The sequence below is a fragment of the Pholis gunnellus genome, assembly GCF_910591455.1.
Source record: "Pholis gunnellus genome assembly, chromosome: 1".
Classification (NCBI taxonomy): domain Eukaryota; kingdom Metazoa; phylum Chordata; class Actinopteri; order Perciformes; family Pholidae; genus Pholis; species Pholis gunnellus.
In genome coordinates this window covers 27,876,999-27,945,277 of record NC_136528.1, presented here as the reverse complement: position 1 = coordinate 27,945,277, position 68,279 = coordinate 27,876,999, and the positions used below count along the sequence as shown (strand labels likewise).

General features: G+C 42.7%; 1 protein-coding gene across 1 annotated transcript; it reads left to right on the top strand.

The window, feature by feature from the left end:
* Window positions 1-41,704: 41,704 nt before the first annotated feature.
* On the top strand, window positions 41,705-65,953 carry LOC306697838 (myocyte-specific enhancer factor 2A-like; the record flags this gene model as incomplete). The annotated part of the gene is made up of 9 exons (XM_079161909.1): window positions 41,705-41,758; window positions 46,755-46,958; window positions 57,547-57,681; window positions 58,065-58,287; window positions 58,782-58,835; window positions 60,504-60,667; window positions 63,720-63,840; window positions 63,993-64,095; window positions 64,890-65,953. 9 exons carry the CDS (start codon window positions 41,705-41,707, stop codon window positions 65,209-65,211), a joined length of 1,380 nt encoding a protein of 459 aa, XP_079018035.1. The 3' UTR covers window positions 65,212-65,953.
* Between the last annotated feature and the right edge of the window lie 2,326 nt (window positions 65,954-68,279).

Genomic DNA, 68,279 nt, shown 5'->3' with positions numbered 1-68,279 from the left:
TAGGGGAGACCGGGGATGATTGCAACACTTTTTATCCGAGCACCTATAAATCGCCGAATTCTTCTGTTCGAGTTCTCAAATTTTGACACAAAGAACCCTTATTTGTCTACTACAAATAGCAATATTTCTGACTTCTCCAAATATGTCACAAAATGAATTAATCACAACAACATTTACAACCTGCCCCACTACCGATGTAAGTTATAAAACACCCTGAGGTGAGTTGTAACAATACAAAGGTTGAATTAAAAAATTGAGATCACACCACAAAATATAGTTTATGGCGCATGTGTCAACACTTCACAATATCTTCCTGTGGTTCGCCAAGAACAAAAACAAATCGCCACTGACTTTTAAGTCACTTTAAGAATGACTGTACTCTTACTGTATACTTTTAAAACATTTGAAGAACTTTCTTCTGGAATGTATGCACTAAATAAAGCACAATGTCATTGTGTTTGTATTTGCATTTTACGGTGGTGTTGATACTTTTAAATTTAGAAGAGAACATCAGCTTTGTATGTAGTGAACAAAAAATATGTGTGTGTGTGTGTGTGTGTGTAGTTGTCAATTCAGGGTTAATTAGATTAAAAGAGTGTTACATCCATCCCCGTCCCTGTCAGCCATGTATAGCTAGCTGTAGCAGCATAGTGGTTTGAAATAAGAATGGATGAAAAGTGTCACATTTTACCTTTAGTGATTATTCTCTAATCTTCAACAACTCCAACGTCAACAGTAGTACTAATCAAAATATGGATTTTATGTCCCGTCCAACAAATTACTGTCTTACCTGAAAATCAGTGTTTTGGCTGTAACATCTGCATACTTCTTCACACGTATGACATTTCAGATGCAAGGTCAAGAAAGAAGAAGTCATACATTAAATTGATCACATGCCTCCGAGGTCATCCCTTCTTGGTGAAAGTGGTGCTGTTAAAACCATCCCTTTAATACAATAATCCCTAGTCTCCCCTAACCATGAGAGATAATACGCATGAAACGCCAATTATTATATTCACTCATTTTCTGTCCATTATATGGGAGGAGCTTGATGAAGTTGTAACTGCCTGGAATGACCATCGCATATACAACAAACAGTCCTCGGGCTCCTAACGGTCGTCCCTCCATAATATATGCGGTTCCCAACCTTTATGGGGCTCAGAATTTCTTGCAGCCAGCTGATCAAATGAAAATAGAAATATGCCGTTGTTTTAAGGACTATCCTTGTGATGAGGACGTCTTTCACTTGTGTGTGGAACTTATGGCAGAGCACAACCTGGCAATTTCTGATGATGTGTATGAAATTACAGACCTTTATCTAAGACTTTGTCAAATGATTACTGATGGAATGGGGAAATGAAGTATGTGCTATGAGAAACAGTGTCAGCTCGGCCTACTGTGTATATATATTGTCACGATTAGGCTTTGCCTCTGTGTTCTGTGTTTGTCTACCCTCCTCACACTACCTGTCAGTCACTCCCTCAGCTTATTCCCTTCACCTGCCGCTGATTAGTAATCAAGCACTTCCCCCTCATCAGCACAACTCTTCTCACCTGTTCTTCCCTCTTCATAAGCTCCTGCCCATCAGTCACTCCTTGCCAGATTCTTGCAATGTCTACCCGCCCGTTCGGCTTGTCGTGTTACTGGTTTCCCTGTCTGCCTGCCCTGTTTTCCGTCCTGCTGGATTTCCTCCCCTCTTCCCTTGTCTCTTCCGTGGATGCCCCATTGTGCCTGTAAGTCTGCTGTTATATTTGAATTGTTCATTAAAACACCTTCTACACGCTACTCTGCCTGGTCTGCGCTTGAGTCCTCCACCATGCCTCGTGACAGAAGAATCTGGCCAAAAGAGGACTCAGCAGACGACCTTTTTCATACCACTCTCTCGGAATGGTATGAACAGTTAGCAGGAACCCGCCTGACCTATGGAGGGCCCCCAAGTGTCCAGAAGGAGAAGAGTGACCTGATGGACTACCTGCTCGACTCTCGAAAGAGGCCGGAACAGTTTTTGGGAACCTGCCAGGCCTATGGAGGGCCTCTGAGCATCCAGAGGGCTAACCGGGAACTAAGCCGCTCTGTTACCCCAAAGAAAAGGCAGAGGCAGAGAAAGGGTCAGTCTTCCGTTCCCGCTGGGCCGCAGCGATCCCCCGCTCCCGCTGGGCCGCAGCGATCCCCCGTTCCCGCTGGGCCGCAGCGATCCCCCGTTCCCGCTGGGCCGCAGCGATCCTCCGTTTCCGCTGGGCCGCAGCGATCCCTCGTTTCCGCTGAGCCGCAGCGATCACCCGTTCCCGCTGGGCCGCAGCGATCCCCCGTTTCCGCTGGGCTGCAGCGATCCACTGCTCCCGCTAGGCCGCAGCTAACTCCAGCTCCCTGTGTCCTGTCGACGGTCCGACCGACTCCAGCTCCCCGTGTCCAGTCGACGGGCCGACCGACTCCAGCTGTCGCCTCGGCAGCGCAACCTCTCCCGGACCCGGCCGCCGCAGCCTCGGCGCCTCAGCCTCTCCCGGACCCAGCCGCCGACGTCTCATCGCCACAGCGGTTCCCGGCCGCCGCCGCCGCCTCAGCGCCGCAGCCTCTCCCGGACCTGACCGCCGCCGCCTCGGCACCGCAGCCTATCCCGAACCCGGCCGCAGGCGCCTCAGCGACTCAGTCACTCTCGCACTCGGTCGCCGCCGATGAGGTGAGCCTATTCCTGGCAGGCTTTGCCATTTGGTTGAGCCTCGCCGCCTCAGAGCCGCAGCGACCTCCTGTGCCTGACGCTGCCGCCTCCATGCCGCAGCGACCTCCTGTGCCTGCCGCTGCCGTCTCCGTGCCGCAGCGACCTCCTGTGCCTGCCTCTGCCGCCTCCGTGCCGCAGCGACCTCCTGTGCCTGCCGCTGCCGCCTCCGTGCCGCAGCGACCTCCTGTGCCCGCCGTTGCCGCCTCCGTGCCGCAGCGACCTCCTGTGCCCGCCGCTGCCGCCTCCGTGCAGCAGCGACCTCCAGCTCCCGCCGCCGAGGAGCCGCGACCTTCAGCTCCCGCCGCCGCCGAGGAGCCGCGACCTTCAGCTCCCGCCGTCGCCGAGGAGCAGCAGCGACCTCCAGTCCCGCCCGTTGCCGTCTCCGAAGAGCAGCAGCGACCTCCAGTCCCGTCCGTTGCCGTCTCCGAGGAGAAGCAGCGACCTCCAGTCCTGGCCGTTGCCGTCTCCGAGGAGCAGCAGCGACCTCCAGTCCCGGCCGCCGCCGTCTCCGAGGAGCAGCAGCGACCTCCAGTCCCGGCCGTCTCCGAGGAGCAGCGATCACCAGCCCCTGCCGCCGCCGCCGCCGCCGTCTCCGAGGAGCAGCGACCTCCAGCTTCTGCCTCCTCCGAGGAGCAGCGACCTCCAGCTTCTGCCGTCTCCGAGGAGCAGCGATCACCTGCCGCCGCCGTCTCCGAGGAGCAGCGATCACCAGCCCCTGCCGCCGCCGTCTCCGAGGAGCAGCGATCACCAGCCCCCGAGATCCAGCCGGCGCCCCAGTGTTCCCAGTCCGGTTCCTCCGAGCTCCAGCCGGAGCCCCAGTGTTCCCAGTCCGGTTCCTCCGAGCTCCAGCCGGAGCCCCAGTGTTCCCAGTCCGGTTCTCCCGAGCTCCAGCCGGAGCCCCAGTCCGCCCAGCCCGGTTCTCCCGAGCTCCACCCGGAGCTCCAGTCCGCCCAGCCCGGCTCTCCCGAGCTCCAGCCGGAGCCCCAGTCCGCCCAGCCCGGCTCTCCCGAGCTCCAGCCGGAGCCCCAGTCCGCCCAGCCCGGCTCTCCCGAGCTCCAGCCGGAGCCCCAGTCCGCCCAGCCCGGCTCTCCCGAGCTCCAGCCGGAGCCCCAGTCCGGCCCTCCCGAGCCCCAGCCGGAGCCCCAGTCCGGCTCTCCCGAGCTCCAGCCGGAGCCCCAGTCCGGCTCTCCCGAGCTCCAGCCGGAGCCCCAGTCCGGCTCTCCCGAGCTCCAGCCGGAGCCCCAGTCCGGCTCTCCCGAGCCCCAGTCTTCCCAGTCCGGCTCTCCCGAGCCCCAGTCTTCCCAGTCCGGCTCTCCCGAGCCCCAGTGTTCCCAGTCCGGCTCTCCCGAGCCCCAGTCTTCCCAGTCCGGCTCCCCCGAGCCCCAGTCTTCCCAGTCCGGCTCCCCCGAGCCCCAGTGTTCCCAGTCCGGCTCCCCCGAGCCCCAGTGTTCCCAGTCCGGCTCCCCCGAGCCCCAGTGTTCCCAGTCCGGCTCCCCCGAGCCCCAGTGTTCCCAGTCCGGCTCCCCCGAGCCCCAGTGTTCCCAGTCCGGCTCCCCCGAGCCCCAGTGTTCCCAGTCCGGCTCCCCCGAGCCCCAGTGTTCCCAGTCCGGCTCCCCCGAGCCCCAGTGTTCCCAGTCCGGCTCCCCCGAGCCCCAGTGTTCCCAGTCCGGCTCCCCCGAGCCCCAGTGTTCCCAGTCCGGCTCCCCCGAGCCTCAGCCCGTCCAGTCCGGCTTCCCCGAGCCTGTCCAGCCCGGCCGTCCGCCGGAGCCCCCGCTTCGGAAGCAAGTCCCGCAGCCCGGCCGTCCGCCGGAGCCCCCGCTTCGGAAGCAAGTCCCGCAGCCCGGCCGTCCGCCGGAGCCCCCGCTTCGGAAGCAAGTCCCGCAGCCCGGCCGTCCGCCGGAGCCCCCGCTTCGGAAGCAAGTCCCGCAGCCCGGCCGTCCGCCGGAGCTCCCGCTTCGGAAGCAAGTCCCGCAGCCCGGCCGTCCGCCGGAGCCCCCGCTTCGGAAGCAAGTCCCGCAGCCCGGCCGTCCGCCGGAGCCCCCGCTTCGGAAGCATGTCCCGCAGTCCGGTCGACCGCCCGAGATCCAGCCTCTAGAGTCCTGTTCCCCGTCTGATTTCCGGCCTCTAGAGCCCTGTTCCCCGTCTGATTTCCGGCCTCCAGAGCCCTGTTCCCAGTCTGATTTCCGGCCTCCAGAGCCCTGTTCCCCATCTGATTTCCGGCCTCTAGAGCCCTGGCCCTCCTCCGGGCCCCCTCCACCCACCCGGTTTTGGACTCTGACTCTCGGCCTCGGCGGAGTGCTAACCCTCCTCCGGGCCCCCACCGCCCTCCCTTGGGAGGCGTTTGTTTTTTTTGTTTGTTTTTTTTTGAGACGTCTGGAATCCGTCCCTTGGGGGGGGGTACTGTCACGATTAGGCTTTGCCTCTGTGTTCTGTGTTTGTCTACCCTCCTCACACTACCTGTCAGTCACTCCCTCAGCTTATTCCCTTCACCTGCCGCTGATTAGTAATCAAGCACTTCCCCCTCATCAGCACAACTCTTCTCACCTGTTCTTCCCTCTTCATAAGCTCCTGCCCATCAGTCACTCCTTGCCAGATTCTTGCAATGTCTACCCGCCCGTTCGGCTTGTCGTGTTACTGGTTTCCCTGTCTGCCTGCCCTGTTTTCCGTCCTGCTGGATTTCCTCCCCTCTTCCCTTGTCTCTTCCGTGGATGCCCCATTGTGCCTGTAAGTCTGCTGTTATATTTGAATTGTTCATTAAAACACCTTCTACACGCTACTCTGCCTGGTCTGCGCTTGAGGAGAGACAGCGAGATCCTTTTTGCGGCACTGGCACCCAGAGGCAGGTGTCGGAACTGTGTCAGTCAGGTGCCACAACTGTGGCAGTCGAGCGGCACTGAGCGGCACTGTTCGGCATCTGAGCGGCACTGTTCGGCAGCTGCCGAGCTGAGTGGGCGGAGTCACATTTCTAGAGAACACACATTGTTGTTACGACAGTTCAGCTGCCATAAATCAGTTTTATGATTTTAGTTGATTCACCGGAGCCGCCCGTTCTCTGCATACATCCTGTGAGTAACCACGTTGTACTTTTTTGTTTGTTATTCATTTTATTTAAGTATGATTTTGCTGGTTTTGCAACAAAAGGAAACATAATACACTCCTTCCAAATTATTACTTTTATAGTCATTTACAACAATCGGCAAAAATAATGAAACCAAATCATCCGTTTTATTATCATTTAAAAGTATATATATATAAACGTTTTTAAATGAAAACCCATAAAATCTCCAATCCAAAAATACATGTCTGAAAATATCTGAAATGTCTGAAAACAAGCTGCCAGTGACAATAGTTGTCACAAGAGTTCCGCCAGCAGTCAGAGGGGTGTCGGAGGGTGCCAGAGAGTGCCGGAGAGTGCCAGAGGGTGCCAGAGATTGCCGCGAGCAGTCAGAGGGTGTCGGAGGGCAGAGGGGTGTGCCCCCCCTGGTCCGTGTATGTTTTGATAGTCTGTTTTATGGTTTATTTGTTTTTCTTTTCAAGAGCGACGCAAAGTCAGACAGGTAGTTCGGAAGTAAGAATATGTCAAAAAAGGTAATAGAATGACCATATACAAGAAAATGGTTCGTCTATGATGCAAGCACATACCAGGGTAACATTAGGAGACAAATACATAAATATAAATGTGGGCTGATGGGAGTGTGTTAGCAACAATAGTTGACTACATGCGAATTCATATTAATTTATCCATGTACACAGCAAGAATGAAGTTTTCGATTAATCTGTGGATTGTTTGATGCAATACAGTTTTTAATATAGTTTAATCAAGGTCATTTTTGTGTGTGCAGAGCTGTTGCTATTTATTCTTCCACCGTATTGCTTTGCTGCTTGAGTGAACGCAGAGCATAGCCTGTAATAGCCTGAATAAGAGTGTTTACCATTTCTACCACTAGATGGCAGTATACGTGTATTTCAACCATAGATTTGTCATATTTACTTGTGTCTTTGTTAATTGTCTAGGTTATTGATACAGATGGATTTAATGCTGATTATTTCATCTGATATTTGATGTTGATGGTTAATTTGCAACCTGGTTGTATAAATCATGTATTTACTTGTTATTTGTATATAATAGAAAAGTGAGCATGTGTTCATGAAGCAATACATAATGACAATTGGAAAATAAAGAGACGTTTGGTTCATTCTTTTCAAACACTTCGCCTAATTTACCTACTTCATTGATTTAATTGTCACACTTAAATCCTGAATTGACGAGTGAAACAGAAGAAGTTAAAACGCCAAGATGAGAAGATATAATGTTGGTCAAATACTGTGGTCCAAATTAAATTACTTCAGTTTCATTGCCATCGAGATATAGAAAGTTTGATTCTAGAATATTCGAAAAATTCCTAATCTCACAAGACAAGAGCAAAAACAAGATTAAGTTGTTCTGTGTCGGAGGGTGCCAGAGAGTGCCACGAGCAGTCAGAGAGTGCCGGAGAGTGCCGGAGAGTGCCGGAGAGTGCCGGAGAGTGCCAGAGAGTGCCAGAGAGTGCCAGAGAGTGCCAGAGAGTGCCACGAGCAGTCAGAGAGTGCCAGAGAGTGCCAGAGAGTGCCAGAGAGTGCCACGAGCAGTCAGAGAGTGCCGGAGAGTGCCAGAGAGTGCCAGAGAGTGCCACGAGCAGTCAGAGAGTGCCGGAGAGTGCCAGAGAGTGCCAGAGAGTGCCAGAGAGTGCCAGAGAGTGCCAGAGAGTGCCAGAGAGTGCCAGAGAGTGCCAGAGAGTGCCACGAGCAGTCAGAGAGTGCCAGAGAGTGCCAGAGAGTGCCAGAGAGTGCCAGGAGCAGTCAGAGAGTGCCGGAGAGTGCCAGAGAGTGCCAGAGAGTGCCACGAGCAGTCAGAGAGTGCCGGAGAGTGCCAGAGAGTGCCAGAGAGTGCCACGAGCAGTCAGAGGGTGTCGGAGGGTGCCAGAGAGTGCCGCCAGCAGTCAGAAGGGTGCCGACAGTAGTCAGAGTGTGCGGTTCGGTTTTGCTCGATTTAGGTTCTGTTTTGTTCTGTTTTCGATGAAAAGTGCTGTTGAAACTTGTTAGATGTAATTAATGTGATGGTGAACAATTCAATAATAGTCAAAATTCTGTTACACATGAAAGCATTAGTATTTGCTGAATCAATAAAGCTGCAGTTGTCATGGGTGGGAACACACAAGGAATAGAACCAGACGCAGAGACTGTCAGGACATTTTTATATATCTTAATTACAATCAAAATAAAACTGAACAAGTAAAAAAATGAAATCCACTCCAATTAAACATATAAAAACAACATGAGAATTTATGAACAAATGAACAAGACTATGTTAGGCGACCCAAACATTTGTCCCTTCTTCACTGAAAACTAATCGCACTCCTTAAATGCGCCATCCACCATGTAGCCCTTGTCCATGAACTCCTCACAAAACATGTCATAATCGCTCTGATAATGGAATTCAAAGACGAAGACACTTTGTGGTGAGTCTTCGTCTTCATCCATATTTTCACGTTCGTCTAGCGCTTTCAGCTGGTTTTGTTTGTCCATATTTGTAACTTCTGGCAAAGTGACTGTTCCCTTGAACACCTTGGTCTGGCACCACTTGGCTGCCAACAAAGTGTGTTCGAGACGTCTTAATTTGCCATTGTTCTGCATTTGAAGAAAAGGAGCATTATAAAAAACACCATTAATTTGAAGTATATTTAATTGAAGTCACTTTGACTATAAAATATGAAACAATAACTAAATAGCACATTTAATTTCAACAAGAAAGAAGTGATACATCGTAATGCTACATCAGCACAGTAATACTTTTTCCAAACGTCTAAAAGTGATGTGCACATATTGCTTGTGTACCAGACTGGAGGTCCTTGAGCACCATGTATGTTGTGTCAAACCAAACAAACGTTGGATCGGGTCGGTGTTATAGGAGACAATAACCAAACTTTTTTGTAATGGTGGCGGGGGATCATAAGCAGGATTTCACTGGAGTGTGAATAATGTAGTGGAACCCCAATTTGGAATTCACCATCCAATTCGGGTGGAAAATGATAAACCCTTTTGTTTAACTGTGTAATGATGTGTTCAGACATGCTATATCAGACTTGCACAATAATTACCTGTTGGTCTGTCGGGTCTTGGGCTGCAATGCTGCTGGTTTTTTTATCTGCTCCACTTGAAATTAACAGAAAGAGAATAAATTGTGACATTACTTTCAGGATTTACTTTTCTCTAAAAGATGAAAAGTTCACACTTTACAGAGAATGCTGGATTCTTAAGGCAAACTGAGCATAGGCATACAGTTAGCCATAGAAACACAGTTCTTCATTTATTTATCATTAACCTTGAAAATGTTTTGATTTATATCAATTGCATTGTCCCGAGATGACTTTGCCCTTCATCACGCAACTTGTTTGTGTCTTTGCTGTGTCTGTATTTTGTTCATTGTTGTCATTCAAATCCATAACATCTTCATTTAACACACACCACTTCCATAGCACCTCTATTTAAACAACTGCACCAGGAGAGTATCGCAGTACTGTGAGTTCAAACATTTCCTTAAACCTTACTTTATTCACACAAACATTCATTAATTTCACACTCATCAAATAACCACACCACAAATAGTCTGTCTCTAAATGTAGCCTGCAGTAGCCTCCTTAATTGAAACAACTGTTGACATTGCTTATTATTATTTGCTTTTATTGTTACTGACAATCCAATTCTATTTCCTTTTGTAAGACTTTACATTTTTTTCATTTAGCCCCAATTTTTTGTCTTAACTTGAAAATAAAAAGCATCATTTTGACCCTATACTAGGACTGTGTCTCTGAGTGAATTCACCCGCTCTCCTCACATCGCCTGGTCACATCTATACTTCAACAGGCATAAATTAAAAAGAGATATATAAATATATATTTAAATATATTTCTAGCCATTACAGACATACGCTGTCCTACTACATAAAAACAAAGAGTCAAGGAGGCAAGCAACAGGAGAAATGCAAAGTGAAGTTTAACTATACTTCCACCTAGCTCTCCACCTGTTGCTAACCGCAAAGCACCCTCCACTATCATATTTACTTTCCCAAAAGTGAAGGAATTACTTAGATCTCACAATGAGGTCTTACCTTTGTGCATCTTCCTGTTTCAAAAGGATACGTTCTGCCTTGTGTCGCCAAAGACCAAAAGTTTTCCTCAGCCACTGAATTGTTACCTTAAAAGCAACATGAATGCACATTTTGTGACCACATTTCATTTATTCTAGAGATGTAAGGTGTGCAAAATTGTGAAATCAAATTAATCCAATGTGTAATAATTTTACCAACCCTTTATTAAAGCATTATTTGTGCCTAAAACTATCAGCAGGGCCAGGAAAGCTTGGTCAAAATAAAACTCCAAAGTTAAGTATGGCCAAAAATTACATTTTTGGGCTGTATGTTATGTATTTATTACACTGCTGTCAAGAGAAAATATATGGATACAGTCATACAGTCAAAGGCTTTTGCTTATGTTTTTCATCAAAATAGCATACATTCACTGGATAACAGTAAAGCGTGGGTATATGTTATCAAAAACAAAGTGACAGTGTATTTCAAACATTTATTATTATAAATGGGATGGTTTTGTCTCTCACAATTGTGTATTATGTGTATAATAATTTTATTATTAATAATTTTAATAATTTTTTTTGAATACTATGAATCATACCTCTGGCAGAATCACTTCTTCCAGGTACATCTTCTGGTCAACTTCTGTTCCTGGTACAGGCAGGATGTTCTTCAGCCTGTTCATCATCTGTGCAGTCTAAAACATGTTGCAAGTTAGTTATTACCTTTACAGACCTTTTTTAGAAGCTTTGGTGACAATGTTGTGCTTGTGTTTTTTTATATTATTTGAAATACAGTTCATAATTTCCTATTGACATGGAATGTACAAAATGCATGGAATTATTTATTGTCTAAGAGTGAAATAAAAACGATTTGAGACAAATAGAAATATGTTTTGCTTCTAGTTATGAGGTGACATGACAATGTCTTGGGCATACCTTAATTTCATCCAACAATGTGTTGTTGGTGGCATACATTATCTGTAGCCCTGGATAACAACCCTTATGTTGGTGGAGATAGACTCTGTTGGACAGAAGCTTGCCATCTTGCAGATCTTTCTCCAGATCCTTAGAATAGCATAATAATTCTGATGTTAAAGGATTGGTAATCCCAATTGACAAATATGGAAAAAACAGCTGCTTAACATAGTATAGAAGTCATTTCAAATCTTTAATTGTAATCCATTACTCAAAATATTGGTCACTACATCTGAGAAGTTTGACAACCATCCATCTAGCTGCCAGACTGCATTTCAAAATAATTTGTCAACATAAAAATTCTTGCATCTCACAAATGTAGGAAGGAGTTCTTAAATACATTAATAATACAAATTTGAAAGATCCTTTTTTACCTTTATGTCTTGGTCAGTCAACATGCTGTCCACCTCAGTTGATTCCAGGCTTTCCTTACTGGTGACAAAAAGAGAAAGCCTTTTCTAAGCAAACAGCCTGCTACACTCTGATCTTTGAATTACCTTTAAAGGTTTTTGTGATAGTATACATGAATACTTTGTGTAAGATATTACAGAATTATGCAATTTTTAAAATAACCATGCCTTCAAAAACTTCCAAGAGGATATTAGTGGAAGGAAATGCAAGACTCAGGCAAAAGTTGTTTCAAGTTAGGTGAGATCATTACTATCATAGCACTCACACATTTGGTTGGACAACTTTATTGCAGCCACAATCAAAGTCTTTGTCGGTACACTCTCCAGCAACAATTCCAGCACAGTGGAAATGAATCCATTTCTTGCAGTTTTCGCATTGAAGCCATTTATAATCCCTCAGGTTTTTGTGGAGAAACCTAAGTTGAACAGATAATTAAAAAACATTTAAAACTAACCAAATGTTAAGTGGTGGCTAAAATGTTAGATATCTTTGAAATGCAAGTTTTGTCATCTAAAACTTAAAGATACAGTGTGTAGTATTTGGCGGAATTTATCATTGAGGTTGCAGATTGCAACCAACTTCTTCCGTGTGCTAAGCATGAAGGAGAACTTCCTGATTGAAATGGTACTATCTAGAGCCCGTGTTTGGTTTTCTACTGTAGGAACATAGCGGCCAGCTCTCTGAAAATAACCTGCTCCGTATGTAGATATAAACGGCTCATTCCAAGGTAACGAAAACACAATGATTCTTATTTTTAGGTGATAATACACTTAAGAACAAATATTTATTAATATTATATTCTATTTCTTCCAATAGATCCCTCTAAATGCTACACACTGTTATTTTAACATCTATTAAATATGTATTTCTTTTTTAAAATTGAACACAAACTTATAACTTACACACTTGTCCCCACGACACGCTGAAAAATGCAGGCTCTTATGCACCATGCCATGCAATGGCAGTTGGAGTCCGCCTCATTTTCTTCTGCTCTTGTCAGCCTGGCCTCTTTTCTTTCCATTTCCTCTGACTCATCCTTGGTGAGAGGGAAGGCCTTTTTTGGAAACATAGAAAGTACAACTGGAGAGGTTAAAGTCCGGACAACACATTAAAAATATATTTATTAAATATAGAACCAAAAAAATCGTTGTTTTCATTACTGTCTCTGGGATATGTTTTAGCATTTTTGCTGCATGGTATTTCCGCAGAGTCCGGCATTGGGTCATTGTCAGTGACTCTTCTTGGACATCTGTATTGGTCATTTCATTCTCAGCAGCCTATATGTCAAATGATAAGATTGTTAATTGCACACAATCTGTGAGGATTTTTATAATATTTTTATAATGTGCATAGGCCTATTATAATATTTTAACAATGCACACTGTACACCAGAGTTTACGCTGTACTTTTTTTACGGTTAATAAGGCCGTTGATATTCCAGAATTTCAGCCATATAGAACGACTATTGGACATATGTATTAAATAGACATTTAATAGCCTTCATTTGACAAAACTGGAAAATAAGTCATATGAAGAAGGGGTTTAAAAAAATAAAATAATAGGCTGGGCGCACTCCAAATTCTGTGTTTGTCAAATTCAAACTGTGGCTTCTATGGCTATAGCCAAACAAATTGTTTGAAGCTTCATTCAAAACCAGCTTCAAAACCAAACTACTTGAAAACTGTTTAAAAGCAGGCATATGCCAGCTAACGTAAACACTGCTGTACACATTGTCACATGGATTTACTCACTGAGCAGACAAAAATCCCACAATTGACAGAGTCTTTCTGAAGCCACTGGACAAGGTATCTCATACTCCAGTCCTGCAGCCCACCCTTCTTCCGAAAGACATTTCTGGGAGTGCCAAAATGTTAACAAATGCAATTACATGTCAAAGAGATGAAAAAGTGTTATTGTGTCATATTTGCATTTTGGTAGCTGACGTAGACTCACTTCAGAAGATCCATGTCATCCTTGTCTAAACCGGTCCTGGTCTTCAAGGAGTCATAAATACGAATTTCTTTTTTGGAGAAATCCAGCACCTTATAAACAATAATGTCAAGATGTAATTCACCAGATGTTGAGGTTTATTATGTGTTGTCCTGTTTAACATGGTAACATAAATAGCACCTCTTTGACTATAGAAATTATTGAAACACATGAGGTTGGAACAATCTCTTTACTCTAGAACCATTATTCATCTGGTCTTATAAGTCATACAATCTTTTTTTCATATTTATGGTTATGTTTGGAAACAGTCAATAAAAACTAATAACTGATGCATACCCATAGAATGAAGTGGTTGCCAGTTTCTTTACTGATATGACCCACAATCCTTGGCAGAAAGATCATTTCAGCATCCTCCTGTAGAATAGAGAGTTATAATTTTACTCAGTCACTGCCAAATGCCTACTGAATAATTTAATTTGTAAAGGGTGATAGTTGTCCACATTTGTGTGAAAAACTTACAGGGAGATGACTAACAAGCCTGTCATTGACATTTTTGTTGATCATCCAGTCTCTGTGCCACAATATAAAGTCAAAATGACCAAGTGCTGCAGTCTGTAAACAACAAAATCACAAACCTTTGTAATACACAAGCTAAATGACAATAGAAAATATCACATTCGCATTTTGATAGCCATAAAATATTACGATGACCATGTGACAGCACTTACCTTTGAGTTGTCCATGGAAAGCTGTGCCACACGATAGTTGACGGCCTAAAGGAAAATATGTAATCCTAATTATAAACAAAATCACATATGCCAAGCTACGCATGCATATGTATCTGTACTGAATTTACAGAAATCTTTTGACAGACTGTATATTATTGTAATCATTGTAGTTTGATAAACTATTTCTATGCACATATAACTTACATCATCAGTGAGCCATGGCATAACCCATGCCGATTCGCCCAACAGTTCCACAGGACAGACACTGCAGATATCCAGTATGGATACAGGATACCTTCGATTGATGTTGTCCAACACCTGCCTTTCATCACGGGAACCTGTCAGAAGTTTCCTTAACTTCTCCTGAGTGATATACACATGTAAAAAATAATGCAAATAACTGTATAACTGTAATTTACTGAAGCACCAACACATGGAGTATCCAGAGATATTCAAAGTCATACAAAAGCAGCCATATATTAAAAAGACTTAGATAATACTTAAAATGGACACTTTCTTTAATGGAGAAATTATCGTTGCCATAGTGAATCTCACCTCATCGACATCATCGATGGTGTACTTCTGGGCTGAGAATGCCTTGATCTTGTCCATGGCTGACTCTGGTGCCAAATGTGGTCCAGTGGCTGTTTGCTTAACTACAAAATAGTGCATATTGTCATTCAAGTTGAAAAATGGTAAATTTCATTTTTTTAATGACAGCATGTACTTCTAACTTTTCACATATAACAGCTTTAAGGTCATTTTTTCTACTAAGACAGTATTACACATTTATAAGTTAAAGGTTGCAGCATGTCCAATTGAAGACTGATAGATTGAGGCGTTGGTCAGATAATGTGGAGGTGTTACCATGATATACAAAGAAAAATTCAACAGAAAAACGTTTTGGTTTTGTTTAGCATGACTAACTTGATGAAAGAATTTCAATTTTAGAGTCACAAACCAACATCTATGATTGTGGCTATTTAAACAAGTAAACACAAAAAAACATTATGTTATCTTCTACAATAGCAGGGATTAGACACTTTGTGGCTGCAGTTGCATGTGGTATAAAGGTCAAGAAAGGCTGCTTGTCGTTCAAAACTTCTCTATAACATAAAAGAATGAAGTCTATAAACAGTTGTCAACAACAAATTTTTGAACATGAAAACAATGACAATTTTGATGTACGCTCTTACCTGAAGATTCCAACACCAACCTGCCATATTGTCCTATCGCCAGTGGTGTGCTGCATATTGCCATCATATTTTGCAGGAAGCAATTGTTTATTTTCTCATTGTGTAATTCAATGAGTACTCGAACTGTCTGCTTGAAGTGTGCCTCCTTCATTTGGCAGACAGAATATCTAAATGCTGCCAGCTCACGGTTGAACTGTTCTGCCACTGAGGAATTGATCTCTGAGCGTAAAGAGGGGCAGATGTTCAAACTCCTCAGTTTTTCCTCTGGTCTGCGTTGGTTTTTCTGATGGAACCTGTCATAGAGTGCATACCTCTCATTTGTTTTTGTGATGGAATGTAATCCAGTAAACCGATCTGTTCCTTGAACAGGTTGCAGTGGTGCGCCTGGAGACCTGAGATTAGGAATCCACTCAAGGTCCACTTGAAGTGTCTTTTCCCTGGCTGCATCAATGTTTGGCTGTGATGGTGCACAGAGCCGGCCATCATGGGGCTGAAAGAATTTCTGCTGGGTTCTATTGTTCATGTGGCGTGCAACCTGTCCTGCCACATCTGAAATATATACAGTTGGAAAACTGTTAAAGCTTAGAAGCCCATCTACGTGATCTCTGGCCGATTCTCCCCAAAAGAGAAAGTTCACATAGTACACAACTCCATGTGTACAGGCGAAGTGCAACACACCACCTGGAAAAGAAAGCAAAATTGTAATACATTTGTATGAATTTACTCACATGCTTTTAAAAAACACATTTCCCCTTTATTTATCACCTCCTGTTTTTTGTAGTTTTACAAAGAGCTTTGGGTAAAGCTCCTTGAAATTGAGCAGCTCCTCCAGTCGGTTGACAAGGTCAGTGATGGAACCCTCAGAAGTCACACCAAGTGCTGCACAGGCATCTTGTAGTTCCTTCTTTTGAAGCTGAAATAATCAATGCAGCTTTCAGTATACATTCCAATGAAAAATATGCACAACAACTTCAATTATAATACATTGTGAACTTTATACTCACCCTTCTAGACTCAAGAAGTGCATGGATGATGTCTTCATCCACCTTCTGTTTGGACACCTTGGTCTCTACTGACCTTTTCTTCAACCCCTTTTTCAATTCTGTCTTTGGGAGAATGTTTCCAACACGCGTGTCCTTTCCCATCCATGGAGCCAATGTGGAATATGTTAGCAAGGACCTGTAAGGGTTTACTGTGGTGGTTCCTATTAGAAGTGAAAGTACAGATGATATACACTTACACTACATCGGTATCTTTATATTGTTATTATTTTTTTGTTTTGTTTGGAGATGTGCATTAACAACATTGTTAACTGGCTTTTGTTATTATAATAACAGGAAGAATAAATACATAATTAGTGTCAATGGAGCAGAGTACACCAATAGTACGAGAAGTGATACCAGTATTAACAAAGAGGACGTACCTGATGTGAAGCCCTCAGCAATCATCTCCTTGTCCAGGTCTGCCCATGTCTTCTCAATATCTATATTGAGGTCTGTGTCTGTCACAGTGTCCAGGTCCGGCCTCTTGAATGTCCCAACTGAGAATAAACATAGAGCAACAGTAATTTGAAAAGTATTAAACCTATTTGCCTATTTGACTTCAATGTCGTATAAAATGTATTGAACATGATAAACTCTGTTATATGACATAAACATTAAACTGTGCTACTTTCGAAATGAAGTATGCTATCAGAGGGGCTGGTGATTTTACATCTATTCATGCAAATACAGAAACTTCCTTTTCCTTTTGTGGGTGAGGGGGATAATAAAAGTAAGTTTATGTTTGTAAGACATGGATTTTATGAATTTACCTGGCACATCAAAAGCCACTTTCCAGTTGGCATCAGCAATAATGACCGGAGGATTATGGCCACATTGGTGACAGGAGAAGTGAAACTCAAAGTCCATCAGCGAAAGGAAGTGGTGGAAAGCCTTGCGTACTGTCTGGTGGTGGTATGTGTTTTTATTAAACAGATTGATGGTGTCCAACATGCGTCCACAAGCTGTCTTGTTCTGGAGAGCAGGATAAACAGCACATGCAGAGGATTTACTGCAAAACATGTTATTTTAAACCAATCCTCAGAACACAACATGTACACCAGAATGATCATAGATACTTCAGAGAAAATCATAAACTAAAAGTAAATGTTTCAACAGAACACCTAACCAAATTCTATAATCATGTGTAATTAGTTAATTTAGAAAAACTTACAGCCAAAGCAGAGAGCAGGAGTGCACATAGCGGAAGAGTGAGCAACACCCTGTCGTTGAAATTGTGGAACCCGGATAAGTAGTCTTGGAAACGGACATGATTTCCACAGACAGGGCACTTCTTTATAGCAACAGAGACCCCTTAAATTTGAGCAAAAGGACAACATTATTTAAACCAAAGTAAGCAAGTAAGGGAGTACGCACAGAAAACACCAATATAGTTTCCCTGTAAAATGTGAGAATCTTTAATGTTGGTATGTGCAAGCCTTTAATTGCACATTCTCCACCAAATAGTAATTACTCCTACATTAAGTGTATTTACAAAGACTAAGATAGACATTTATATGTGTTCGTACACCAATGGGTTAAATTAATGTAGCATGTAATTACCTTTTTCAATGAAGCTATATCCATAAACGGTGGCTTGTGTTGTTATTATTTCCTCTGTCAGACCTGGGGATGTTGGTCCAGGGCAATATGGACAATTGAGCTCACTTGGAATGAAACACGTCGGTGGTGGCTTTTCCTTGGTTCGCAGTTCGATGGGGATGTTGTGTAATGCAGGAATCTTCTTTGCTTTGGCCAAGTACTCAGTCATAACACGGACTTTTTGATCATTGACGTTGGATGATGTACATGGCAGTTCTGGGTCAAGGAGCTCACTTTCCATGTCTTCAATTTCCTCTTGGTGGGTATCACAGTTAGAGAGAACATTTGGAGACTCCTGAAAGATCCACCACATGGCCATCATGTGATGGACACAGCGGAGTGATTGTCCCCTTTGCCTACAAGGACAATGCCACTGACCCCCCACAGAGTCACAGCTTACCATGGTACGCTCAAATCGGCACCAATTGTCCTTTTTGTCTGTGAAGACAGAGAAAAATAGCCATCTTTTGGAAAATCCAGCATGTCCATAAAGAATGGGGTTGATGCTTTCAGTTCCCTTTTTGGCTGCTGCTGTTTGCAACTCCTTGCACCGCTCACTCCATTCAGTGGAGATAAGTCCCTTGTCCAACATTTCCTGTAGCGAAGTATTTTTCACAGATGCTGGGGGGACATACGGATCGGCATATTTTACTCTTTCTAGGTGAACACACTCTTTTCCTGGATTTCCCGATGCTTTCGCAATGTCCATCAATTTCCGACAGAGTGAAACTTCGCAATCGATAACCGGTGTGCCTGTAGACTTTATGACATGAATTGGGAACAGAGGGCCTGAATCATGTTTTGGTGTGACATAAATGCCATTGTCAGGGTCAATGCACATCATAGGGGTTGTCGGACGGTTGTGAACCTCACGGATATGGCGTCTCAGATTGGAATGAGTTGAAAGTAATGAACTGAAATGCATGCATGGAATACTTTTATTCTTCTGTGAAACCTTTGGATGTGGGATATCACCTGCTTTCTCTGTGCCAGCTTTATTTGAAGCTTTTTCTAAAAAAAAAAAAGAAGAAAGAATTTACAGAACACATTATGTTCCATGTAACTGATATTTATTTATTTTTTACAACATTTTATGAAGTAAATGTGTTTGCTTGCAGTGTCAAGTTGGCAAAAATTGTCAAATACAGTAACCTGAGTAGATGGGGATGGGCAGGGCTAATTGTAAGAGTACGAACAGAAGGTGCTACAAATGAATGAATAGGAGAAGTCGGCTAGTATTAATGGTATTAGTTTTAGGAGGAAGGCCTTATCTTTTTTTATTAATTGTAGCTATATACAAAAATGCGAGAGAGTGAAAGTTAGTGTGTGGTTGTTAATGATAGAAGTAAGGATTGATTGATGGATGGATGGATGGATGGATGATAGTATGGGTGCTAGATGTTATATCTTAAAATATATCTTACCTGTTTTCTTGAATGATTCAATACCTACAATTGAAAGAAGAATTGGTCATCATTGAATTCAAATAAAATAAATCTTTATAGTTACTTCACCACTTCAAGTCTTTGCAACAATGGGCTCTGAAGCTACCCGTTATCAAGATGGTTTCTCAGAGACCCTAATTCCACTAATTTGAAAAATGTATTTCTTTATAATAAAGTATTTGTACTTACTGATATAATGGGACTACATATATTTGTTCTCGACTCCATGTATAGTTCTCGTTCTTATTTGCCAAATTTCTAATAAATGTACAACATATTCACCCTTAAAAAATGTAAGTTTAAATTAAAAAAAATAAAAACATTATGTAATTTAAAACCCCAAATGAACATTACATAACAACACTGAATTTCACATTGGATGAATGACATTCATGTATTCAATATCTTAAAGGTAAAGTTTAGTATTTTAGAAGTGGATTTAAACAAATGGTCTGTCAACTGTGGTCTGATTGTGATATGGTCTTTAAGTGCCCCTAGATGCTTCAAATATATTTACAGGTGATATTTATACATCATTTTATTTGGGATATAGAGATCGAAAGGGAGGCCAATGTTGTAATTCAGTATTTGAATGTCTTTATGTCAAACATAAATTGTCTATCAATACCATCATGTATTTCCCTTAGTTGTTGGCCTTGTAAATACCTTTGAGTGTGACATATACTTACCATGAACTAGTTGAAGATGTTTCCTGAAGTTCACAATTCGGGAAAACACTCTGTAGTTGCACAACGGACAATGATTGTGGCATCTATGGCTTTGATTTGAGTCCTGGCAAAAGCATGCCACCACAAATTTCTCTGTTGAAGAACATTGCATAAAATTAGGAATATTAGTGACATGAAGATTTGCTTAAACTGTTGTAAAAAACAGGAGCATACAGTATTTTATCTTCAATTATGTTTAAGTACCTGTATCTCCATCGCGAAAATAAACAGCATCCCTTAGATGTTTTTGATGTAGATGCCCCGCAGAAGCCTCTACTTGCAGAGTGCAAAATATACACTTGGGACCAACAAACTGAAGAACAGACTGTTCATCATTGAAGACCTGATGTGAATCTGTAAGAGAATATATGTATTTATTTATTTTTAAATAAATGTCAACAAATATGTAATACGAAAGAAAGGACCCAGCTTCATTCTATACAAAAAATAATAAACAAAATATATGCCTGAACTCAACGTGTGCAGTAGAGAGCAAATACAGATCATACTCTATAGCATATTTACATGAATCTTAGATGTAAACTTTTAACAACTTGTTAAGATACAACTATTTTTTCTACTACTAGTTATTGGTAGACCTATAAATCAGTGTATAGGCCTACTTCTGGGGAAGGGGGGTTATTACCAAAAATAATGTCTGTGTGCCATCACTATAGAATACCTTTGAGTGAATATAGCCTAGACTGTAATCTTCCTATATTATTTGTATATACCTGTATGCTTTTTAACAATACTGAAAATCAGAGAGGAGGGTTGGATTGGGCATGTTGTTTGTCTTTTTTCCCCCTCATTTCAGTTTCTGTGATTAGTTGTCTATAGACACCCTGGCCTACCCATCGAATAAACAGGGAGCATGCATTTTCCAAGAAATAAAAGTAAATAATATTTTAAATAACAAATTGAGGTGACTACAAATAGACTGTAACATTAGCCTGTTATGAATGTAGGAGTGAAGTGCACCTAAATAACATCTCCTGCATTAGCCTGAGGCATTGTTGCATATGTGCGAAATTAACATTCACCTCCAGTTCACTTCCAATGATTTCCGGTGAAATCATTTTACATCCTCACTGATATGTTTTCAATCATGAGTTTAGACAGGGACCATGTGATGCACTACAAGCCTAGTTCCAGTAAAACTCGTTATTTTTATTTGCGTTATTTCTTGACATGTGGCGCACACTGTAGCCTACAATGACATCTAGTGGCCACGGCCTTGGCAGCACCTTCAATCGGTTATTAAATACCTGATAATAAATGCATTTACTGGATGACAGTGATCAAAAAAGTAGCATACCTTTGTTTTATTGTTTTATTTCTGACACCCACTAGAACCAGTAAATATATCTTACAGATATTAAATTGAATGCATGCTGTGACGAACGTGGCCACTACACTACCTGCCGGTGTGGATGTTAAATATTTAAGGTGAAGATACACCAAATCCGTGGACGTATGTGGAGTTGACGGATACCATTCATTTTTTTATTGGAGAGGATGATAGACTGACCATTCAATCTATCCACATTTGCATAAACAACACCCGCCTTCAACTTTATACAAATTTGGTCCGTCCATCACAAGACAGCAGGCTCGCGAAACTCAGACCAAACAGTCATCGGTCGCCATGTTGAAATCACTTGAGCCATCGCGTCTTTCCGTTTGTTGGCTGGATTTGGTAGATCTCCTGGACATCAAGACCGTTTTTTCTCCTCTCCATAGACTCTTAGTCATAGTGCATCACAGCATCATTGTCTAAACACTCATTTTTGAAAACATATGGGTGAGGACGAAAATGACTTTGAAGGACGTGCTATTTGCAATACACTATTTTGACACATAACCAATTCTTAATGTCAATGCCCGATGTAGTCACTGCTATTTTGTATAAAAAGCCCAGCCTAACCTAGGTTGCATGTAGGCATCCAACTTTAAATATTTAAATCACCTAACCCTAATGAAGTTACCAATAAAGTTAAGAATTGTTGAAGTAATTTTCGAAGTAGGAATAATTCGAGGTACTGCAGCGTGGAGGCATGCGCTCAAAGTGCATTCATCCTTACCTGCCATGGTTTAGTCCTTATGACCATGTCCAATGTCGATGCCCAGTACACAGAAACCTTTTTCAAATTGTCTTTGACATTTATCCAATACAAATCAGAAAAGGTAGTGTTAGATGTAAAGGTTTTTAAATTCTTCTGACACACTTCACCGATACTTCTCGACCTTCTTCGTATGACGTTAGGGATGCAGTGTCAACAACATCAAATAACACGGAGCCAAGGGCCCATTTACAGCCTACTCTCACCTATGGTTTTATAATTCCACCTACGCAAGGGGTGTGGGCTACATCAGTTGAGAACTATTTTTTGTCGGAGATTTCTTTTTTCTAACCTTTTTTTTAAATAAAGTAGGCTAATCTTTCATTATTGACATTATCATTTATGCAACATAGTTTTGCCTATTTTTGATCGGCATTATATATTTTTATGGTTACTTTTGGTGTCAACATGTGAGCACTGTCTAAGGCAAATCGGTTTGTTTCCACACGGCAGACATTCGTACCAAATAGGCTAGACTAAATTGTTAAAAGATCAATACGGAGCTGTATGGACTGGTCAAGTACAGCGAACAGTTAAAAAAAACGTCTCTTTCATTTTCTTTCCATGGAGGTTGGGTCCCGTATTAACAACGTTAGCCGTGCATCCACCGTGTATTGTAGTAGCACGGTAGAAGTTCCCTACTTAAATAGCCTGCGTGCTAAATGTCATTTTCTACTTAATTGTTTTAAATAAATGTAGTTCTCCTGTTATGGAAGTCATCACAATAGTAGCACAACATAAAAAAAGCAGATAAACAAGTTGAATACAAGTTTGACAACACAGTATATTATTATCTTTGTTAGTACTAGTAGACCTATTGTTGTTATTACTATAGGCCTATGTATTGATTGTTTTATAGGCTACGTTACATAGGCTACTACTAAACACATATACAGAAGGCCACATTGTTATTTTCGTTATGTTATTGGCATCACACTACTACTATACAGCTATATTAACAAGCTAAATGCACGTTAGAAGGGTGCTCTTTCAGCAACACTTAAGCCATCTGAGACTACAAAATGGACCGATTGCTTGCAGCGTGATTGAGTTCCGAGAAAGAAAAGAAAATTACGTTCAATATAGTATTACAAAATATTAAAAACGTGGCAGGAAATTGCTAAACGTTAATCTCATCACTGCACTCTATAGGTAAACAGCCTTCAGTGGACCTTGCCTCAGTTAGCACCTAGTCATAGCACCACTTGTGCTTCCCATTTTGACCTTCATTACTATATCATCACTGCACCATCATCATCAACCTCTAACCTGTTCTGTTGTAACTCTGCTGTCAGCGTCTTAGCACCTCTCACAAAATCACATCATTATGTAGGCAATTTGGTCTAAAGAATGATTTAGCACAGTGCTTGTGTGTGAACACTGTTGTAGGAGTTGACTATATGACCTATTATTTAAGACTCAAACATATAAAAATGAAATTCATGTTCATTATCTTCTTTAAAATAAAACTTAGTCAAATGAACACACTATATTCAAACGTAATGGCGTGACAGATATATACTATATATATATATATATATATATATAGTATATATATATACTTCCCTTTCTATCCCCAAAATGTAAAAAAACACAACTCCATCCCATCTGCAACATAAACACCAGACAAGACATTTGTCAATTGAACCAATAATCCTACACTTACCAACAGCACATATAAGAAGAACTAAGAAGCCATTACTAGAATGAGGTGAATTATATAGCTTGATTATTCATACCACTGTTAATACTGTTGTCTCTTGTGTAACAATACCGCTAACTGTTCATTCCACATTATATATATATTTGACCAATTAACAAGTAGATGGTGAGGCAAGAGACAATTAAAAAAACACATCAGTGCTGACAAAGTTTTCTTATAATATCAATCAGACATTTGAGTCCATCTCTAAAAGGTTGTGGCAGATTATTGACAGCATTGTCCAGCCAGCAGTACACCGCATCTGGGCACTGCAGAGCAAATTCTCTCTCTGCAGCTTCCTGGTCCTTTTCACTGTGAAAGGGGTTGCTGCCAAAGTGTGACACTTGGGTCAGTTAGCCCACCTCTTCCTCATACCAGTCTGCAGCCACTGATGCATCCGGCAAAAGGTCTGTGGACAGCTTTTTTGGGCATCCCTCTCTGGCAAGTAACTAGGGATCCCCTATAATGACAATTGGACGTTTAACAATAGTTTTCTCTTTGAAATATAATTATTCTAATTCTGTAGGCCCTTTGTGCTTTCGAGAAGCTGACCTAAAACCTGGATTCAAGGTGGAACTAAAATGACCACAATCAGTGATACATTTTCAAAATAGTAACACTTCTGACGGTCTCCATCCGCCTACAGCTCCAGAGATTAATCTAAGGGGTCACAAGACAGTTAACATGGTAGCAATGAAGAAAGGAGAACAACTTAATCTTGTTTTTGCTCTTGTCTTGTGAGATTAGGAATTTTTCGAATATTCTAGAATCAAACTTTCTATATCTCGATGGCAATGAAACTGAAGTAATTTAATTTGGACCACAGTATTTGACCAACATTATATCTTCTCATCTTGGCGTTTTAACTTCTTCTGTTTCACTCGTCAATTCAGGATTTAAGTGTGACAATTAAATCAATGAAGTAGGTAAATTAGGCGAAGTGTTTGAAAAGAATGAACCAAACGTCTCTTTATTTTCCAATTGTCATTATGTATTGCTTCATGAACACATGCTCACTTTTCTATTATATACAAATAACAAGTAAACACATGATGTATACAACCAGGTTGCAAATTAACCATCAACATCAAATATCAGATGAAATAATCAGCATTAAATCCATCTGTATCAATAACCTAGACAATTAACAAAGACACAAGTAAATATGACAAATCTATGGTTGAAATACACGTATACTGCCATCTAGTGGTAGAAATGGTAAACACTCTTATTCAGGCTATTACAGGCTATGCTCTGCGTTCACTCAAGCAGCAAAGCAATACGGTGGAAGAATAAATAGCAACAGCTCTGCACACACAAAAATGACCTTGATTAAACTATATTAAAAACTGTATTGCATCAAACAATCCACAGATAAATCGAAAACTTCATTCTTGCTGTGTACATGGATAAATTAATATTAAATCGCATGTAGTCAACTATTGTTGCTAACACACTCCCATCAGCCCACATTTATTCATTTATATTTATTTATTTTTCTCCTAATGTTACCCTGGTATGTGCTTGCATCATAGACGAACCATTTTCTTGTATATGGTCATTCTATTACCTTTTTTGACATATTCTTACTTCCGAACTACCTGTCTGACTTTGCGTCGCTCTTGAAAAGAAAAACAAATAAACCATAAAACAGACTATCAAAACATACACGGACCAGGGGGGGCACACCCCTCTGCCCTCCGACACCCTCTGACTGCTGGCGGCACTCTCTGGCACTCTCTCGCACCCTCTGACTGCTCGCGGCACTCTCTGGCACTCTCTGGCACCCTCCGACACCCCTCCGACTGCTGGCGGCACTCCTGTGACAACTATTGTCACTGGCAACTTGTGGCTACTACTGACACCTACACATAAGCAGAGGAAGAGTGAAAATATTTTCAGAGATGTATCTTTGGATTGGAGATTTTACGTTTTTATACATATATACTTTTAAATGATAATAAAATGGATGATTTATTTTCATTATTTTATCCGATTGTTGTAAATGACTATAAAAGTAATAATTTGGAAGGAGTGTATTATGTTTCCTTTTGTTGCAAAATCATACTTAAATAAAATGAATAAGAAACAAAAAAGTACAACATGGTTACTCACAGGATGTATACAGAGAACGGGCGGCTCCGGTGACTCAACTAAAATCATAAAACTGATTTACGGCAGCTGACCTGTCGTAACAACAATGTGTGTTCTCTAGAAATGTGGCTCCGCCCACTCAGCTCGGCAGCTGCCGAACAGTGCCACTCAGGTGCCGAACAGTGCCGCTCAGTGCCGCTCGACTGCCACAGCTGTGGCACCTGACTGACACAGTTCCGACACCTGCCTCTGGGTGCCAGTGCCGCAAAAAGGATCTCGGCCCTGCACCAAACCGGGATGCTTGTGACTAACTCAAGGCTTCATCAGCAGTGTTGAGAACACCCGAGTGGCATTGCCTTGAATGCTCCAGGCAGATCTTCTCAGCTGGTTCATAAACTGGAATCTGTAGCCTTTCAGTCACAAGCTTTCATCTTCTTCCTTCAGGCCAGGGCTGAATGAAATATCAATGGATCAGTTATTACACTGGGCTTCTGTTTGGGTTGACACTGATGCCACCAGATCAGTCTGGTAGGCCTGTCAATGTATCAATGCTATGATCCCATATGATCACATGCCAGGTTTATGATTTTATTACATTGAGCTTTGCAACAACTTTTTTTAATCTGAATTGTATCTAAGTGTACCTACTCCCACAGACGAATTTGTAACGGTTCGTAACACGTGCACACAATTTCACACTATAATACAAACAAAACACACACACACACACACACACACACACATACACACATGTATGCATTCATATATATAGCTTCAGACTCATACCTATGTTGTACAGGGTGGTTAAAGTACACGCACGGCCAGACCTAGCTGCACACACAGACACACACACACACACACACACACACACACACACACACACACACACACACACACACACACACACACACACACTCTAGTGGGAGGAGCTAAACCTCGCGCTCGTGCTCTGAGTTTGTCAGTTTCCTAAATATATTGGACGCGGATTTGTCCCTGTGTGTTTTTTCCGGAACACTTTGATACAATTGTACAGTATTTACAGAAGGGCACGGAGGGGTAAGTCATCTGTCTTTATGCGTGAAAAAGTGTGTTTTACTGTGAATCTTCTCTGCTCTGGAGACTGAGGGAGGGAAGCCACTGCTCCTCATCTAACGTTAATGTTCCGATAGTCTTGTTGAGACGCTGCAACTTGGTCCATCACAGCAGTGTTTCCTAAACAGCCTCAAGGAAAATGTCCAACTAAATGTACGTGTTTATTTAGTAAGCGCTTAACGGCTGTACTTTGTTTTTGTTGTGGTTCTGTGTGTCAGTGGGTACAGTGACGTTACGTCCACTGTAGCACCACATGTGATAAACCAACGTGCCATGATGGAGAGCTTAATGCAACTTAGATAGCCAGCAGGAACGTTTCAGTACCAGTACAGTGACTCCATAACAATACACACACGAAGGTTAGGGTAGCGTTTACATCCGAATACGAGAGTATATTATGTGAATTTAAATTTAAATTTTAAAGTACTGTCAGTATAGCACCTCAAACATACTAGCCATACTGTTTATCCCCTTGAGGACATAAAAGACATCCTAAAGGGTAAGTGACAAGGATTAGTTTTAGTAACTACAATTTACTTTTTGTCAATGCCAGTTGTCTATAGTGCCCGCAAAGAGTTCCCTTTACTAAACATGTTTTAGTCTAGGTGACAAAATTCACAGCCTTTTGTTTTGTGTGAAAGTACAATCTTAAGTTCAGCTAAAGCTAATATGTTGCCTCAGCAGCTAGCCTTTAAGAAGCGATCCTTTCGTGGCCAGTATTGACAGCAGACCAATTACAACATCCAGTAATGCTTCCAAAGTGCACATGAGCATGTGCGTATTGTTTTAAGACAGCATTGAAAACAATCGGCACAGCTTTTGAGTTCTAAACTTTAATGTGCACGGTTCAGTTTTACAAACGGGTAGCATTATTGCATTTCAGTGTGGTTTCTAGGAGAAATAAGAAAATTCCAAACTTAACATCTAACCCAGAAGGGAAGTATTACTGCGTCATTACTGCGTCAGTGAATTCAAAACAGTAGCTCTTAACTCTAGATATGTCGTGCAGGCAATACAGCAACAACATCAAACAAGTGTTCTGAAGATTGGATTCAGTGAAATTAATCACCGGTTTTGAAATAATTCAAGACCACTGCTGATGTTTATGTATGTTTGTCATTGTTAAAACATGAATTATTGAACGTTACATTTGTGATGTGACGGTACCAAAACAAGGAACATTGTCAAAGCATGGTAGATCTTTCTCTGTTGAGCCTAATCGTCACTTTTTTTTCTTCATGTTAGGACGTTTTTGATCGGTGCAGGGAAATGATATCACCAAAAGAAATAGAAAAAAAGAGAGAATGTCAAAACTCAATGTTCACAAACACTGCTCTTTTTTTTATTGTAGGCTGCGTACACTTGACCAACTGATGGGTGGGTGAGCGAGCACAGGTTCCAGTTCACTTTGTGCATTTGGGCAAATATAGTTGAATCATTTCAGAATGTTATTCTCCAGTATAATTCAACACATGCATGGATCGACCCAGGCTCCCACAGAGCATCTACCGCCGGACCTGTATTTGAAGGCAGCGTGAAGTTGGTCTAGCTTACTCGCATAACCTGGCAGGGCCTGGGGGAATTCTTAAAAAGTTGATAGTTGTTTTGGAATGAATGACTTTACTTATTCACCATCACCATTTCCTGGCCTTTCTTCCCTGAATTACTCTCTCTCTCTCTCTCTCTCTCTCTCTCTCTCTCTCTCTCTCTCTCTGAGCCTCAAAACTCGTTCAATCTCCCAATATTAAATTGTTAGGAACATTATCATGTTTATAGATGTTGATTTTTGGTTGTGGTTTCAGCCGGTACCAGTGACTGGATGACTTCACAGATGCAAGTTTCATATTTTTATGCTTTTACTGGAACCAGGAGAGACAATCTGCAGTGCATCAGCATTTTATCACTAAACACATTTTACGACACCCCTTTGTCTTCGATGAACATGAGTAATGGGAAAAACGTAATGGGAATGTCCATATGGAAAAGACTGGTTGCTACAAAAGCTATTGCGTAGGCTTGTAAGGGAGTCCAATCCACAGATCAACACTCCACATAGACCAATATTCTAAAAGTCTGATGTGCAGGTAAAGTGAGAAGTGGCCGGTGAATTGACAGACCATGTTCTGCTGCGCTGGAGTTCAGGCCTCTTTTTGCTGCCCCGCTGCCTTGTCCCTGCTCTTTGTTTTCATATTTCATTAGCAGGTCTAGCAGCATGTAGCATCACCTTCAATTATCCTCCCTGTCAGCGGACTGACGGTGCCTGTCTGCTGGCTTTAGTGATTACAGGCTTCAGGGGACAGGTAATCAGGTCATGGTTACACTGTCACCCTGTCACACTGCTGAGACCACAGGGAGCATATGGGATGGAGGAACGCTCCCATATCCACTCAGTTATGTCTCTGTCTAGTCTGGAGCGGATACACTTTCATTTTGTTGCAGTGCAATGAAAAGTGTTGTTAGTTCAGATATCACGAGAACAGCATTAAGGATAATGGGTTTCTGTAATGAGCAAATAACACAGCCGGGGTTAGCGCGGATGTACCTTTGTTGTTTCCCATGTAGACACTATGTAACTGAAGCTTTGGTTCATATATACATTTATGTAGTATATAATCACTAAATGGTAAGGTATTTTAATTTGTCTTCCAGTCTGTGAACGTGAACTTAACCATGTCAATGTTAGCATGTAGACGTTAGCATTTAGCTTAAAGTACCAGTGTGCCTGATGGAGAACAAAAATTCTAATTTAAAAGTTTAAAAGAATTAATATATCTTGCTAACTTTATAGCTAACTTCATAGCTATCCAGATCATTTAGTAACCCTGGGGTAAAACCCACAACATCTTGTGTTCTGAAGTTGGAAAATGCATTTAACTGTGCACGTGGCCAAGTCACACACACACACTTGATCAAATTAGGACTTCTTTATCGGCGGTGCCGTAAATTCTTTAAGTTCGGAATCACTGTATGTGCTGAATGTTGCTATGCATTTCTAGTTTTCATTGCACAATCTTGTGCATAATGGATACATGCCCATAATGTTCTGATTACTGTCAATCTGATTACGGTGTATGTTTCAAGTGTTTACATTTTTTTTTACATCAGTTAACATACAGTCATCATTATATATGGTGCTGCATGTAAAAGCCATCATCCAGATTGTGAGCACATGACAACACAGTAGGAACATTTTTTGAACATGCTTTAATAGACATTTTTTTTCGTCTGACAAAATAAGAGAACTGGTCATCATTATGAATGTTTGATATTGTTTCACGAGAACGTCAATCAAAACTCTACTGTGTCCTAATGCAATTTGCACTGAAAACATTTCTGGGATCCCTGCCCATTTAAACGAATGCACTCTGCCTTTATGCTAGAGCAATCTCATTGCATTCAATGCAAACCATTTTGAAGAGTGGGTTTATTTTTTTGTGCTGTTGTAATTGCCGGTTTTATTTAGTGACCTCACATAAGGTTCTTAAGTTTATTACAAGGTACATTTACCTGAATAGTTAACTGCACAGTTATGATTTTAGGATCTCAAATGATGCACCTCGCATTGTGTTTTCGAACCATATACTTTGATTGTTTCCACCATGCATTTTAAAGTGTCTCTGCCCCTTTTGGGTTCTTTGGTTGTCTCGGATAGCCTTGATGCTTCGTATTCTTTACATCTGATGCTAAATAGTGTGTTGATGCTTGTATTTGGCCATTGCAAAAGTGTAAAAATGCCAATGCCAGCTACCGAAGACATACATTATGCACCAAGCGTAATGGTTTGGATTTAAACGCGCATCAATTGCACCGTCAGCAAGAAAAGCAGTAACGAAGTCAGGTAAATGTGCAAGTCGTGATGTCTAACAACACTCTGTCATGCAAAAAGAACATAAATACAAGGCATTAAAGATACTGTATTTTGAAGAGGTAAAATGAACTCGTAATATAGGTTATCGAATTAGTGACAGAGTATAAAAGGCTGATGATTCCTTACTCAAAGTGAGAAAATATCACTTTTGTGTCAGCTTTACATGAATGGACGTATGGATATTGTGGAAATAAAAGCCGTTACCAGTGACATGACCGCTTGCCCACCCTGGCAGTTAGGTTCCCTTGTGCGGCTGTATGGAGTCCATGTGTTCCCCAGTGGTATTTCCTTTCCCTCCTAGTTTCCCTAATGATAGAATATTTGGGGCCTTGTGGTAAACAGAAATAGCAACACTTCTGAAGGGAAGCCTTCTCTTTTTGCACCACACGCCGAAGAAATAGAAGCTCCAGTGTGTATGTTTGTGTGTGTGTGTGTGTGTGTGTGTGTATTTTACTGAGGGGCTATTTCGAGTCCTTCATGACCGACTGACTGACTTTGTTTTTTCTAGTCCATTACATGGCCTGCTTTAGCGGGGCACGAGCTAATGCAGGCTGCTCCTGTGTGGACTAATGCATTTCTTATCCACTTTGATTAGCCGTGGCGATGCCTGGCTGAGCCAATGACATGCTGCATCACACACGGCAGAGAGGATGAGAGGTTTAGATGACTCTTCTTGCTGTGGAGGCTTGTTGTTGTGTGCTTGTTACCTCTCTGTGCTGATGCTAACATCCAGACCGATGTGATTACGGAACAGCAGAGGCTCATTAGTTCTGTCTGCTGCTCTTCAATCTTCAAGTTTTTTTTATGAGAACACACATGGAATATCCCCCTTCTATTTGATACAGACATCATATCTGTTTGGGGAAAAGTCATTCATGTTTTTTTCACTGAGGGTTTCATCACACCCAGAAATATGGCTTCCTTCATCACAGATGGTCTTCACACAAACGGTTGTGTGTCGATGTGTGATGATCATCACTTTCCTCATGTTGTCAGTTGAAAAACTAACGTCTTGCGGTTGCAAATACAAATTCATTTTTAGTTGTTTTTTTTCTTTCAGAATCTCAGAGCTGAAGGAGGAGTCGCTCTCTGTAATATTGTCTCCCCTATATCCGTCCATCCGACTTTGAGGTTGAAAAAGTGTTCCTCCTACTGCCAGGGCACATAACAAACACTTTCGGGTATTACATATTTTTGAATTTCTTGCAGCAGTTCTTACAAAATCAAACCCAAGTGTCTGTCACCCAATGCCAAAACAGTTTTATTGATTTCTGGCTTTACGTAGGCCATATCCTTTCCCCTTGCTTGTGGACAGCTATGACTAATAATCAGAACCATTTGAGTTTTAATGTTATAAAACCACAATTTCAGTTAATTGAAATAAGCTACAGTGAGCCCAGCACAGACTGTTCACTGAAATGTTCAGAACATTATGTAACTCTGGTTCTCCTGATTCAAATGACTTGCAGACAGTGTTGAGGAGTCGGGGGAAATATACAAGTTATTTCATGTGTATCTTTGTAGGGAAGTAAAATTGCAATCATGTTTAATGCGTTGAGCAATACCCTCTAGCGAAGGCTTCGGTTGATGTTCTCTCCTCTGTTCTCCTCTCGCTGTGTTTTCTGGAAGAGCTCCTAATCTATTGGATTTGAGAACTCTGGGACGCCCCAGTAATCAGGCCTGAGCTGGTCCTTCCAAACCAGCCAAACCTCTGGCTGCCTGCCGCCTGACCGCCGGGCCACACACACCCGCACGTTTGATGCTAAAAATGCCGCAGAGGAGCTAAAAAATTACACTCAATAAATACAGAAATAAAATTAAACAATTTCCAAATATTAGCCTTGCAATCTACTTTCCTGCAGTCATATAAAACTGCCTTTGATGCTCTCGGTAAATAGGTTTCCCCTCTGCCCTGCCAAGTTAAACAGTAATGTTGGGTCAATGGAAGCGTGGCTTGGCCTAATTAAACTCCGTGTTGATTTGCAGCTACAGGGTCCAGACCAGAGAGTGGTTTGGGTGAGTCCAGACTCTGTTCTTTATGCTGCCAACACTTCATTAACGCTGGCTGTACATGGAGGCGCTCTCACTCCTTGCCGACTTGAGGACTAGGTTATAACAGCAACTTCTACAGACTGTTAGCTTATGTTAACTCTGGTAAACTTTGAGCGCTTCCGACTCTAAGAACAAGTCAAATAAGAAATTATGAAAATGAATATGTTCTTGTAACTGATCTCACTTTTAAATAGGGCTGCAACAATCCCAAATATAGGGTGCAGGACCCCTCAAATACAATAGCTAGAAGGCAATTCTGATTAAATCCAGTCTCTGGCTTATTTTGCTTAGTTTTGACATCATAATGGTTTTGTACAGCTTAACATATCTTTCATTCACTGATTGTGTTATTTTCAGACTTATGCCATCTTTTAGAAGAAATAGTTCTGAATGATATGCGGTGATGTTGGTCGGCTGATTGACTTCAGCTCTTTTCTGTAGCTCGTTAATTGAATATGTGAGGTATTGGTGTAGTAAATTAATGTCAGTAAGAATTTATATCATGTCAATAACAATCTGGCGATGTGGTGACTGCAAATTGAAGTCAGCTTGCCTTGCTGTGGCCTGGCAGTTCATGCGGATGTTAATTTCCCACAGAAGCACCCAGTGTGATCTCACACATGGCTTTCAGCAATTATACACCTTAATCCCAGGGGACCCAGCTGATCCCAGATGTGATATCTCTTTTCATGCCAGCAATTCGGTGAAAGAGAAACAACTATGAGTAAATGCACACGGCTTCATAATTCCTCCTCAGTAAAGTCAGCTATGCCAGCTAACAAATTCTAGCCAATTCTAAAATCACTTGTAAGGAGCATTTCTTGATACACCACTGATGTGCAATTGATACAGGATGAATGTATGAGGAATGACTTGAATAATGGCTCCAACTGACCTCTACTTGTCCTGTACATATCCCATCTTGAAAAAGAGTCCAATATGTACCCAGTGTGTGTGTGTGCGTGTGTGTTTGTGTGTGTCTGTAGGGGGTGTTCGGGGTGGGGGATAGGAGATTGCTTGAAGGACCCTCAGGATAGAGGCCTCAGATCTACTTTCCATCGCTTCACAACATTAAAAGGATGATATTACTTTGCTGAAAGCACAGAATTTCAATGAGAGCAGGAACAAACAGAAATGTTAAAGAATTCATTATAATATCATTTAGTAGATCAAAGGCTCGAGACACTTTTCAGTGATGAAGCTATGTGGCTCTGCTAACTCAACAGCAGTGAACAGCAGAGAAGGTTTACATTATGTAATGCATTTGTGTGACTGTACTGTATGATTGGAGAGTGCTTTACTTTCGTTGATATTAAAGTGTACACTGTACATCTATGTCTCACCTTTGTCTTTAGCATTGCGTTCATTTCTTCTAAAGATAAATGTTACCAAACTTTGCTCCGGTAGAGCAGTGTTTCTCACACATGTGGGGCGAGGACCCCCAGGGCGCATAGAGACATTGCAGGAGGCGACACATGACCAGGGCAAGAAATGTGCGGTGGAGCTAAAGTTGAACAAATCCGAGCCGCTGTGAATTCAAAACACTTTGTCGGTGCAGTTGGGAATGAAACACGTAAACGTGCTGCTGAATTTAACCAAAGGTTGACCCACAATCCAAAAGTGAATGAGCTGATGAAAAACCCATTAGCGCTTTAGCAGCTAAATGCTCCACTATGTTCAACAGCTAGTCTCTAACTGTGTCTGTCTGCCGTTTGGTGCTGAGCAGGTAGTCCACACAGGGTTTGTCGCTGAAAACAGCTGCTTTTCCGGCTTAAAAAATGACGGTGTGAGACTTAATCAAGAAAGTAAAGTTGTAGCCAGAACAGCAAAACAGTTTGCTGAACTCACTATGAAGCTCTGCGAGAATAAGAGGAGCTGCAGATTTTTGATGAATCAGATTTACTTACTTTCAAAATCAAGGGTGCCAGAAATAGCTCAACTAACTTCACAACTCTATACTATCAAGCTTCAGGTCAGCAAGATCTATAGACACATCCCTTGGTCCCAGGTTCGCTGTGTTCAATGAGAGCCATGTGTCTTTTATATCTCAGAACCTCCAGCTCGGGTTTGCTTGCACCATAATGATGTTTTTTTTAATTGAATCAAGTTTAATTTCGCTTGATTTCTGCTAATTTCCCTGATAGTGTTAATGGGTGATGAAATGAAGTTGGTCAATAATAGGTTTTTAAGAGTAAAAGATCTGGTCAGAGATTTTATTTTCTGGAATATTATTCCCATCTATTTCTCTACTGATTTCTGCAAAGAAATATGCTGATTGTTCTCGCAATATGTGAGATTTGTGTTAGAAATACATTAAGGCAAAATGCTAAATGGGCTAAATACGAAAGGAACAGAGAGTATGGAAGCATAGCCATATTTTACAGGGCAGCTTGTGTTTCCATCTGTGTTGCAGGCATGATGTCAGCGTCTCTTTGTTGAGACAGGAAAATCTTGCCACTGTCATAAAAGCAACACAATAATGAAATGACATCACAGCGGGCCAGTAATTAAATGAGTCGACTGCTGTCTTGGAGTTTTTACAAGTCTGGGAGATTGTGAGTGCAGCACGCTGGATAACTGCAGCCCTGAAGCTATGGGCTTGTTGAGTGTGAAATCACATCATCATGCCTTGACATACATGTACACACACACACACACACAGAGCCTTTTCTATACCCACATCTCCTCATAGTGACTCCTACTTGACACAGCATCTTAGTTTGCTAACTGACTGTGGGAGTCGGGTGGCATGGCAGATGACACTTTAAGTCATCTAATCTCCCTGGCCTTCAGCCTGGCATTAAATGTGCTCGGCTGCTGGTGGAGGGAGATGAGTTTAATTAATACATTTCAGGCAAAAACTCATTAGCTCGGTGACCTGCAAAGCAGCAGAGGCCAGAGTCGATACTCAGGCTGCATGATACCAGAGGCTAGCCTGTCTGACTGTGGGTGATGAATTAATCACAGTCCGTGCTCCTGCAGTGCCTGGCAGCAGACAACAGCAGCACTTGGATTCCTTGCTCCTGTCTCGCTATAAAAGACATAATAAGCCATAGAATAGGGTGAAGCGGAACGTTTTAAGATTTCACTTTACTGAACCTCAGGTGTTCTCATTGGGCAGAGTTACAAGGAGACTCATTTGCAGTTGTCGTTGCTGGTCGCCACGTGTGCATAAACTTCCGCTTTTTCCAAAGATTGTGTATTGTGCCAGAGCATCGTTTGCATAAGAAAAATGCTAATTTCATCGCTGCTTCTTTGAGTAGCTGTAATTCCATTAAGTTTTTACATAAATTGTCATTCGCTTTCCTTACATCAAAGAAAACTCATACTCACAACTGGGCGTGTGGGGAGGGTCGGCACACTGAATGCTACTCTAAACAGGGAAGTATTAAACACTTCAGACAGTAAACAAGCCTGATCTCACTCCACCTCCCTCGGGGAGCAGGTCCACAACATAGCCTGCCTGCTTACCATGGGTAAGTTCCCCGAAGAACCTTTTATAAAACTCCACTTATGAGAACTTCAAAGAATGTCCGGGCCTTGCGGGGGAGAAGAATCTTCTATCAGTCCGCCTAGTTATGCCTGGAGCGAAAGACTCTCTCTTTCTCTCTCTCTCTCTCTCTCCCTCTCTCTCCCTCTCTCTCTCTCTCCTTCTCCCTGCCCCTGCTGATGGAAACAATGCAAATACGATGCTTGAGGAAGAAGGGCAAGATTGAGCAAAAAGGGAGAGCAAGGAGATGAGCAAAGCTGCAGGGAAGGTAAAGACGTGAATAAAGAATGTAATCTGTGTCATCAGACCTTAACACTGTGCGAACAGTGATGAAACAGAAGCTCTCTCATCTTCCGGTAAATGGCCATGAATCTCACCATGGCTGTTTCCGCGGTGACAACCAGGCCCAGTTCGACAATCAACCGAGCCAAAATGATGTTCAGGCTTGCACATAGAGACAGTGGTTCCTTTTATTGTGCTGGTAGCAGAAGACTGGAGGTTTACCTAGTGGTGCGTGCTGGGTAGCAGCAGCTTGACGCCTCATTGATTCACTGTTGGCGGGACTGGAGCAGAGGTCATGGTGGGGTCAACGCAATTAGAGATGAACCCATGGACTTTAATGAGGAGGCGGGATGAAAGGGTTGCCAATTACTCTGTGCTGCTTTGTACTGAAAACAACCTGGCGCTGTTAAGGCTCAGCTGGATTTAACCTTCAGCAGTTCTGACTGTTTATTCTTTACATGAGGCGAAGTTAAAGGAGGAGGGGGGGGGGGGGGGGGGGGGGGGGGGGGGGGGGGGGGGGGGGGGGGGGGTTGTTAATTAATTGTGTTAAAAGTGTTTATTCATTTTTTACAATTAGATATTTTTACACTTATTGTTGACCCCGTTTATTGGTGTCACCCAGGCAGCGTTAGAGGGGCCCTGCCTGGTTCTCTTGCACACTGGATGCTAAAAGATGAAGTACTTGGTACTGTGTGTGTGTATGTGTGTGTGTGTGTGTGTGTGTGTGTGTGTGTGTGTGTGTGTGTGTGTGTGTGTATGTGTGTGTGTATGTGTGTGTGTGTGTGTGTGTGTGTGTGGCATGCAAACACACATAAGGGATTGATGTAAGATTGAATTTCCAAACTATGAGCGGAATAACAATTGCCTGAGTTTTAAAAGTAACTCTTTAATAATTAATGACGGATGATAAACTAAGTCTGAGTTGCAGAAGTGTTGGTAATCTTGGCTGGTATTCTTAATTCCGAAGAACTGCCATTATTCCAGAATTCATATGCTTATTATGGAAATTTCACACAAATGAATAGGATAAGAATGATGACATGGATGCAACCTGCACCAAGACTGGATGGCGGTGACACATAACCGCGAGGCATTCATTCTAGTTATCAATACATCAATTCATTTGGAGCTTTTTTCCTATCTTTAAGAAATCCAAGTGCAAGCAGAGGCTATTTGAGTGCGAGGACACGGCTTTGAAGGAAAGCATAACAAACGAATGTGAAACCAATGAGTCATGTTGTCAAGTTGAAAGACTACGATATTGAATAGAGATAGGGAAAAACACTCCATAAATTTGTCACTAATCATGAGTTTAAAATCTAGGAAGTATTTGAAAGTATTTGTTGGACATCTCGGGAAATGCACTACATTCGCTTTCTTGGTGAGAGTTTGATGAGAAGCTCGATAGCACTCAAGCCGAGCAAATTTCAAATTGTAAATATCTTAGAGTGGAGGTAAAGCATAAGTAAATCAAATGACCACTATATTTGCCACTAGGAATACCGTTTTTAGCAAATTGAGAAGAAATAATGTTTATTGTCTGCTCATTATGCAGTCATGTACAATAAAAAATGCTAGATGGAAACCCAGCTCCATTTACCAAAACAACAGTAAGTGACATTCTGCTATTGTATGGTCATAACAGATATGAAATCCTGTGCAATCCAACCTTGGAAAAGTGTGTTTCACACCCTCACAAAGCATGGTCACGCTTCCAACGATCCGCAGGAATTGGATTTCATGGGTGAGATGAAGAGAAGAGCGTTTGGCTGTGAGGTTCGCTTGGGGGGGCTTAGCACTTCTTGTTAAGAATACATCCAGAGAGGCGGGGGGTATATTTTGAAGTTAAAGAGAGGCGTTGAAAAGGTCAGAGGCAAATATAGATGAGAAAGAGCTGTTTCATAGATGTTTGATCATACTTCAGGCCTTTCAGGAAATTCATACAATAAATGTTATTTTCCTGAATACTAAATATCCAGAATAATAATGTGTGAATACCATGATTTAAATTGTTTTTATTTTACAAGCTGGGGACCTACCAATAATATATAATACAATAGAGTTTATTCAAAGGAAAATCATACCGATTCATGCAGTCATGTGATGCAAATGTAGATTGTGTTTCAGGCTTTTGAGTTCAGTGTTGAAGTGTGAAAACCGATGGTTTTATTCCAAAGTGCTACATATCCATTTTGATATATCATCGGAAGATGCTTGAAAATTGCTAACAGTTGACATTTTTTTGAAAATATAACGGGACCTGAATTACCATCAACATCTTTTTTTAAATTGTGCTGCTCAGAGTTTTGGATTAGGTGTGACTTTTCTTTTGGATGTAATGAAATTACAATATATTGCTCACCCTTGAATATGTATGTGTGAGTGCTGGTTGCTGCAGCCCGTTGGCTCATCCCGTGGGTTGTATTGATTTTTACGTCAGCAAGATAGAGTTTCTGCCAAAGTAACATATTACATCTGCATTGATCAGGACAACTTGTCTGGGATGTGAGCTGTAAATGTAGAACCGGCTCCATCGCTCCACAACACTCTGAAACCTGAGATGCATCGTCAAAGAGAGAACATTGCCAATTAACAGTTGGTTAATATGTATTTTATTTGTATTGTATGATTTTTGTATTCAAGGTTACATTTCTCACCAACATTACTGATAATATAGTGGTCATAGGACAGCACGAGGACACCAGATATCTTCGTTTTTCACATCTAAAGGCTTAATGTCATCTGTACTGAAAAAAAAAGCTGAACTCATTAAGTAGTGGCATAAGCAGTAGTAGCCTTAATATTTAATGCTGGCATTAGCAGCAGTAACAGCCTGGTGTCAGTCAAAGTTTCAGCTTTTCAATCCTGGCAGATGAGGAAAGTTTTGATTCAGTTTGATTCAAAATGTTTCAAATCAATTATTGCTTTAACCAGCAGATCAACGCATTATCACAAATCAAAACCCATCTTTACAGAACTGCTTTTAACGCGTGACGAATGTGTGTTCTATGTTTTTAGTGTTTAGCTTTTTTTACGATGATTGTAATGTTTGTAAAGTGTCTTTGAGAATTTTGAAAAGCACTATATTAATAAAATGTATTATTATTATCAATACCCAGTTATGACACCCCTATCAGTAAGTCACAAACGTGCTAGAAAACACCTTCTGTTTTTCAAGGATGTTCCTAGAAAGCACTATAGAGGATTTTAGACTACAAGGATTTAGCTTATTCAAACTTAGCAATATAACGTAGCAATTAAACTGAACCATCGCTCAAGAACACATCCCGCAAGACATGTCTCGTCTCTTTTCTCATGGAAATAGCAGCACATGAGAGTGGTGCAAAGGATTTTTTTTTTGAGAAATATTTGTGTCTTGCCATCAAATCATCCAGATTGTAAAACAGATAAATCCGCGTGACCTTTAAATCCCAAGTATGTAAGGAGCCTTTGTCTGTACAGTGTGTGCCCTGAACTGACCTGGCAGGGTCAGCTGGGATCTGGGCTGATGGAGAACTGAAGAAGATAGCGTGCAGCATCTTGAAACCAATTGGCATTACGTTTAAGGACAAAAAATGAAATGTTTGGGTGGCTGTACTTTCAATAGAAATATTTTAAACAATCACTCAAAGGGAGACCACAGTAATAACACGATGCATTTTAAATCAACGTGGGATTTACTGTTTCATTTCATTTGTTCCTCATTCATCTGCTGTATGGGGCATTTCAGTAACTGGGACTCAATTACATTATTTTTTTTAAAATCTTATATAGAGGTCGTTTCAATCAGCAAATAATCACCGCATGACAAATGTATTTCTTCCAACCCTGTGAACTGGATCTGCAGTGGGGGTTTTGGTGTCTCATGCTCCGGGATCCACATGCTGCAGTAATCCAGAGAGGGTTAGGATAAAGCCTGGCTTCGCCTCACTCTCTGCCTCCTCCCAGATCAGATGAGATTAGAGGAAAGAGCTAAGGAGCTCTGGGGTAAGGCAGGGCTCAGAAACACTGAGGAGAGGAGGGACACAGCAGCAAGGCAGGTGGGCACTCCTTCAGGAGGAGAGAGCAGGAGAACAGAGACGAGTTCACTCAAGACTGCAGGGCCGAATATTCATGTTGGCGCACGAGAAGGAGTGTCGCTGTGGAAGAGAGTTTGGAGCCAGCTAGACAAGGTGTGTGATGAAGTAGCTGCACTAGATTTACCTCTTGTGGTTTTCCTCTGTTAGCGTGCTTTTGAGTCCTCCCTTGATGTGTTTAATATAAATCCAATGGTCAGAGATTAAATTCCAAAGCAAAAGACTTCTGAGGCCAAAAGGACTTTGGAAACGACTGTGAAGAAGGAAAGGGAAATAGCACTCCTGCACTCTGCTGTGCAGAAATGCTGGCTCAAACGCTGGCAGCAGAGCTTTTGGCTTAGTTGTGTGTTCGTGGGTGGGAAACCTGGAAGAGATCAAGTCTTTGTTGCTGGACTTCAAGTCCTGCTGGTTGGTCAGTGAACCTTGGTGCACTCTATGCTCCCCTGGTGAAGCTCCTCGCTGTTAAGTGAAATGAAGCAGCTGACGTCTTCATCCTTCCCGGCACAAGCACGAAGAAAGCCTGAAGACTCATTGGAAGAATGATCCATCAGGTCGTTATCAGGACACTGATAACAGTGTTCATGTCGGATGCACGTTTGTACAAAGTAAAAAAAATGCCTCCAGCAAGCAGCCCTTAGTAAACTGCATTCATCTGTCTTTCTTGAGCTATAAGGACAGTATCTGTAGTTACGTCCAGCCCACAGTGCAAAGATGTTCTGCCCATGTACATTTCTTTTGGAGAAAGTGATCTCTGACCTTTTTGTTAAGTGATGCTCTTGTGAACATGCACTATATGACTTCTACAAGAATTTTGAATATATTTGCTGAATATAAATGTTTGTGCCACTGTTTGTTTAGCCTGTTTCCATCTCGCTCTTTTTCAGCAAGCCATGTCAAACTGATCCCGGAGTAACAGAGTTGACAGTGGAACTATGTGTTAAGGATTGCCCGTTACCTGGAGCCCACTGATATTCTTCTTCGGCTGTTAGAGGAATTTGTTTTGGCAATGGGGAGAAAGAAGATCCAGATCACCCGGATCGTCGATGAGAGGAACCGACAGGTCAGTGTTTTCTTCTTGCTGTCCCGTCGCCTTATTTTACATCTTAGTTGTATACTTATCAACATAACTGGTGCAGTATTGTTGCCTTGCCAAACCCTTTGGATTGTTAACGGTGCTGTCAGAGGTCAGCTCTCACTCTATAACCCATTTAAGGAGTACATCCCCTATGGAACAGTTATGCCTTGTTTGTTTTCGGCACAAAACACCTTCGGGTGAAAGACGTCCTGTGCACATTTACTTCTGACGATGAGGGATATCACTGTGTTTGAAGGTGCTCATTACGGAATTCAGAGCGAATCTTTTGCCTCTGAACAGCTCTCAACATGAGAGGCGGCTGAGCTGGCGGCTAGCAGCTAACAGCAGCTAACTGCCAATAACCGTATCAGTGCTGAAGGAGCTAACAGTGTTAACCTGGAGGGGAACAGAAGGGTGGGTGCTATGCTTCTGGATGATATCAGCGGCAACTCCCGTATGAGCGCAGTGCAGAGCGGCAGCTGTGAGCTAGCCAGTGGGACACAACAGAGACTCACACGCACTTGAATGCTTTGTTAACAAAGCGCAAAGTAGCTCGGATTACAACACAGAGAGAGAGAGAGTGAGGGACTTCATTCTCTTCTCTGTTATATCTTTACATTGCAAATAGTTGTTTGCTCTGATATTAATGCTCTGAATCTTTAGTGAAGCACCTTTTTAAAGATTTTATTTTGAAGGCGACTGTTGCTGTTTTTTTTTCTCAATTTACGTATGTTCGTAAATGTGTTCGAGCAGCAGCTTCACTGCAATGTGTTGGTGAACTGAGCTTATGGGAGATGTGAGTCAGCTGTACCCTCAAACATGTCAGCCAATGTTAAAAAAGAAAGATTGATACATGTGTAGAGTCTTGAACAAAACATGGACTTCTAAGCATCTATTTACTGAAGTCAAAGGTAAAGTTGTGTGCTTAGTCTGTCTGATCTCAGTGTTTAAGGATTACAATTTGAATCGCCATTACGAGACGAAACACAGAGAAATAGAAAAACTTGACAGATGCAGAGCGGGCACGGACCTCTGAGGCTTTGCTAAGCTGCAAAAGCAACATGCTCAGAAGATGTTGGTTCTCTTTGGATCTTCCTACATATGTGAACAAACATTCTCCGTGATGAAGTTTAACAAATCCAGATACAGATCTTCTCTCACTGACGATCAGCTGTCAGCTGTCCTTCACATCTCACCTCACACATTCAACCTGACTTCAGTGCACTCGTTCAAGCACAGCACAGACTCGATTTCTCACACTGAACTGAAAAACAGAAAATGAGGTCATTGGACTACAAACAACAGTAAAAAAGTACTCATTTTACAGAAACATGATCCCTGTCAGTATTTTACTATTATATATGGATATTACATGTGTGTATTTTTGGGATAATTATTCCTGCTGCAGATGTTTAAGGTGGAGCTCATTTTAACTCCTTTATTCTCTGTTGTTCAGTTTGGGTAGTTAGGAAATGTTTGAACTAAAGCTGCAAGACACATGTAGAGTAAAAAGTACCTTATTTCCCTCTGAGATGTAGTGAAGTGGAAGTACAAAGTTAAATCAAATGGAAATACTCAAGTACAGTACCTTGAAGTACTGTACTTGAGTAAATATACTTAGTTACATTCCACCACTGATCAACTGGGCAACTGTAGCTAAGTGGATAGCAGGGCCGTCCTTCAATTAGAAGATCGGCGGTTTGATCCACGGCTCCGCTAGTTGCATGTCGATGTGTCCTTGAGCAAGACACTTAACCCCAAAGTTGCCTTCGTAGCTGTGCCTACGGTGTAGAAATGTGATAGAATTTGAATTGTAAGTCGCTTTGGATAAAAGCGTCTGCTAAATGACTGTAATGTAATGTAATGATCATAACAGTTACTCTTACCACTCGCAGCTTATCAAAACTATTACTATAGCAGGATTGAGTTCAGTCTATTGGTCCGGCCCTTCACAACAGTCCCTGTTTCTCATGTGGCCCCTTGGGAAAAGTAATTGCCCACCCCTGCTCTGAGCCATTTTACTTTTGAGAGTGCAGCGGTCACAGCTGGTGGCAAGGACAGTAATTTGGGGTTAGCTGGGTCTGGACGGCACCCTCTCATTAGCAGGGTGGGTCAGCGTTTGGGACACACAGTGGCCTTCTCTCCTCACCGTCTCCTTGCTCAGCCACACTGCTGCCCACTGGAATCCCTCTCTGTCTGTCTCCTCTATATATATATATCAACCCCAACAGCACAACAAATACCAGCCTGTCTGGAAGTAAGGCTCACACTCTGGAAATAGGGATGTGGCTGCAAAATAAATATCTGGGATGATGTTTGTATTTGATGTTTGGTTGTCTTGGCACGAGCCCTTTTAGATAGACACTGCTTTAGCTGTCGGGTGTGCATCGCTGGAGCCTGCTGTATATTTAGCTCCTTGCACTCTATTTTGGGAAGTTGGCTTGTGTTCTTGTTTTATCTTTCAAGTGCATCAAGTGTGTTCAGCTGGTTTTCCTCTTTTTCTACTATCACACTATTACACACCATGCAGAATATATAACGACGGTAGAAAGATGCACCAGCGATATACCAGCTATCAGCAGTCATACATACAGTATATTCTAAAAGAGGAACAAGGTGGTTCATTGTTATCTCTTTTCATAGAAATCTATTTGCAAGTCATGCTCAAGAAATAGTGAACATCATTTAAACCGTTATTTAACAGGTAACTGCAAAAAACTAATGAAACACAACTCTTTAAGGTAACTTCCCTTTAAATTATAGTGAGAGCTGTGGCGTCCATTCTAATCTAGTTACTGTAATGAGATACAGCATTTATTCAATGACTGCTACTGTTCCAAATGCTTCTGGCATTAGAGCAAATGTTCAGCTTGGTTGAACATGAACTTTGTTGGCAATCGGATACCGTCTTTGCTCCAAAACTAGAACATGTGATGTAGCACGAGCTCCAAGGACACTTTTTTGAAAACAAATTAAACTGCACTGGAGACAAAATGTGACGTTATGTCACCCCCATTGGGAAAATGGTAAAGACGTTTCAGAAAATATACTTTTATGACCAGTATAGAAGACCAAATCACTTGTCAACAGCACATGTCGTTTTCTATGTGGCTTCCTGTGCTATAAAATATAAAAAGCCACAGTGCTATCATGCGTATAATGGTACTCTCCACTGTTCCCAAGGTAAAAGCCTCCAAGTTGGGCTGGAAGTGGAGAGCGCTGTAATGAATTAATTAAACCTTTATTGTCCCTCTGGGAATTTGCGTTGCACAACGAGCATTAAAGAATATCAAAAGGTCATCAACAATCATACATGACAGCTCGCATTATAGCACGAGGTTCCACACATTTTACCCAACAGTTTCCTTTTTGTGTAGGTCAGTTTCTTTACTTCCAGTGAGGCCCAGTTCGGACAAAGCATCATTTGGCAGTTTACAGTTTTCAGGGGGCAAATGTAGTCCCTATTAGTATCAAGACTCTCCACTTCATCAGCAACTTCTGATATAGTGCCTTTGAGCAAATACCTGAATGACTAACCGCTCTGCAGCCAACCATGGAAGATCAAGCAATACTCCTGATCACCTACTGCATTACTGGAAGTCTTGGAGGTGTGAGAAGGTGTGAAGGCAGCTTCTAGATACGTGATGACGTGAGTCAGCATTCCAGAGGCCATGATGGAAGAAACGCAGACAAAGATACATACAGATGACTTCGCTGCACACAGAAAAAAGAGATCCGTGCACCTGTGCGCTGCAAACATTTAGTTTTGATCTTTTGGTGGAGGTGCATTTTATAGTTTCGTGGAACATGGAGGTTTCAAGAGTGCTTGTTATCATTTGACATGTCACAATGCAATATAACACTGTATGCTGGTCATGTTGGAAGGTTTACTGACAATATGTAGACTTTCAACAAAAAACAAATATGATTATGCTCAATGCTGATAGCAATTTAAGGGAGGGAAAAACATTACTCAGTTGCTTTCTCCACCCAGTGGCCCCACCAACTAAACTAGTGGCATTCGAGTTGAAGCCTATTTCCAGGTTGTTGCGCCCCCCCCTCCTTCCACATCCTCCCTCCTCTTTGTCCCACTCCTGTGTGACGCAGAAACATTTTGAATCACTTTTCTAATCTCTCTATACGACAAGGTTCTGTCAGCAACTGACTGTGTATCACCGTGTCATATGATTTTGTGTCAGTAACTCGTGCTTACTCTGTGTTCATTGGCTCATTATCAATCGTTCTGGGTAAGAGCAGCAGCAGCAGCAGCCCAATGCCTGAAATAGGGCTGGGTGTTAAAACAAATTATATATTCAATTACAACATTGGCTTGCAACGATTGTGAAAACGAGACAATCGGGACTCAGTGATTATTGGGCCACATTCTGTTTCGCAAGGATGCTCTCGATTTGTCTCGTAGTTTTCAGAAGGTTGTGGAAGTGCATTAACGTTATTACTATCTTATTTGTTTTGATACATGTTTTGGTATTTATACATATACATACATATTCAAAAGTCAATGAGTAATCGTGTTAAATAATTGTGATATTGACTAAGATAATCGTGATTATCCCTACACTTGTCCATTTAGCATTATTATTGTATATCATTAAACTTTTGGTCTTAATTGTACAAATAATGGCGTCGTCTTGTGTCAAGGACGGCTCAGAATTTGCATTAGATCAAAGAAAAAGAAGAGAAGAAATGGGAAGAATATGTAGATGAGCAACGGATTCTGGCTTCAAAAGGCTTTTAAAAAGCAATCAGTAATTAAACTTTTGCTCATCCATTTTCTTCTCTCTGCATGTGAACTGCTTGTCTTTGTTTGTCCAAAATATGCCACTGAACAAGGACTGAGTTGGATGACACTACAAAGATCCCAAGTTATTTAATCGAAACTCCTCCAAATGTTCCCCTTGTCCTTTTATGTCAGCAGGTGATTGAAGAAAACAACATTGATCCTTGGTTTCTGTCTTGCTAGGTGACTTTCACGAAGAGGAAGTTTGGTCTGATGAAGAAGGCCTATGAGTTGAGCGTTCTGTGTGACTGTGAAATCGCCCTCATCATCTTCAACAGCTCCAACAAGCTGTTCCAGTATGCCAGCACCGACATGGACAAAGTCCTGCTGAAATACACCGAGTACAACGAACCCCACGAGAGCAGAACCAACTCTGACATTGTAGAGGTGAGTGGTAGTGTGATTTAATAAAGTGGTCTTCTCCATCACATGTTATAATGTTAGTTGTTGTCATGGCAAAGCTTTGACCTCACAAAATGTGGTACCCAGTCTGTGTCCGGAGAGAAAATGTGAACTTTCTTTTTCCTCTTTACTTTTGGTGGGCGGTCCATTGAAAGTTACTCTGCTGTTGCACTTAGTGTAACTAGTGTTGCGAGTGCCAGCTAAATGCAAATATGTGTCGCAGTCAACAGTTTTTCTTTCTTTAACTCTTGCAAAATGTTAGAAAATATATTACATCTAATAGTTGTTCTCATGTGATAGTTCAGAAGAGCGCATTCATGCCTTGGGAATTGATAGGAGACCCTTAACATTTTATTTTTCAGTTTTATCCATTGACAGTTGGTAGAAAGATGTATTTCTAGAAAGTGTAACGGCAGAGGACTCCGCTGTTGTCGTTAAGCTGCTGCTACCTTCAGTGCTGTCTTACTTCTTTTAAAATTTAGGGAAGTAGAATATACATTTCGAAAGACATATAATGTATTTTATTTTCATTTGAGGAAACGCATAAATGCTGAACTTTATATCCAAGTCAAAGTGCATGTATCTACATACCTGTATGTGTAATCCTACAATGGATTACACATACTGCAAATATGGGTTTCTTAGTTTATTGAATGACTAAATTTGGCAAGATGGTCAACTTCACTAAAATGTTACAAAAGATTTGGTACAGACATGGTAGGTAGCGAGAGAGAAAACGGTGAATGTGTAGCAGCTACTTGATGGTGTGTCCATTTAAATGACTAAATAGTCGTGAGATTTTCACATCATGAATTTGCAAGACATACGTAGATAAAACTCTACTATTCAAAATAACCCTGATGTATAGCAGCCCACGGACTTCAGCCACCTCGCCCGGACCAGGGAAACCGGGGCACCCTCCCGGAGCCAGACCCAGGAGGGGAGCTCGTCGGCGAGCGTCTGGTGGCCGGGCCTTCGCCCATGGGGCCCGGTCGGGCTCAGCCCGAAGAAACAACATGGAGCAGCCACCCTGTGGACCCACCACCCGCAGGGACAAGCATCGGGGTCGGGTGCAATGCAGACCGGGCGGCAGGTCAGGCCGGAGGCCTGGGCGAGCCGATCGCCGGCAGCATAGACTAGCTCTAGGGACGTGGAACGTCACCTCGATAGCGGGGAAAGAGCCAGAGCTGGTGCAGGAGGTGGAGCGATACCAGCTAGATATAGTTGGACTCACCTCCACACACAGCACTGGCTCTGGAACCAAGCTCCTGGAGAGGGGTTGGACTTTGTCCTTTTCCGGAGTTGCCCAAGGTGAGAGGCGCCGGGCGGGAGTGGGGATACTCACAAGCCCCCGGCTGAGCGCCGCTGTGTTGGAGTTCTCCCCGGAGAACGAGAGGGTCGCCTCCATGCGCCTACGGGTTGCGGGGAGCAAGGCTCTGACTGTGGTTTGTGCTTATGCACCAAACAACAGTTCAGAGTATCCGGCCTTCTTGGAGTCGGTGGGAGGGGTCCTGGAAAGGGCGCCGCCTGCCGACTCCATAGTTCTCCTGGGGGACTTCAACGCTCACGTGGGCAATGACGGAGAAACCTGGCGGGGGGTGATTGGGAGGAACGGCTTGCCCGATCTGAACCCGAGTGGTGTCTCGTTATTGGACTTCTGTGCTAGCCATGGTTTGGCCATGACGAACACCATGTTCGAACATAAGGTGGCTCATAAGTGTACCTGGTACCAGAACACCTTAGGCCGGAGATCAATGATCGACTTTGTAATCGTATCATCTGATCTGCGGCAGTATGTCTTGGACACTCGGGTGAAGAGAGGAGCAGAGCTGTCAACTGATCACCACCTGGTGGTGAGTTGGATCAGATGGCAGGGGAACCGGTTGGAAAGACCCGGCAAGCCCAAACGTATAGTGAGGGTGAACTGGGAACGTCTGGCGGAGGACCCTGTCCGGGAGGTCTTTAACTCCCACCTCCGGAAGAACTTCTCACACATCCCGAGGGAGGCTGGGAACATGGAATCCGAATGGACCATGTTCAAAGCCTCTATTGTGGACGCGGCCGCTAGGAGCTGTGGCCGGAAGGTCATCGGTGCCTGTCGTGGCGGCAACCCGAGAACCCGATGGTGGACACCGGAGGTGAGGGAAGCCGTCAAGCTGAAGAAGGAGGCCTTCAGGGCCTGTTTGGCCCAGGGGTCTCCTGAAGCAGCTGAGAGGTACCGGCAGGCCAGAAGGACTGCAGCTGCGGTGGTCGCGGGTGCTAAAACTCGGGCATGGGAGGAGTTCGGGGAGGCCATGGAGAAGGACTTTCGGTTGGCCTCAAGGAGGTTCTGGCAAACCATCCGACGGCTCAGGAAGGGAAAGCAGGGCCTACCCCAGGCTGTTCTCAGCAGGGGGGGGGAACTGTTGACCCGGACGGGGGACATCGTCGGGCGGTGGAAAGAACACTTTGAGGAACTCCTAAACCCGACCAACATGTCCTCTGCAGAGGAGGCAGCGCCTGAAGACCTGGGGGGCTCACCCATATCCCTGGCAGAGGTCGCTAAGGTAGTCAAAAAGCTCCTTGGTGGCAAGGCGCCGGGGGTGGATGAGATCCGCCCTGAGATGCTGAAGGCGCTGGACACTGTTGGGCTGTCTTGGCTGACACGCCTCTTCAGTGTCGCATGGGGGTCGGGATCAGTGCCCATGGACTGGCAGACCGGGGTGGTGGTTCCCATTTTCAAAAAGGGGGACCGGAGAGTGTGCTCGAATTATCGGGGTATCACACTACTCAGCCTCCCGGGGAAAGCTTATGCCAGGGTGCTGGAAAGGAGGCTCCGACCGTTTGTCGAACCTCGGATTCAAGAGGAGCAGTGCGGATTCCGTCCCGGCCGTGGAACAGTGGACCAGCTCTTTACCCTCGCAAGACTACTGGAGGGGTTCTGGGAGTTTGCCCAACCAGTCTACATGTGTTTTTTGGACTTGGAGAAGGCTTTCGACCGGGTCCCTCGGGGGTTCTTGTGGGGGGTGCTGCGGGAGTATGGGGTGCCGGACCCGTTACAACGGGCTATCCGGTCTCTGTACGACTGCAGTAGGAGCTGTGTCCGCATTCTCGGCAATAAGTCAGACACGTTCCCGGTGGGTGTTGGCCTCCGCCAGGGCTGCCCTTTGTCACCGGTCCTGTTCGTGACTTTCATGGACAGGATTTCTAGGCGCAGCCGGGCGGTGGAGAACGTCAGGTTCGGGGGTCTCGGGATCACCTCTCTGCTATATGCAGACGATGTGGTCCTGTTGGCCTCCTCGGATCGTGACCTCCAGCATTCATTGGGGCGGTTTGCAGCTGAGTGTGAAGCGGCGGGGATGAGAGTTAGCACCTCCAAATCCGAGGCCATGGTGCTCTGCCGGAAACCGGTGGATTGCTCCCTCCAGGTGGGGACGGAGTGCCTACCTCAAGTGAAGGAGTTTAAGTATCTCGGGGTCTTGTTCACGAGTGAGGGTAAGATGGAGCGGGAGATCAACAGGCGGATCGGTGCGGCTGCAGCAGTAAAGCAGGCGCTGCACCGGACCGTCTTGGTGAAGAGAGAGCTGAGCCGGAAGGCAAAGCTCTCAATTTACTGGTCGGTCTACGTTCCTACCCTCACCTATGGTCACGAACTCTGGGTCGTGACCGAAAGGACAAGGTCGCGGGTACAAGCGGCCGAAATGAGTTTCCTCCGTAGGGTGGCCGGGCTCAGCCTTAGAGATAGGGTAAGGAGCTCGGACATCAGGAGGGAACTTGGAGTCGAGCCGCTACTCCTTCGCATCGAAAGGAGTCAGCTGAGGTGGTTCGGGCATCTGATTAGGATGCCTCCTGGACGCCTCCCATTGGAGGTTTTCCGGGCACGTCCAACTGGGAGGAGACCCCGGGGAAGACCCAGAACACGCTGGAGGGATTATATCTCCCAGCTGGCCTGGGAACGCCTCGGGATCCCCCAGTATGAGCTGGAAAATGTTGCGGGCGAGAGGGAAGTCTGGGTCAGCCTGCTTGGCCTGCTGCCACCGCGACCCGACCCCGGATAAGCGGAGGAAAATGGATGGATGGATGGAACCCTACTATTGGGTTGGTCGTCTAACTTTGGATTATGTAAATCTTCTGTGGGACTGTTTATTGTAGCATTAACACACGCCAGTCGTAGCTGGCCTACTGGCGACGTCGATGCTTTAAGTCAGGGGTCCCCAAACTTTTTCCTGTGAGGGCCACATCACTGAACATATCGTTTGACCTAGGGCCCGATTATGGGGGGGGGGGGGGTCGCATCGTGCGCGCGGATCGGGGCGGAACACCGCCGTGCGCGATACAGAGAGCAGGGGAATTGAAAATGCGCGACCATGTAGTGACAGACATGACATGCCGGCGTGTAAATAAATTAAGCACAAGTACTCGTCCTTCAAGCTCCCGTCTCTCGGCTCTTCTACTTCTTCTACTCTTCTACTTCTACAGGGTGCGCGCATGACAGCTCTCATCTCGTTCGCCCCCTGGTGGTTGGCTGATTCAGGAAGCGTTTGATTTGATATGTAGCAGAGCACGTATTTTAAACGTTAATATCGCAGACGATCATGCTCATTTAATCGTGGCAGCCAAAATCGTCATCGCGATTAAAATTCGATTAATTGTGCAGACTGAAAAAAAATCATAATGCGTCTCTGGTATTGTTCAGGGGGCCGGACCAAATGTGTAGGCGGGCCGCATCCGGCCCGCGGGCCGTAGTTTGGCGACCACTGCTTTAAGTGATAAGATGCAGCCGTTCCTTTGGCTGCATCGTGGTCCCTGAGCGGCGCTGCCCTGTCTCTCACAGCACGTACTCATTGCAGCTGCCATTAATAATGACCGGCCATCGTGACTCACGTTCTTGCTGTTTACGTAAGCTTGTAATGCGTGTTTGCATTGCTGAGAGCCTGAACTTACTGCTCTCACACACACACACACACACACACACACACACACACAAACACAAACTGTCAAATTTAAAGGAAGCTAAGCTTCCCAAAGTGTTTATTTTCAAAATGCCTCTTCCCTCCTTCCTGAAAAAGAGAGGAGCTTCAGTGTTCAACTTTATTTCGGGAGAGCATGTTTTCCAGCTTCTTTCTGCATTCCCTCAGTGTCCTCTAGCAAAATCACAGAGTCAAACTTAACCTTCCCAAGTAAATCTAACATTGTTTCTCATGGGAATAAGACGATTATAGTACTGCAAAAAAAATAATAAAATAAACTGAAGCCAGAACAGATTCAGGGATGAACCGGACCGTGCATGTGAAACAGTAAAGCCTGTTAAACTGTTAAATGGTGAATTCATCCTCTTAGATGTAGTGATAGTAATGGGAGAGGTTGGTAACATGCACCATTAATATCACCCATAATGATTCTAAATGGCACAATCATGTCTGTCCTCCTGCTGTAATAGACCACAGGCAGACACCTGTGTCGGCTCTGTAAACCATTACCCGGGCTGCATTTGCCTGCTTTGAACGCCTTATTTGTTTTTTTTGTTTCTCCCACACATATAACACACAGACACACAAGCTGGTTAAAACAATGCCTGGAAAGTGAGAGCTTGATCTTTTACATATCGGTCAGTCCATTTGCAACATTCAAGTCTAAGATTTGACTGTGTGTAAAGTGATACCCCACTGGCTGCAGCAGACTTCCTATGTCCTGGTGGACCGGCAGAAAGCTTCTTTGGATTCATTGTCGTTGTTTGATGGAACGTGATGTTTGCTGATGATTATTTCTGTGGCATGAACACACAAACAGCCCGCAAGTACTTTCGTTGCACACAGGCAGTTTACACATCCATGCATACGCTGTATCTCTTAACTTTGTTTTGGCAGTTTCTTTTAAAAGTCAAATTGAAATTAGAATTTTCCTCAATCACATGGTAACAATGGATGGACCTTTCCCATGACACCGGCTGACTGACATCTGAGAGTCGATGATGCTTGCAGATGACGAGCTGCCTTGGCTGTTAACACAGCTGTCACAGTTTGTTACTGCCCAGAGAAACGCCACACTGTGTAGCTTGAAAATGTTAATACAAGTCCCTTTCTCCCTTTTTAACAAGCCCACATAGAGTCAGGTATCCACCATTAGTGTTCTGAAGGAATAGCTTGATATTTGGGTAAATACCCTTATTACGCAGGGTTTACAAGAGTGACTTTATTCCATATTCTGGTTTCTCTATTCATATTTCAGTTCCACAGTCTATACAACACCTTTGATAATACATTGTTTTAAATTTGAGGTAGCTTTAGATGCACATTTATGAGATTATAGCAGAAATGTACCACAATTGACATTACAGATCCACCTCCATACTGAGGAGACAATAGTGGAATGTCAACCTTAAATGAAGGCGGATGTCAGGAAGACTTCGATGATGGTCTGCCAGCTAAAAGAACTACAGAGTCAGTCAACTGGTCAGCCAACCTCACTGACGGATTACTTTTGTCATAATAATGAGACAGGTTTGTGTTGCAGCAGAGTTGAGTTTCAGCAACAACAGAGCAGCCGTCCAAGGTATGCAGTGCAGTCATTTCAGCCTGCAGAGCCCAGAGATAAATGAGAACCATAACAGAAAGTGAAAACTATGAACCCTGAAACCTGACTCTGTGGCATACAGCAGAGCGGTCGATTTGGCTTTAGTACAGGTCAAATGTGATAGGATCCTTCATTTGAAAAAATCAATCTGCAAAAACCTGCTTGGACATGAAGTTTGAAAGCATGTGAGCTTATCTGCCACAGATGTGTCGAATGGCATCTCAAACACAGCGGACTGTGCCTTCCCTATTCTTAGCCCATAGGGCAATCTCCCAACTGGAAAAGGCTCTCTCCAGGGAAAACGGGGGAGGGGGAGGGGGGGGGCTTATTTTATCTTTGATGCAGCCCCAACAGTAACAGGACATCCCCCCCTCACATGTTAAGATGCTCAACGTCTCAGCGTGTGTCTCGTGGTGGCAATGAGCCACATGCCTGTGGAGATCCACTAAAGCCCACTTTGACATTTGAGATGATAAGGAGACACGCACTCTCAGATCCTCGAGCAGACACTTTGAGATAGGCGGCAGTGCCCAGACATGACATAGTGGTTCAAACCAGCATCTGTGGAGCCACATATAGCCCGGTGGCTCTTGGTCCGAATAGACCCTTCTCTCCTGGGACTACTTTGTGGCCCTCCGTGCTCTCTTACTGTCCCGCTGTCCGTTCTCTAAAGAGGACAACTGCTTTAATAGGAGCTGTTTGTCCTCCCCCCATATTCAAAGACACACTTTTAAGCTGCCTGAGAATGGTGTGAAACATTTAAAGACACTGGAGTGATCACATGACTGGTAACAGCTGTCCTCTTCCCTCCCATTTGATTGAAAGGTCAAGCAGAGTTCACACCTGAATCAGAGGATGATCGTAGAGTAATAATCTCCTGATGCTAAGCAAACAAAAACTTTCCGTCTGTCATAAATTGGCTAATTTCTTCTCAGGATTGACGAGTCATTATGCGTTGAATATCACAGCTGGAATGCTGTATTTTGCTCTGGAGCTGTGTCAACTTGTTTATGGTATCCTTGAAGGGTTTTTACAAGTTATGATTGCAATCAGCCAGCCAGATTGTGATCGATCCCGCATCTTTTCCTGTTGTAAAAGTGACCGTTGGAGCATAATCCTGAGTTTATTTTCACATGACAGACATACATTTTAGCCCTTGTAAGGAGGGATGTATATTTGATCGCACTGCAGTGCACATTCCAGTCTCAGCAGACTTTTGTGTGATATCTCAATACAGGTAATCCTATTTCCTATTCACTATTCAAATTATAGTCTCTTTTTGATGGCTATGTGTGTCAGAATGTTTGTCATTTGTAATTTACAGAATTTCTTTTATCACTGATCACCTTTGCTACCTGTCATTTTGAGTAATTACAAATAATACTGTCACCACTGTAACTCACAAAATGTACCATCCTATAATTATATAACAACGGTCTAACTGCAGCTTTAGGGAAAGCTTGTCCTGAGTTGAACAAGTCAAACAAACACCGTGTGTGTCCTAATTTAAACTGGCCAGTTTAATGCTTATGGGGGGTGTGGAAATATCCGGCCGTTGAATTGAGCGTGTGACTTCTCCAAAGTGATCACCAGTTGTTTAAATGTAGTTTCAGGCCTGTGGTGAAAATAGACTCGCAAGTGTGTGTTTTAAAGCTCCTATAACTACCAGTGGCTGGGAATGCAGAGGACATGTGGTGGACAGGCAGTCAGCTGGTGTGTCGGTCCGTCCTTTTCACGCTATGATGTGTAATGTAATGAGGAGCAGAGACGAGATGGTGGATACCAGAGAAGTGATGTCATCTCAGGCTCGCGTGATGCCGCTATGATTTGATATTTTTTTTACAATGACTCCTGTACTGAAGTCCAGGTGCTTTAAATTAACATCCATCAATTCATCCGTCCATGTTCTAAACCAATTATCTAAACCTGATCTTTCTAAACCACCTGAACATTGCCAAGTCCTTGATTGGCTTCATTTTTATTTACAATGGGAATAACATATAGTTCTTGTAATGTGATACATTACACATTTTTTTATAGCTTTTTGAATGTGCATTCCTTTCTTTGGACTTAACTGCTGTAATATTTTTATATCAACAATGGGTCACAGTGTAACGTGAAAGATGTTGCTTGTTAAAGAACCCACATAGAATTATCAGCCAACTTTGCAGTTCCCATCAGGTCTTAACCTTGCCATCACACCTTCATGTCCAACCCCTACCAGTGCCTTTACCGTGGCATTGTACAAATGATGTCAATAAAGAGCCAAATAATGAAACCAATGTAACGCCAGCCTGTGATGAAAATAGAAATGTATTATCTGCTGCCTTGCCATAGCAACCGCCTCGGTTCGCCCAAAGAACTATTTTAAATGGGAATGTTTCTATACCTTTTATATTGCCATACTTAATGACCATTTTGGGGCTTAACTTAAAAATGTATATGCTAATTATGACAATTTCACACAAATGTTTAATAGGATAAAATGAAGTGATGTAAACTGCAATGGCGGATGGCGGAGGCGTACAACGAGGCGTGGCGGTAATTCTAGAGTTTACCAGGACTGCAGCGTTTGGATATTTTGTCCCGGCTATACTGCTGACAGTAATTCAATCCTCTACAGATTTGTTTGTGCTAATGAATCTCATTTGACGGCTTTATCTCTGTGGTGCTCAGGGATACATTAACGCCCAACGCTTTGCCTTTTATTTCCCTGTCTATCCACCGTACACAACTATAAACGCCCAAACAAACCCAAAGTTGTTTCAGGTTCACTATAAAAATAATATCTGCTTACTCCAGTCCATTGTGTTTTATAGGCTGCTGTGAATATAGATGAGTAAGTCTGTGATGTGGAGCAGCATCTCTCTGGAGGACAACTACTGTTATTGTGTGCAACACTCGAGAGAAGACGAATATATGCTCCGTATGGGCGGATGATATTTGGCTAAAGCACGGATGCAGCTGCTCAGCTACTGTACACGTAAAACATGAATGCTTTTTTTTTTTAAAGTAGACGTGTAGGCCACTTTTTATACTGAGTCTCAAAACATAGATATAAGATTGGAAACATTTTTGTAAAAAGATCTATGAATAATGTGTAATGAACCAAACGCCATGCTTTATTTTAGAATGTTGTTACAAAGTGATAACGCATTAGAGACATTGTACCACAGGGTGAACATGTGTTTTCCTCGTCCTTTACTGTATTGAGAATCACAGTAAAGAAGTCTGCAGGATTTCATCAACAGACTTGCAGAAATGTAAATACAGTATGTGCCCTCAGTGTTTGGGAAGTATCTTTATACTGTGGTTATTATTATTATTATTATTATTATTATGATTTCTAGTCTTGATAGCTTTTGGTTTTCCTTCCTGCTGTTTCACCGCATATGAGATAGGGAGCAAGTCGGAAGGACGGTGTGTAGGTTGGTAGATAAGGGAGATATCCTTGTATGCTTGAATACTTGATTATTATTAGTTTATCCTATAAAATCCTCTATTAAATTGTAGATGGATTTACTACGTTGATTTTGATATAAATAGCAGCAGAGAGCTATGACAAGAAAACTGAAAGAAAACATTTCGATTGCAGAAATGCCCCCTCTTGCATAGACCCCATCACTAACTGCAGAAACTACATTTTAATTTCCAATGCAATGAGGGAAAGTAATAGGAAAATATGATGGGGCTTTGTGAGGAAAAACACTGAACCCTTGTGTTTCAAAGCTGTCGGTTTTCTGCACATTCTAATTCTTAATGGAGGACTTTTCCATCATGAGGAGTTTATAAAGATTTGAAATAGATGTGTAAATCATTTTTAACTAACTGGTTTATGGTGATGTATGAAGTGCTCTCTGCTCTCGGTAGTGAGCTCACCACTCTCTCTGGGGAAAATGTGTATTTATAATGAATGTCAACTACAGGCCACTGTAAGCTGTACCAAAGAGCCATTGATGTTGGTGAAATCTCTACTTGTTTACCAATGCTTTTAATTACTATGTGTTTATTTCACCCGCAGGCCCTGAACAAGAAGGAGCACAGAGGCTGTGACAGCCCTGATGCTGACGCCTCCTACGTCCTCACCCCGCACACCGAGGAGAAATACAAGAAGATCAATGAAGAGTTTGACAACATGATGAAGAGTCATAAAATTGTGAGTTGCACTGTAGTTTATTGTGTACACACAGAATGCCACTGAGCACCTCTGCTGACGCACATCAGAGCCTTGCTTATTAATACCCGACGTCTGTTAAGAGACTGTAACACTTTGGCTTCTTCCCCACTGGATCTAAAAGCCTATTGGTTTTGACTGGGATCCTTCCTCCCTTTCTTTTAGTCTCTATAGCACAAAATGTTACATTTATGTTTAGTAGTTGATTATATGCTTGAGCTTTTGGTGAGGTACCTGGTCAAACAAATACATACATAGAACACAAGAAGGCAAATTAAAGGACAAAAAGAGACAAAAGAAGAATTGTGTCTCGTTTATTCATCAAGCTCATGGTGACATGTCTCTATCTGTCACTCCCTCTCCAGTCCACGGGCCCTCCACAGGAGAACTTCATGCACGGCAGCATGTCGTACAGCCCCGGTGCAGGAGGAGGAGGAGGAGGAGGAGGAGGAGGAGGAGGAGCGACCTCCCAAGCTCTAGCTGCAGCCACAGCAGCTCTGGCGGACAGTGGGATCCTCTCCTCGCCTCACACACACCTCCACAGAAACATGAACCCTCCACAAAGACCGCCCAGCACCGGGAACACAGGTGTGTTTGTGTGTGTGTGTGTGTGTGTGTGTGTGTGTGTGTGTGTGTGTGTGTGTGTGTTTGTGTTCCGGGAGAAGGCAGGTAACTGATCACACTGAATCATTGGAAACACAACAATTTGTGTATGTAAATATAGAGGTTGGCGTTTTGTCTGGAGGGGATTTAAGATGATGGGAGGACTGTGACCAACAATGACAGCAGGCATTTGGGACTGTAGTAGTTCCCGCAGGAATAATGATTAGCAAATGCAATTTTAAAATCGCCAACCTCCAAATCAAACATTGTCCTTAAGGGGCTTATATGTGAATATCTTTCCCTCTAATGAGTGACTGCATAGTTGGTCACATTTAATTTTTTGTGCAAAGATATAAGAGACGGATGTGATTATTGGGAAAAACCTGCAAACACAAACTCTGACGACCAGCAGAAGAAAAAAGAAGACAAATAACAATCGGTGTATGTGTGTGTTTCTGCGTGTGTGTGTTTCTCCTCAGGTGGCCTGCAGAGCAGTTCTGATATGAGTCTGCAAAACGGGTCCGGACCAGTTGGTATGTATTTCTCAGGAGTCATACAAACCCACTCTGACACAACTGTACCCTTGAGCCACACCATCACCATAAATACTTAAATATGTAATTCAACTCATTGTGAACCAAGAAGGTATTAAACATGACAGTTATTCAGAGAATTTAAAAAAATATATGTTATGCATGAATGCATTACATTTTCATGCATGGCTTTGTAATTTATTTCTGGGAAATCCTTAATTACCAGTGCAGGTTAGATGCAGATCTGAACGCTGAGAGATCTTCTATAGTGGCAAAGAAATCTTTCTACCGCATGATGATTCTAGGAGCACAGCAACTGACATGGTCACCCTGACCTTTAACCTTCTCACTAGTGTTTGCTGTCATCTAGGATCTCTTCTTCTCTCCTCACACGCTCTGCACTCAGCATCTTCCCTGATGGGGGTTTACCTGCTATGACCTCCCTCTCTCAGTCTCTATCTCTTTCTCTATCTCTGTGTGGCTAGTTGTGTTCAGTGTGCAATGGATCATGCCAGTTACTGTTGGCAAAAACACTTTTAATAACCATGAACAATCTAGCATGCCTGACACGTTTCATATTCATATTATTTTATTTTATAGTGTACCCTTTGATTGTATTAGTGCTGTAAACTTTAAAGACGCTCAGTTCATCTGCGATCATCTAGCAGAAGGAAATCATGACGGAACATTTATAAGCCTGTTCGTCAAACCAAAACAAAATATTTTTAGTTTTATTTATAGAAAAACTATATGCAGTTGGAGTGGTTGAACTGACCTTTGAGGAAATGTAATTAGAAGTAGAATGACAATAAACAATCACTGCAGTTTTCTTGTCTTCTCCAAACAGTGCAACCCACTTGTACAGTCGTCCATAAGCTACTCCGGGTCCAGGCTGATCACACGTTCTTTTATCCATCACAAACTCACTATATTATTACACTAAGCAGACCCTTGTAAACGTTGTAAACTTCAATCAACAAAAACAATGCGCACTCAACCCCACCCAGTGTATATGTATCCTCCCAAGAAGGAAAGAGTCCCACTTTGCTCATCATATGCAATCGGCAGCTCAGATGACAGATAAATGTCTCATCATCAACCAAACACGTGAGCAAGAAATTCTACCAAAGGCCATTCTGTGACAATGGTTTCAGCTTAAATCCTAGTGGAGGCCTCTGTGTTATTTTACGAGTCTGGAGGCTCCTCGTGTCATTTGTTACTGGTTTATCTCAGCTGTATTTGTCTTTTCTGTTGGAAATTCAACAAACTGTCCTCCTTGCAAACCACCCTGCCTGTCATCTTGGTGCTCTCCCTCCCAGGACAGCATGTCTCATAAAAACATTGCCATTATGTAATGTCAAGAGCCAGAAAAACAATCAATTATTCATTATTATCTCCTGTATAATATATAGCCGTACTTTCTTCATCCTCCACTCAGAGCCTGGTAGTGGACAGGTTGATATAATAGATCCAACACACGGGACTGTAACCTCCCTCTTGTTTTTAACGCACATTCCAAATCTTCAACTTAAAAAATATAAAAATAGACCATATAGAAAAGCTCATATCGTCCATCAATCAGTCAGTCTTTGAATTCTTATGGGAAGGGAGGGATTTCCTTACCATCACTTCTCAAATGTCCTTGTAATTCTATGTTTCTTTGTTCAGTGAACGGTTTTGTGGGCTCGCCTGGTGGAGGCAGCTTGGGGAAGATCATACCACCCAAATGTTCTTCTCCTCTTCCACTTCTTGGGAACAACCTGGTCCCTACCAGCCACAAGACAGACCTCCGAGTGGTCATCCCTCAGTCCAAAGGAATGATGCAAACACTGGTAAGTGTGTGTGTGTGTGTGTGTGTGTGTGTGTGTGTGTGTGTGTGTGTGTGTGTGTGTGTGTGTGTGTGTGTTGTGTATTTAGGACCTCAACACAAGTCTTAATGGCAGGCAGTGATAGTTAATACACTTTGACGAAACACTCTTTTTGAGGCATGTTAATACAACAATACTTAAAGCTGCATCATTTGATGTGTGGCCACTAGGGGGCAGCAAATCACAGAAACAAGTTGACACAAACTAAGCTACCACCTTATAAAAATGTTGCACTTCTCAGCTGCATATGCGCAACTCTGTTGGCTGCATTGTTTACATCAGCTTACATCTTCCTCTCCTCTTTTATTGGTGTGTTACTACCCTTTACAGCACTTTACCACCACTAACTGAGAAAATGTGGTGCGTCTTGTGTAATATCTGTTATATTATGGAGGTACCATGATCTCTGTAGCCTGTGCTAGCATTTGCAGAAAGACCACAAGAATCAGTTTGTTCATTGTGTGTTTTTTTTCCCTTTACACAAAATGCGTCGCCACTGATTGTTCACAGAGACGGACCACTCCCCATGATCTTTATGCCAGATTGAATTTATCTCTATCCTAAAGAACCGTTTAAAGTAAAATGATGCATTTTGGCGAAAGATACAAAAATCCTGTCATTTACGGTAAAATTAGTTTTGGAAGGCAACAGGGTGGACACACTAAAAGACTGATGATATTTCAAGTAGGCTGCCAACTCATCCATTCAAAGGGAGTGCAGACTCTGTAGAGGCTCAATTCAGGTGAAGAAACAGCACCGCAAGAACTCAAATGCAAAAAAATAACATGCTGGTTCTTCTTTCAAATTGTGGCACTAATAAACCCCTAGAAAAGTGGTACAGTGCAAGAGGTTTCTCTGATTAGATGCATGAAATCTAACCGAGTTCATGGTTTGGTGACTCCCTGCTCTGGAGGGTAGAAGGAGTCTTCAGAGAGTCTTGAGTCTTCCTTCCTTCAGATTGTGCATTCAGCAGCTGAGCTGGGCTATTGAAGTTATTGATTTGCCCTTAACTCCCTTACTGTTGCCCTTCCCTCCCACACTATGCTCAAACATGATGTAACGATTAGCAAACAGTGGAAAAAAAAGAATTGACTTTTTTTTATTCTCTTTAATATGGTGACTAAACGGCTCCATTACTCTGCTCTGGCTGTTTCTCCTGTTGATATAGAAAAGATGTTAACATGATATCAACGTTTTTTTGTGTGTATGAGGAGAGGATTCTTTCACTTTTTGAGAATTGACAGACTTAAACATTTACAAATTGAAAGCACTTCATGTGTAACCGTAACAGCCTTTTCATTAAGATTCATTTAGGGATAGTTATTAGTATTAATAAAATATGCTCTGACTTAATTTCAGGTAAAGAAGTTATAAATGAATACACACCCTCTCATGCCATCTGTTAACACTGTCTCTACAGAAATAAGTCAATGTTATTACATATTTATTAATCATCATAATTCCTCATCCTCTCTCTTTCTGAGGTGAGTACTGTTCATCACTGGATGACAAATACTGAATAGCTATTCTGTTTGCAGGAGCACTTAGCAGCTAACATGGTATTTTTCACTTGTGTAAGAGTGTGAAATACCAGCTTTTAAGGGTTGACACGTGGCATGCAGTTGAAACAAAACCATAAACAACAGCATGCTAATATTTCCACAAGGTTCAAACCAACAGAAGAGGGCGGTAGCTGCTCAGATGATGACATGCGTTTGGTTCTGCTTTCCATTCACTGCTGTGAAAGATGTCGAGTTGTGGTCAGATAGCAACTCGTCTGTTTGATCATTTTGAAACTGCCTTTCACTTCCTCCACTATGATGTGTGTGCATGTAAGTGTGAACAGAATGCTCTGTGTGCTGCACAAACAGGCAAGAACAACTCTGTTATGTTGCAGTTTCTTTTTAATTTGTTCATTGTGTTTCTATAAAGCAGTAAATAACTGAGCGGGTCTGATTTCTTCTTAGGCCTCATGTGTTAACCATCATCATTACAGCGTTAGCTCGAACTTGGATTCTATGCTACGGTATTTGTCACTCATAGTGACAGGGATACCACCGATAACACATGGAAAAGGGAAGGAAACATAATGTAATGTTCCAGCCAGTCAGATCGGGTTCGCATTTGTTTAAGCTTGTTAGTTTTAGGCATGTATCAGTTGGTTAACCCACCGTTTGTGCGTGTAGGCGTGCGTACAGCAGTGAATGACCTCATTGGGGGTGATGTCATTGCTGACATTATCAGGCTGGAACGGCAACAGCCCAGAGAGTAACAACACAAAACTTCTAATGACTGTTAGAATGTGTCAAGTTAAAGAGCAGCTTTACCAGCATGAAGTATGCCAAACCAAATTGGGCTCTAGCTTAATTTGAGACTGTGACGGATTTAGAATGAATTGCCTGCTGGAATTTTGTTTGTGTGTGTGTGGGGAGGGGGGGGGGGGGGGGGGGGGGTATTAATTGTTAAAACACTCAATCAAGTAAATTAGCACTGAGGTTGCAGCAGTAGGCCTGATCACAAGTCCCTAATAAGACTGCGACCAGTCGAAATGCAAAACACTTAATCGTGCAAAATTGCTCAACATTGAAATAATTTCGAGGGTCAGATTGTATTTAAAGAAGGGTTTTACAAACAATGTCTGATTGACTTTTAGTAATGCAAAAACATTCAGCATCCATCAACTGCCTTGTGTCCTGTGTCGCGTTTTCATGAGCAACACACTGAACACAAGTTGGGGGCATTCTGGGAAATTAATTAAATAAATAAGTACTGAATAAGTTGATGTTGCCAGTTTTTTTTTTTTTTTTTAAGGTGAAGTAGTTCTCCCTAGCTTTAGAAAGACTGCCTTGGAAAATCAATGTATACTGCCATCATGTGGTTGAAATAGGGCATCACAGGCCATGTGCAGCTGCATGCCATCCACTGTTCAAAAAAACAGCAATCTAAGCACAGAGAGAAGACAGATGTTTAGACTTGAATGAATAAACTTACTGTATGTGTTTTTATGTATTTCCAGAGTAACCAGAGGCAGAGTCAGTGCAGTCAGTCTTTGTCCACCCCGGTGGTCTCCATCAACACCCCCAGTCTGCCTCACCAGAGTCTGGTCTACTGCGGCATCAGCTCTGCCTACAACAACGGTTTGTGCTGTGTTGCTGTCATTAGTGTAGCCCCCGGGGTCCCCAAGACATTGCAATGTTGTTGTTTTCCTTTATTTATTATTTACTAGAAAGGTTTGATCAGCTATTCTTAACCACTTTGTGTGCTATCGTGCTCTCATGTCGTCTCTTAGATTACTCCCTGAACAGTGCAGAGCTGTCGGGCTTCGGCTGCCCTGCAGGCCCCTCTTTGGGCTCCATGACGGCCTGGCAGCAGCAACAGCTGGGCTCACTAGGGTAAGTACCTGACACCGTTAGCCTTTATCTCTTAATGACGGATAACATGTTTACAGATTCACAGTTTGACACAGTGTATTTGCACTACGTTAAAATCGCCTGACATATATGAACAAAACAGATAAACATGAGACGACAAAGATTTAATGTGACGAAGAGAAAGGCTACTGAATTAAGTGATAAGTCTGACATTTTGTTAATGCAGGACAAGTGATTGGCTACCGATGGCAACTTCACACTGACAAGTTCAGTGGAGGAGTATGTATTTAGATCCTTGACTTAAATTTAATTAGCAATATGACACTGTAAAAAATCAATTACAAAGAAAAATGTAAAACCGAAAGGAGTTTTAGTTAAGTTGCATTATTAGATTAGATTAGAAGTATTTGGGCAAGGTGGAGCACATTTTAACCTATTGATGCACCGCAAGATGGGTTGTTTACAACTATTAAAATAGATAATATTTTATAAGCTCATATTTTTTATTTGTGAAATCAAAACTCCTCTTTAATAAACAAAGTGGAGTAAAAAGTTAAATATTTGCCTTTTGGTTGTTGTGAAACTGAAACATAAAGTAACATTGACAAGTACAAGTACCTCAAATTCGTACTTACCGGTAAGCACAGTATCTGAGTAAATATTCCACCACTGGACAAGTGTCAACATTAGCCAACCAGATAAGAAAAGCTCTCTTTCTCTGTCGACGGACTTGTTACTTTGACCAGTAGATGTCGCCATTACTCCACGGTCACAGCCTTAAAGCATCCTCTCCCTCTGTCCCTCCTTCTGTAAAGGTCTGGAGGCCCCAATCTCTCCATCAGCACCAACCACAACGTCAACATCAAAGCCGAGCCGATCTCCCCACCCCGTGACCACCTCAGCCAATCAGGGTACATGACCCAGGCTCATGCCCCTCCTCATCCCCACTCATCCACCAGAGCAGAGATGGGGAGGTCTCCTGCAGACAGCATCAGCTCCTCCTGCAGCTCCCACGAGGGTGGCAGCGACCGGGAGGAGCAGCATCGGCTGGACTTCCACGGGCTCCCTGTGAGTCGGTCAGAGGGCAGGGAGGGTCCGACGGTCAAACGAATGCGGATGGACAGCTGGGTGACATAGACCCTGCAGTCACATAGGGACACTGTTATGCAAAATTACATGTGGATTGATGTGTTCTGTTATTTCTATTAAGTTATCTTTTTTTTATCTGGTGTGGAGGTTTTTCAGAAGGGTTGAGCGAAATTAGTGTGAAAATTCTGGATCTGTCGGAATCATCTCATCATCTTTCACAAAATCGTACTTAAAACATGACATGCCGTCCTTTTTGAATATTCATCATTCAAGCATCACAGACTGTTATTGTGGGTCCAATTGCAGTATAATCTGTCATTTTATTATTACCATCCAGTGGGATGCAGTACTGCACACAGAAGAATGGTGAGATTAGTGTTGTCTGTCAGTCTCATGGCTTCAGGATTATGATGGTAAAGCAGTGAAGTGCTTCTGTCCCTCTGGGTGTCACTCAATTCATTTCTGATCTTCTCAGGGTTTGAAACATTGAACGAGTCTAACATCAAAGCAATACTCCCTCCCCATCATCCCTGCGTCTCCTCTTTATAAAAACACTTATTTATATCAGCCAAAGCAGTATGCTGTTTTTATGTTGTTTGTTTTTATATTGTGCACAGAATAAGACAATATTTCATTCAGATTTCAAACTGAAAGCCATGGACACTTGTTCGGTATGTGCTACCCAAATATGTCGTTATTGTTTTGTATATACTATCTTTAATATATATCACTTTTGGTGTAACTATATATTGTTGGTCTGTCTATTGTATCTGCCTGGGTGAAATATGACACCTCCAACAGATTTTACAAAAGTATATTTTTGTGGATGATTCAAACATTTACAAAGTATTGATTGTCCTTTCTTTCCTCATCAAGCGTCTCTTGACGTTTCACCTGTTTTGTGAAACCAACTAAAGTAGATTGCACTCTAGAAAAGACTTTTTAATGGGCAAAACTAAATCTAGCTCTTCAGAAATTGTTTTACAGAAGGGACGTATATTATCAAAGAGAAAGATGCAAATGGGAACTGATAAAAACTTTCAGATTTTGTCCAACAGCCTCAGCAGGGCCGAATCTGGCCCAACTGACAAAGTTAGGTGAGGACACATGAGCTCATACGGGACATGATGAAATCGCAATTGCAGAAGGAATCTCATGTCACATTAACAAAGGCAAAACACGCAAGTAGAAAAGTTGCACATCATGCGCGGTTGTACATGAGCCTTCTTCCTCTAGTGTGTGTATTTAAAGGTACGATGAAGGATTTAAACTTAAAGATGCAAACAAAACGACATTTGAACAGAAGTCCATACCTGATGAGTATTCACAGGGTTGTGATGTGGTTCTTCTTTTTTGACTTCAATGCATTGTTTTTATAATAAAGATAAAGACAATTACAATGTATGAGTGCTAAGGGATAGGTTGGAGAAATAAAATGTCCTGAGGTTCTTGGAGATGGGAATATACTGAACGGTTCGTGATTGACTCTGATAAAATGGAACGTGTGGGTAAGTACGAGGCAGCACATGCGGTGAGGAGTGCAAAAGCTGCAAGTAACCACAGTGGCTCCAATGAATGATAGCGTGGATAGAAACAAAAAGGGAAAGTAGTTTTGTAGCACTTGGGTTCATAAACAATTACAGTAAGGCAATGCCATTTCATAAGCAATGGAGTATTTTAATGATGCCAGCCTTTAAACAAAGGCGTCTGGTATCTGGATGTGCCAGAAGCAGCGGTGACCCTAAATAGAAAATGTTGTGACAAATGCAGGTGTGCAAATTCCGACATAGAGGAAGTCATGGTGGTTCATGGGAATGCAAGAATGAGACGAGAAAACAGAAAAGAAGTTCTCTGTTGAGTGTCAATTTGGCCGTTTAGACACAGGAAGGAGACATTAATAGCATCAGTATGTACAGGATTTGATTGTTAGACTACAATAGCCTGCTGCCAACAGGAACTATGTAGTTCACTGAGGATGTATAGGCTGCTCTGATATCATCTGTATAAATCACACCTGCTTTAAGCCACGTGTGTCAGGGGTGACTGTGGCTCAGTGGAAGAGCAGGGTCCTCCTTCAATCAGAGGGTTGGCAGTTCGACCCCTGGCTCCACTACTCCATGCCGATGTGTCCTTGGGCAAGACACTAAACCTCAAATTGCTCCCGTATGGGTATGCATGTTACAGTCCTGAGGGGCAGGTGGCACATTGCATGGTAGGATGAATGATGACATGTAGTGTTAAAACGTGGTCGGAAGATTAGAAAAGTACAGACCATTTACCCATCGAGAGTGAACATATAAAAGATGTGAGAGGTTGAGGATTCAGAACACGCGGCAGTTTGATGTGAGAGGTGTAATGTGTAACACCTCTATCTGGTGGCTCATTCACTGCCACGAATAAATGATGATCCAGGATAGTGTTGTATAGAGATTACAATAGAGATTACTTGTGAGTCTCGCAGAAAAAAAAAGTAATTAATTTTTTTCCACAAGCAGCACCGATGAAATAAATTGTCCGACAGAATATTATTTGATACGATCTCATGTCTGTTATACATTTGGCACAGTGGTCAGTGATTAAAGCACACACTTTAATGCTAACAGCAACGGGATTATACTAGTTCAGATAAAGAGAAAACCATGCAGGCCAAGGCCTCATTCACAGTACACTGAGGTGGAAAAGTGGAGGGTGGAGGGATTAAATGTGCCAAGGTTAATGGGAATGATGAGAGCAAAACAGCTGTTTGAGAAAGGGATTAGGTTTGTGTGAGCCACAAAAGAGTGCTCTAGAAATAAGTTTAGCAAATCTTTTTTTTGGGGGTGGGGTGGGTGTTATTTATGGTGGACATATCATTAGGACTAATGGACTCATGATTCAGCTTTACGGGGACACATCTCGAGGTCCAAGCAACCTCACAGAAGAGATTTGCATGATTGATGACATTTGACCATAAAACATTTAAGTCCTACATCCGTTTCGTCCAATGGATGTGTTTTTCAACCTACATTTAAGTGAAATTGTATGGGGCAAATGTATCTATCTGCATGATCGTTTAGTTACTTGAGGTGACGGGATCAAAATGACTCCCATGATGACAGACCACCAATGCAATGTCC